At 28.8% G+C, this 72,089-nt stretch overlaps 5 protein-coding genes across 6 annotated transcripts; 2 read left to right on the forward strand and 3 right to left on the reverse strand.

The window, feature by feature from the left end:
• Positions 1–12,385: 12,385 nt before the first annotated feature.
• On the reverse strand, positions 12,386–14,875 carry LOC113555184 (coatomer subunit epsilon). Of its 2 annotated transcripts, XM_026959569.1 has the most exons (8): positions 14,807–14,875; positions 14,644–14,701; positions 14,437–14,546; positions 14,124–14,287; positions 13,259–13,408; positions 13,055–13,190; positions 12,636–12,860; positions 12,386–12,573 (listed from the first exon to the last, which is right to left on the reverse strand). In XM_026959569.1, the coding sequence occupies exons 2-8, from the start codon at positions 14,648–14,650 to the stop codon at positions 12,457–12,459; spliced, it is 909 nt and encodes a 302-aa protein (XP_026815370.1). In that variant the 5' UTR covers positions 14,651–14,701; positions 14,807–14,875; the 3' UTR covers positions 12,386–12,456. The 2 variants fall into 2 exon arrangements, with proteins under 2 accessions (XP_026815370.1, XP_026815361.1); XM_026959560.1 differs by lacking the exon at positions 14,807–14,875 and having other exon boundaries at positions 14,644–14,800.
• Positions 14,876–15,197: 322 nt separating this feature from the next.
• Positions 15,198–19,739, forward strand: LOC113555178 (set1/Ash2 histone methyltransferase complex subunit ASH2). Its single transcript, XM_026959546.1, is given in 11 exon segments — positions 15,198–15,722; positions 16,504–16,694; positions 16,927–17,105; positions 17,178–17,350; positions 17,470–17,638; positions 18,388–18,777; positions 18,837–18,949; positions 18,951–18,982; positions 19,057–19,186; positions 19,274–19,540; positions 19,621–19,739. Coding segments are annotated over 10 exon segments (1,719 nt in total). The 5' UTR covers positions 15,198–15,722; positions 16,504–16,527; the 3' UTR covers positions 19,720–19,739.
• A 7,577-nt stretch (positions 19,740–27,316) lies between these two features.
• On the reverse strand, positions 27,317–28,267 carry LOC113557408 (ras-like GTP-binding protein Rho1). Its single transcript, XM_026962910.1, has one exon. The coding sequence runs from the start codon at positions 28,265–28,267 to the stop codon at positions 27,317–27,319; it is 951 nt and encodes a 316-aa protein (XP_026818711.1).
• Positions 28,268–30,882: 2,615 nt separating this feature from the next.
• On the reverse strand, positions 30,883–34,450 carry LOC113548151 (CDK5RAP1-like protein). Its single transcript, XM_026948873.1, has 9 exons — positions 34,095–34,450; positions 33,766–34,002; positions 33,470–33,683; positions 33,094–33,239; positions 32,815–33,020; positions 32,465–32,749; positions 31,755–31,904; positions 31,184–31,321; positions 30,883–31,051 (listed from the first exon to the last, which is right to left on the reverse strand). Exons 1-9 carry the CDS (start codon positions 34,354–34,356, stop codon positions 30,929–30,931), a joined length of 1,761 nt encoding a protein of 586 aa, XP_026804674.1. The 5' UTR covers positions 34,357–34,450; the 3' UTR covers positions 30,883–30,928.
• A 230-nt stretch (positions 34,451–34,680) lies between these two features.
• LOC113559430 (WASH complex subunit 5) lies at positions 34,681–44,325 on the forward strand. The gene is made up of 20 exons (XM_026965256.1): positions 34,681–35,154; positions 35,478–35,580; positions 35,654–35,845; positions 35,936–36,147; positions 36,403–36,628; positions 36,700–36,840; positions 37,692–37,839; positions 37,912–38,048; positions 38,693–38,810; positions 38,900–39,019; positions 39,085–39,320; positions 39,652–39,903; positions 39,972–40,154; positions 40,207–40,514; positions 40,835–40,997; positions 41,119–41,221; positions 41,469–41,652; positions 42,470–42,699; positions 42,777–42,933; positions 44,088–44,325. Exons 1-20 carry the CDS (start codon positions 35,048–35,050, stop codon positions 44,248–44,250), a joined length of 3,483 nt encoding a protein of 1,160 aa, XP_026821057.1. The 5' UTR covers positions 34,681–35,047; the 3' UTR covers positions 44,251–44,325.
• The last annotated feature ends 27,764 nt before the right edge of the window (positions 44,326–72,089 follow it).

A 72,089-nucleotide genomic window follows, 5' to 3' on the forward strand; every position in this document is an offset into this window, starting at 1 on the left:
AATTTCAAAATATAATAATATAAAATATATTTTTTCGAAAATATTGTTTAATAATAACTTTTAATTATGCAAAATAATATTTCCATAGATGTTATTATACTTTTCGATATAGTTAACAAGTACCTGTTAAAATAATCGCCCTGCGTCGGGTATATATATATACATAGATACTACATAGGTACCTTTAGGCTTTAATATATTCATACTGCACACAAAATGTATAAAATGTATTGTAGTCGAGATCCAAGCACTTAACTCTAAGTGTTTATGAGAATAGACATCGTATTTCGCATGATTGCTTATTTGAATTAAAACGATAGTTGTCGTTTATCAATATATTATGATACTAATAATTTATCACCTCGTATAAACCCGGTTATTTGAAAAAGTTTTGTATATATACGTATAGTTGTAGTGCATATACGTAAACGTTTGTCAAAATCGATGTTCGGCGATACACAACACATCAATCCTTAAGGTCGACCATTATACTGAGATTTCACATAATCATTTGTTGATGATTACTAATGGAATTGTCCGTTAAGGATGATCAATATCTTGTAGGTATGACACATTTCTAATACATTCGATGGATTTCATTTTTCCACATCGCATGGCGTGAAACGAAAACGCACATCAAATTCTCCTAAACTCAATTTACGTTGTATTGGCGAATAAAAAAATAATAATAAATACACCATTGTTGTCGCGCACTTTCCAATAGTTGTTTCCGTTGTTATCTGCTCTCTTATCTATTTCGCATGACATATAATTAATAATATACAGGTTATAGGTACATGTTTTATTTATATACGTATAGGTATATAAGCATTGTATATACAATTAATGTTACACTTATAGCTATTATAAGAACGCTTATCAAATATCTTATAATTTTAAGTTAAGGTGAGTAGTAGGTACTTAGTATACAGTTTAGTAATTACCTTCAATATAAATTCCATGTTCTTTGTTAGAAATAAAAAAATAAAACAACTTATAACAATATTAATAAAGTACGTACACTATAGTAGATGCTTAAGGATACATTCATTTTAAGAATTTTTGTGAATTATAACTTATATAATAATTCGATTTGACGTTTCCGAATAAAAAATATTCACTGTAGTACCTATAATATTTTCAAATAAAGATGTACAACTAACTACTTTATTCGATATTCTGTTTGAGTGGGATTTGGGGGTAGAGTTGATTCTTTTGGAAATCGTCTAGAATTTTATGTACTTACGTATAAAATGTTTTATTATTCATTAATAATTAATTTTAATTAAATCATCATATTATCTCAAAAAAATTATCGTCACGATTAATAATAAACATGTAAATCCTTCCGACTTCGAGTATTTCAATATTGATTATAATTAATATGATTTTTAAGTAGATAAAACATGAAAATAATTTGTAAAAACATTAAATCATCAAACAAAAATAAATTCAAAAAGCTCAGCTAATATATAGCAACATAGACTGGATTACTGTTACAAATAGGTACGAATTAACCATTATTTAGATCCTAAAATATCTACTGCAAAAACCGGATAATAAATATTTCTCTTATTTATTTTTGTGATTTTATTGAAAAAAAAAAAAATTCTGAGTTAATATTTGTTACTGTTAAACAATTTAGACTTTAGTGCGATAATTTTAAAGTCTGAATGAAGCGAAAAATGTATTAATTTTACAATGATGTGTGTTTCTTATTTATTTATGTATCTAAAGACACGTTTTCTAATAAAAACGTGCTCTTATCATAAATTTCGTAGGAAGTTCTTTGTAACAAATTAGATCTAATTGATACTTTTTAAAATAATCAGGATCACAAAAAAATACGAACACTTGTTAAAATTTTAATATTATTATTAAAATCATTGTTTATTAAGCTTGGTTACTAAAAAGTCGAATCAAAATTCTTCACTCAAAATCGTTTTTCATCGTGCATAATAAATTATCATTGAATTTCAGTTTAAAATATCCATTAGAGTGATCAATGATGAGGTGCCCAACACCTACTCTACTGCAGACGTACAACCGAGTGGTTAACTACTTTACTGCTTTTTTGTTATTGTTACGAAATATAAAGAATCAAATATAGTATAATTTGTTATTATTAAATACTCATGATTCATGTTGAGCTTTTTTCTGTGTGCGAAAAGTTCAGACTGATATCTAAATTCATACACGTATATCCCAAGAGATCAAACAGCTTTGTGCGGGTTTTGGTTTATCAGAGCATTTTTTAATCTATTTTATTAGTAAAAATGAATTAAAATGTATAGATCATCATAGTAATATTTCCGTTGGATAAAACGAATATGTAATTTTTTGCCACCATCACCAGAATAACCCCCGATTCCAATCAATATTTAATTATTTTAAATATAAATCTAATTTAAAAATTTCCATATTTTCTATACATATTGTGACTATAATTTTAACAGTTCAATTTTTAATATTTCAGTTAGTAATAATATTGTTAAAAACATAATAATTTTGTTATATATTGTAGACATGACAATTAGTTATTACACATGTAATAAATATAATTCCTTTATTAATAAGGTACATATACTTATAAAAATCAGAACAAATAACATATTATATTTATAACTCAAAAGATTGAACGAAAATAATCCACTTATTAGTTTGATCATAAAACAAATTGTATTCTTGATTAGTTTTGAATTAAAAACTAATACGACTGAATTTAACGACTAATATAATTATAAAATTGAGTACCTAGGTATGGTTATTTACGTTTAATTTCGTGTTTAACGGCTATAACTTTTTACTTTCCAATAAAAACTCTAATTTGTTTTACAACGAACTTTAGTTGAGTTCACATTTATGAACCCTTTGTTGTGCATTTGTAAAAGTAAATTCATGACCAATATAGTCATTTAAAATAAAGATCGTTGGGTAGAAAATCCAAAGTACTCTCTTCCGTCCTATCATTCATTAGATACAAATACATATAAATATATATATATATATATAATGTTTTCTTCTCTCTCTCTCGAGCTGTTTAATTGACCCTGTAGCTCGTAAACTGTTTATTTTGCTTAAGCACACTCATGCGAAAAACAAGAAAAAACATACAAATAATATAATAAAAATTAATATATCTGGACTAATTTTTTTCAAGCCCTTTAAATAAATAATTACTAAACTGTTACTTATAAATCTTTTATTTGGATCATCTTAATAATTAGAAATCGTTTCGAACCAGTAATGTTTTAAATACTCCTATAATATATATATATATAGATATAGGTTATAGGTACATCATCATAAGTTATTACGCGCTTTATCTCTATTCTCTCTAATCCTCAATATAATTATTACGCTTCGAATAATCCATTATATTATTATTCTGAAATGTCTTAGAAATAATTAGTACACGGTAGGTCGTTAATATTTAGTTAAGACATGTTCTTGTGTTTAGTGTCTTTAGTGCTTCATGAAGATTTACTGATTGCAATAACTCTTACACTATAATTTTTGTTTTATTTATTTATTTATAGGTATAAACAAAAATTGGCTATTTATTTAAATGCGACGAACGTCATAGGGTTTCAACAAAATTCGTTGACGGATTGATATATTTTTATTGAAAATAAACTGTTACGTTTAATTTTCTAAAAATATATTTTATCTGTAAAAGAGTATAATATTTACGTCACTATGAAACAGAGCATAAATTAAAATCTGATAAACTCACTAATGATTTTAGACAAATTAAAGTAAATAATTAAAAAAGTTCATTAAGTAAACAACAAAATAATTGTAATTATTACAATATAATCAAAGCGAATTAGGATTACGTGTTAGTTTCGTAGTTGCTAAAATGGAGGTCAAGTGCAATCGTCTATTTACCGACTCCGAGTTTATAAAAACATATATGTTAGCTATTGTAAATAAAACATGCTCAGAGAAAAAAATAATTTAAATACATCTCTCCTCAGTTAGGAACTATGTTAGACGTCCTAATGAGATGGGAACTAATTTAATTCTCAAACTGAATAAAAAAGTGTCTACATTCGATTGTTTTTTTTTATTGCAACTGATAGAAGTATCTACTAATATTTATGATATCATTATCATTATATTTATTTATGAATTTTAATGTTTCTAAAGAATTGGCTGAACTACGAAGTTCTAAAGGAATAACTACGGAAAAATACTTATTTATTGAAAAAAACAAAATACATTTAAAAAGTTGAATTCAAGTTGGAAAAAACTCAAAAAATTAATCTGTATTACTACAACAGACGGAGCAAAAAACTGAGTAGAATTAATAAAAATTGAACTAGAAAAATAAATTTAAAAATGCCAAAAGAAAAACAAGAAGTACCTATGATACTTCACTGTATCATATATTGAGGGGCATTATGTTGAAAAATAAAAAAGTTGATTCTTTTAATCTTACCTTTTTTATTGATTGAACAACGTTATTGAATAAATTGCATACTAGGTAAAAACAAATTATTATTGAAAAATATAAAATTATTTCAAATTCAATTAAAATTATTAAGTAGATATACAAACACAAATATGTTGATGAACAACGCTTGGATCATTTCATTACTGTGAAGTTGTAATAGAAACATCCAAATCAATTTTATATTGGGTAACTATAAAAAACTATAAAAATAATATTTTTAAATATTATAGAAAACCTACAAAATTAATTTTCAATACGTTTTTAAAATATTTACGTAGGTGCATGAGAATGTTAAGTTGTTTCAAAAGTTAAAACCCTTCTCTGTTGATGTCTATGTAGTTAATTAAATGTTGAATCTAATTTACTTATGAAAGTCATAGAAATAAAACTACAAAACAATGATGTTCATAAAACTACTTTTGAAAAAAGTGTTACCCTAAAAATATTTTATTCGAGTCTTTTTGAAATAGATTTTAAAAGAATATATAGAAAGTGTTATTTTAAAAATGATTACTACTTTTGATAGGACTTATATTTGTGAGCACTGAGCAGACATTTTCACTCATAAAATATCGAAAAAATAAATTTCGTTTCTCGTGTATTTAATGCAGTTTTAATTGTTTTATAAACATTAACATCCGATATGAACGCGGATATAAACAAATTAGTAAAAAATCTAAAAAAATGATCTACATAGGTTAAAAGGTTTCCGATCCCTGATTTACATGTATAAAATATAAAGCAATGAATACAAAGATAGTTATACAACAATAAACTATATGATATAGATAACAATAATAGTACACGATTTCAAAACGAAAACAATTAATGCCATATATCAACATTCACATGATTTAAAAAACCACATAGATCGAAACAAGGGATCATACATAAAAAAAATTGAACAAGAAATCAGAATATGGAATTTCTTGTGGGATATTATATGGTAAATTGGAACTTGTAAGCTTATACGCTCGAGGACCCAAAGTAAATCAATCTTTCCAAGCAGTAATTTTAGCAAAAAGTTTTGGTTCACCCTTCAGCTACCTGCTTTCGAGAAAACTAAGATTTAAAACTTCGATGACAGATTCAGAATAATTCGGAGGGTGGTCAATCTTCAATAAGAAACCTATATAACTAAGGAATCCTTTATGAACCTATTCAATTAATTATATATCAATCTATATAAAATGGTTCCAAATTATCTAACCGTAATCAAGAATTGATCGTACAAGAGCGGAGTAAAAGGGTCATTAAACATGCTACTGAATTGAAATTATTAGTGTACCGTTGTGACATCGTAAAAACTCAAAAAGTCTTAAGACATTACAAATAATATAATCGATATGAAATATGAAAAATAGAGGTGGAATACATATGAATTATGAATCTTTAATTCTTAATCCCCAAAACTAAATTTAAAAATGAGTTATTAAAATTACAATTGTAATTAATAACGAGACCTCGTTACCTAAAAAAAAAAAATATAATAACTGATAGAACAAGTGCAAACTTGTCTGGTTGAGATTCAGGCCCATCACTAATAATACACTATTATTCTCTTAGGAATAAATAAAAGGGATGCACCAGTATACAGGGATAATTAAAATCGGAAGGGTACTCAAAATTATTTCAATTTTTCAATATACCATTAATCTTAGTACTTACTAATATAAATTAATAGATAAAAATAACCATGCATTTATAAGGAACAAAAAATAGTTTACGTGCTAATCTAGGACAAATATACTATAACTATCTATCCACCAACTACCAAGTTTCATCCAAATTTGTTCAACTGTTAAAGCGTGATTGAGTAACAAAGTCAAACATTTTGAATTTTCATATTATAAGATATAGAATGTATTATATTATAAAATATCATATTTATCAATTGTATACTATTATTTTGCAAACAAAAATAGTAAACAATGCAAGAAATAAAGAGGTACCTACTCGTTTTTAAAACGATTTAAAATGATTTTTTTAATATTTATTTATATTGTAAATAGTAACTGAACTCTATAAATACTCGTATAAATGTTTTAATTAAATTATTATTAAATTCTAAATCAGAGGATAAAAAAAATGTAAAACAAACGATAAATCATCGAACTGGAAAAATATTTTGAGCCATATACTCTAAAGTATTTTAAAATTATGTCCTCACAAACAAAATAACGAGTCAAGATTTTCTACGTAATTGTTGTACACGTAAAATATAATTTTTTTAATCATTTATGAAACATGAACATGTCATAATTTTAAATTTAAATCTATGTTTTATATTATATTGTGTTTATAATGAAGTGATCAAGATCTAATTTATAAAAAATAACTGTCTTAGAGGCGCGTGGCTCTGGGATAATAAACTTTTTATACGTATTCATTATAATTTTGTCCGTCGACAGTTTGTCGTTGCCAAGTTTTTGATTATTGTACGATTAAGTTTCTAGCAATATATTGTGTTCATACAGTTTTTGCTTTTCTTCTGTGTCCGTTGATAAAATACTATAGATTGTATTCTAATTCCACTGGAGCAAAGTGACAATATTATAATGCTATAATTTATAAAAAAAAAAAAACGACAATATTATAGGAATTATATATTTCTGATTATAAAACGATACATATGGATATGCCGGGTATGGTACTATGGTGTACATATTTTATACCAGTCATATGGTGGTATTGAATATTATACTTAATGGCTTCTTCTTTCAAAAAATTAATTTAGTCAAAACGTGAATAAAACAAAATTATTATAATAGAATATTTCAATTTATATCCCTATCCGATGCCATAAATTAATAAATTATTGATTATATAGTAGTTTATGTATATTTATTAACCCCCCACCACGTGCAAAATGTACTTAGTTTACACAAAAGAAATCTAAAAATTTATAAATCCCAACAATCAAATCTCCAAAAATGTTTTTGTGTAGAAAACTTGCCCACGAGTTATTTAAACAATATTACATTTAGTATAGTCAAGTGCCTAATACAACAAACCGATTCATTAACCAATTTAAATATTAAATCATTCGAAAATAGATGTATTTGCTTTACTTAAATATGTATATCGTATACATACATATGATATATCGTATATAATGTTATATGTACAACGAAATTTCATTTCATTACGGCAGTCAACATAATACACAATTAGGTGCACTTTATTTCGAAAATTGGTTGTAGAATTAATTAAGACAATTAGGCTAATATTAAAAATCGAATTTCAAATGATTAAAAACATGAAGAATTACAGTTATTTACTCAATTAATTACAACATATTTTTTTCCCAACAAATTTCAAAAAGTTTTAATATTAGTTTAAATGTTATGCAATTCTGATTTTATTATTTTTGATGAGAACCTATAATGTTCTATAATATTATCATAACTTGAAGTCAAAATGTTTTAAAAAAAAAAAAAATGTGATGTATAAATATTCACGGACAATTTGAACGAATATCAATAATTTTATATTTATAGGGCTTTAAATTTAGATAGCAAGATTGAATATTGGTAAAATGATTGGGGGGGGGTAATCGGTCTCCCTCCTTGGTTTGTACAATACATTAATTGTGCAATTTTAAATAACATAATAATACCTATATTATAGGTACGGCATGATTAAAAGATTCGTAACTTACAAACAGAAATACAAATACTAAATACGTAGGCACTACAGAGCCAGCGCAAGGCGGTAGGAAACCGGGCACATGCCCAGGGCTTCGGGCTTTGTAGGGCCTCAAAAAATGGTACAAAAAAGTGATTTGAAATTTTTTTGATAGTGAAATCATAATCTCGTCACCACTAATTTAAATACCTCGAGTGCCACAGTCGAAAAATTACATTAACGTTTTTACGACTCAATAATTTACACAGGTGTATCGAAGGAATGCTATAATTTTTTTTAAGTAGTAATTCGACGAAGCATCTTCTTTTAAGAGGTACATTATGTATATGGTCTAGATTTCTGTATAAACAAGAGTATGGAGTTTTATTTCTTAGGAAACGGTTATTATCGACGGCAGTTATTGAGACCACGGCACCAATATTCATACTTTTATGTGCACCTATACAAGTTATTATTTACTCGCCAAACCTACATATTTATATAATTGAATCTAAGAAAAAACATTTATTTCATTTCGTAATAATATTATTTAGAAAGTTATTCATCGTCTATAATGGCGATTGACGATCGTAAGAAATATAGCTAATTTTACTATTTAATGAAAATAATAATGTTTATCTTGTTATGAATTATGATGAACTGCGGGATAGATTTATACGTATACTATTGCTTGCTAATTATTATCAATTATCGTTGGTGCTGTGCAGACATTATGTAGTCGTGTGCAGTTGTGCTGTGTTTTGTGCGCAAATATTGATTGTTTTATTTGTTTTAGTTTGCTTTTTGTATTATATTATTATATACCTAATTCATTAAAAGTTCATAGTACAAATAATACCTAGTTAAGTATTATTCAGTTAGTCTAACTGTCACTACAAATTTTACACTTCAGGACATCGGGCAAATAGGTACCTATATTATTTAACATTGAATTAAAACTTACACGATATAGAATGGCAATAGACAAAATAATCCGTTTCGATTGTATTTTGTTATTTATAATTGTTGAAGATACAACAGCAATACTTAATGACTAGTGTAGTCTTGTTAAAAATTAATCTAAGCTTCATTTGGTGTATCAGAGAGGTCATTTTTTATGTATTGTTATTTTATTAATAGAAAAAAACTGATAAAATATTACACAAAAATGAGAATATTTATATATTATCGGTTTTCGGTAAAAACCAATTTTGTTTTTTATTTTAGTTCAAAATAAAATAATCGTAGACTTGTGATATTTTTACAAGACACAAATACCAGCTTTTTCAAGGCAGCGAAATTTTTACAACTTTTCTGTTTTTTGTTTAGTTTTTTAATAGATACATTTATATTTATAAAATGCTTATTCCGATAGAAATTATAAGTACATATTTTATACATAAGCCTATTGCATGTTTTGCCTTTTTTAGTATATATACTATAAATGGACTAATGGACTTTGAATAAAAGTTTTAGCGTATAAACTTTAGATTTTTTTATTACAACAATATTAGATAATAGTTATTATATTTTTTTTAAATAACACTTATCGTTGAGACTTATTGCGACATGCATTTTAATATACTAAGGTACCTATACAGTATGATTATGAAAATATTAAATCGTGGTCCTTGGTTATTATTAAAACGGTATCTTTATTAATAAATAATCATTATTTATTTCACCAAAAAATTACATTAAATAAAACGAATAAACGATGCGGTTTAATAATATGCCGATATTTTTGCTTGACAAATATGTTTTTGTCAAAAGTTCTAAAAAACTTTGCCCAGAGATCTGGGTACGTTGGTTAATGATAGAAAATTATAAATGACGAGTATGTAATTTCCTATTTGCCTCACTACCTACTAAATGGTTTAAATGTCAGGGCAAAAAAATAAAATCGATAGAGAATATTATGTTTTTCGAGTAAAATATGTCTAATTACGTAGTTGTCGAATGTATTCCTTCAACTTGTAATGTATTTTTTCAAAATTGTTCTACCACCCTTACAATTTATTTTAACTATTTATTTGATATTTCATTCCTCGGTGCTGAATTTCCGTTTTATTCATTAGATGCTTAGGTATAGGCATTTGGGCGTGTTTGTAAAATAATTTATTGTGTTACCTACCTACATAATAAGTTGTATTTTATATATTTTTAGTTTTATGTTCTTTAATTAATCTTTGTAATTTGAAATATTGTCGTTATTTGATATCTCATAGTAAGATTGATTTCAAAATTATTTAAGTTTTGCACAATTGTATCCACCGTATCATATTTATCTAAGATTCACTAGATATATGATTTATCTTTAAGATTCAATTGTCCATGTATTTCATCGACTAATCCTTTTAAATTAAACTGAATAACTTATAAAAATAAGTTATGACGTCTGATCTAACCCTATTGCATTCAGACAGTACATTCAATCTTGTAAAGATTCATCTAGATACCTATACCTACTATTTTAGTTTATTTATATATATTTCATCTTTGAGTATTTCAATTTGATCTTCAAAGTAATATAAAGATTTATAAAAGCGTTTTTAAGTTTTAACTATATTCCCCGTGTTAAAGTTGGTGATTGAATTTCTATTCTATTAAACACACCTATGGATATTTTTTTTGTTTGATCCCGTAAATTTAATGGTATAATCAATTTTTGCCCCCCCCCTCATTAAGTAAGTATAGGTCGTTTAACAATAAATTCAAATGCGCAGTTGAGACAAATCTATCCATATAATATATAAATGCTTCAATGTTGTCAGAGAATGTAAAATTCACATTGAATTGTGTATTAAGTTAATAAGTATTATACCTACTTAAAAGTTTGAGTGTTATAATATTGATATATTTTAAAAACGAATGTATTTATTGCCTATGTTTGTCACTACATTAAGTCAAATTTAGTTTTTTAATCCAATAGACTAAATTATTCAGGAGTAATTTTTGGTTTAATAGTAATAATTTTGATATTTCAATATTTAATAGTAATAAATGATAATATTTAAAATGTTTGTTGGTAATCAAACGTTTTTATAAAAGTTAAAACAATCTCAAATCGTATAAATACCTATAATTGTTTTTGATCTAGTGTTATTGGTATCATATAAAATTCAATTCTGATAAAATGCTATTCCAAAACGTACGTTTTCAGCAAAGAGTTTCAGACCAAATACCTACCTTTGATTCTGTGAAATATATTTCATGGAAAATATGTTTTCGACATAAAACATATTATTAAATAAAATATGTATTCGACAAAATAACCTTCCCGATAAAATATTTTTCCAGAAAAATATAATTCCTAGTATCTTCCAACTTTTTTTGCATCTCCATTTATTTGATATATTTTTTAATTCTTCTTAATTGACTTATGTGTTCAAATAATAAAATGCCATATTATATATTTATTATTTATTAATAGGTATATTGTTTAAATGTTAAAGTTGTGCCTATGTAGAAATTTCAACTATAAGTCTATAATCATATCTTTTTTGTAATAAATCCTTAATTATGAATTTTTATGATATATTATACATATGTAATATTTTAATTGTATTGATTAACATTTATAGTTTATTCAATTAACAACGTATGAGTTTCTTGCAATTATCTAGATATTTGTATTAAATATATATGATATGCCAATACATAATGTATAAAAAAATAAATCAAATAATATAAACAAAACAAACCTATAGCCTATAGAAATATATAAGTAACTATGAAAAGTCTTCTTAAAACAAATTTTTTTTTCAGTTCAAATGCTTTCTAAAAAAAATTAGCTACATGTTACATGGATCAATGTTGTCTATCTCTGAATATAGTGTATCAGTGACAGATTAAACCAAACAGGGGATTACAAAAAGATTTTGATATTAATAATTTAAACAAGACACTAAACCTCATACAAAGTACAATTAAATTGTATTGAAAAAAAAAATGTTTATATAATAAACCCATTTACCAATGACTTTTTTTTCCTTGTAAATCACTACATGTAGGCCAAACTGTTTTCACATTGCTTATTTGTATACATTCTGTAAAATCAAAAATAGCTTTACCTATATCAACCTATGATGGATCTACAATATGATAATGATAAAATACAAATATATACTAAGTAAGAAAATTAAGTAACAAATACATAATTCACACCTAATCTGTGGATATAAACTTATTTTCTACTTGAAAATAAAAAACTAAATACCATAAAAAAAAATTATATTTATTGAATTGAATTAACCTATTATTTGAATTTAATATTCCCTCAAAATATAAAATTTGAAGTAAATAAAAATAATATAATATATTTTACATTATAAAGTGTTAAGATAATATAACTTTTTATCAAATAAATATTATTGTTGGTATGATTGTGACAATGCATCAAATTCAGCTTCTTTTTTATTGTAATTTTCAATGAAGTCTGAATTAGGATAAGCATCTCGTAGCATATTTAACTGTCTCTTAGCAACCTGCAACAAAGGAGAAAGAAAACTTACTAAATAGTAAATGTAAGTCTATAACAGTAACTTACATCAGCTGAGACTTTTGTATGAACAGAAATAAACAAAGAATTGACTAGGGAATCAATATCATTACTATCTTTTTCCAAAGCATCTAGTAATGTAATCTCAGCTTTTTTATATTCACATTCGCCAATATAACACACTGACTGACTATTCAACAACAAAGCAGTAATTCCATATTTATCGGTTAGTTCTTGAAATATGAAATAAGCTTCTTGCAGTTTGGATCCGCCCTATACACCAATACATTATTTATTATCACTAGAATATATTGTATTATCTCTAAAAAGGTAAATTATTAGCATTAACTACCAATTTAAATATTTAATTTATACTTTATTGTATCTAAGTTTTTTTGTTTTAGTTCAATGACTGTCATTTATATATTAGAATTAACATTGCTTTTTAAAGTCTTTTGTATTCTTACTATTGCCAAGTTTAACCAAGCTTGTGCCATTTGTGTTAATGTAGCATCTTCATCCTTTTCTTGTAACTTTTTTAATTCTTTAGATGCTAAATCTACTCGATTCATTCTCAAATATATAATCAGAGACAACGTCAAACTAAAATAAATGTATACATATTTATCTATAAGTAATTAAAATGTTATGTTATATTTATAAATACATACCCTTCGAGAGTGTCATCATTTTTAAGGACTCTTAAAGCTGATTCATAATTATGTTCATGATTATAAATTGTGGCAGCAACAATAACAAGAGAATGATTTATTTCGTACATGTTTTCCAATTCTTGTTCCAAAGTTTTCAAAATAGAATTCCTAAAAATATATTTAAAAAAAAAAATAATAAATCATATATTTTACTTAACTGTTTTGAATATAATTTTTTAGCTCAGATTTTAAGCTAAGTTACTAAAACCTGATATTAACACAAGACTACTCTAACATACATATTGCATTATTTTAAAAAACATTAAATCTTCTTAAAAGTGACCAAATATTTAAAAACTTCTTTTTTTTTACAAAACTGAACTTTTTCAGAATGATACATTACTATCAATTATATAACTTTTAAATTAACAACAATCTGCGTTGTTCACTGTTTAGCCCATTAAGTATAAATAGTATTTTTTATTTTTTTAAATAATGTTTATTAAAAATATTTGACATTTCAAAAATGAAAAGTATTTTTCCATAGATCTTACATTACAATGGTGTCCTTTAAATTTATATGATTTATATTTAATAAGATTCAGTAAATATCCAATAAGAAAAAATGTTCATTAACTTCATCAAATAGAAAAAAACTAATTTAAAATGTGTTAAAATCAATATTCTAAGTAACAACTTCATTAAAAAATTGATTTTAGTTTAGCAAAGCTTAGAAAAATCTTTCATAAATGAACAGAAATATTTTTAATTTATGACTAATAAAAAAATTAAATAGTAAACTTATAATAATATTGATGAAATTTATTACAATTAAATATCTCAATTGAAGTTTTTAATTCAATTTTTATTAAAGGAATCTTACCTATTACCAGGATTTTGCAAATATTCTGCTAACAGTTTAAAAGGTTTTAATTCTGGAGGTGAATTAGCTTTTATTTCTGCTAGAACAATACTATATTTTTTTTGAGCCAAGTAAGCGCGGTACATAAATATGTCCCGTTGTAGACGTAAATTTCCATAGTTTGGCTATAAATAAAAAGTTAATAGCAATAGAAAATATCTTAAACTATAAACATCAATTGTGTAATCCTTAAAGTAATTATATATATATATAAATTACAATCGAAGAATAAATTATAAAAATTGTGATATTAGACGATTGGAAAATAAAATACCGGTTCTTTCTGAGCATCGTTAATGCATTGCTGGTAGTTCCCAATGTAGTATGAGTTTTTAATGTCAAACAATTCATTTGCCTCATAAGACTCGGCCTGTTTTACTAAATCTAAAAATAAAAATAGAAATCAATTAATTAGATGAGAACTAGATAAGCAAAAAGCATGAATAATATTATAGTAATAAAAATATATTTTATTAGTTACCAGTCATTTTTAGTATGATCCGATGTTAGGTAACTATACAATTTTCAAAAATATTTTCCTGAAATGTACACAGAACACGAATCAAAATATTAATAACAACTTGACACTTATAAATTGTAGAAATAATAATTAATATATTAATTGTATTACAGTAAAATATTACCCATCAATTAACAATTACTGATATTTAATAATTTATTCTCGATATCGAGTCTTATCAAACATATTTTATTATCGTCTGCAATCACCACGTCGTCGTCGTTGCTTGAATTTCCGACTACATGGACGTCGTATTGTACCAAACGACAGTGTGTAATTTTAAATACAAGAGCCTAATGTTATTATTTTTATTGGATTTATACACGTGAGAATATTGAATAAAAATAAAATGTTTTATATAACGAGAAGAAGATAAAACAACAATATTATGACTTTTATAATGTAACTTTTAAGTTTTAACGCTTAACCGTGACACGGCATGTGATGTGGATAAAATTGTACTCGCATCGTGATTTTTCAACTTTCAAACGTCAGACGTCATTACGTCGCTTCGACACTATTTCCACAGACTGCAACGCATATCGCGTGGCAAAATGTCGTGAAGATTTAGTCGACCGTTTCCCGAACGGTATCTATCGCCACTCACTATCTAATAATATTGTCGGTGTCAAACTGTGAGAAGTACTTCAACTTCAAGTATTCAACGCGGGACTGTTTACTGTTTACAGTTTTTTTTTGTGGTTGTCCCTCGCACCACCGTTAGGCGCCAAGCGGTATCGGACCGAGAAAGTGTCAAAGTGAGAAGTTTCGAGTTTGAAAATATTAAATATTTTCTTGAAAACTTGAACTACATTAGTTTTATTATTAGTGTTTTTCTAATTTTTTTTTTTATTATTATTATTTATCGTTTAATTTAAACACCGAATTTTAAACTCGAGTTTTACTTCTTTTAACATTGCATTGTTGAATCTTTAATTTGGTATTTAATTTTAACATTACACAATCAAATCGTTTGTATGTATTGATAATCGATTGTTTGATGTACAACTATTGTTGATATTCCAAGTGATATACTTTTAGTAAGTAACGGAAATAAAATTATTAAATTCAGATTACAATATTTTAGATACATTATCGTTCTATAATATGACGTCAAGACTTAATCATAACTTTGAAAAAAATAAATTAAATAACTGATATACTTAAGTGGACAATCTTCCTAGAACTTCTGTTCTATGCTAATTCCTACATACATTTCCTAAGTTGTTTAAATTAAATAAATACTTAAAATATTTTTAAGTATACACACATACTATTATTATTATTACTTATTTAACTTATTACTTAAATTTTTATGTTTTTCTACTTAATGTCATTTAAATTAAGATATTTCTCAGCAACTGGAGGTGGATGCTTCTTATTAGTTTTTATTTATTACAATACATAAAAATAGCAGTTGACCATTGATATGGAAATCTTCTGACTAGGCCGGACAAAAATCAACTTCCACCAAGAAATACTTTTCAGTCTTCACACAAGAACCTAGACTAGATGTATAGTGATTGCTTGTACTGAAATAAATACTAATATTTTTTTAAATGTTTCTTTATTTTAGTATAATTAAATAGTTAAATTATTGAATTCTTTATAAATAGTATAATTAACATGCATGTTATGATTACTTTTTTAGATATTCTAAAATAATAAAGTCTAGACTTCTAGAGAATTCAAATTCTCAAAATTGTATTTACCTAATCTGATTATTATAATTAATAAACTCGTTTTATTTGCAGTTTTAATACCTAGTTTATATATTTAGTATACAATAGTAATAAAATGTATTCATTTTAATTTTTACAGGTAAACATATAGACTGTGATTAAAATGGATGATAATAATGATTTGAAAACTACTGAATCGATTAAAACTGAAATGGTCTCGACAAACGGTAATGATGTGCCCAAAGAAAATTTCAGAGATAATTCCACTAAATCTACACCAATTACAAATAAAATTCCAGAAAATAGTAATCAAACCGTCAACTGTTATTGGTAAGTTTATTGATTTGTGAATGCAAATTTATCAAACTAAAAAAATTATAAATTCAAGCTATAATATTAAAACAATTTTGTTTTTTTTGTTACGAATATATATTAATAGAAATATTATAATATATAGAAAATTGAATATTTAAAACGTAACGCATTTTGTCATTATGTAAATCAATTTATTTAACATGATATATGATGTACTAGTATTAAAAATATTATTGTATTATTTTAGCAATAAAGACAGGAATTACAATATTATTGAACTGTTATGTGCCAACTGTAATCGTTGGTATCATGAATCCTGTATTGGTTATCAACTGGGTAAATTGGTTCCGTTTATGGTGAATTATATATTTGTCTGTAAAAACTGTTCACCTACTGGTCTAGAAAGTTTCAAAAAAAATCCAGCGAGTAAGTTTGATTTATACTTCATATAAATATTTATTAAAATTATGTTTATTAAGTTAATTTCAAATATTTTAGTGTTCCCACAAATGTGTGTGACGGCAATTGGAAATTTAATGCAGGAAACTATTAAAAATGGAAACCCTCAAGTTTATTTCTCGAGGGATAAAGATATTATTCCTTTTATTGAATCACACTGGGAGAGTATGACTACAACTGCAAGAAGAGTTACACAATCATGGCATTCGACGGTATGTAATTAATATTTCAAACTAAATAATAATAGAACAAAAAAACGTATTTTTATATTTTATATCTTATAAAACTTGTAAATAATTTATATTATAACTATGTTTTCTTATACTTTTAGATTACGAGATCATTAGTAAAGGAAACAGACGTTTTATTCGGTGTAGTAAATGGTGAAAATGGTTCCCAATCTTATAAGCTATTATTTGACATTTCACAAATAAAACCAAATTATGAAGCGATGATTAAAGGAGGCCATCTTAAAGTTACAGAAACTGGAATTCAACCTAGTAAGTTAAAATTGAATCTATAATTTGTATACAAAAAATATAGATAATTTAATTTAATTCTTATTTGTTATAAATATTTGATGTGTGTACAAAAACTCCTGATTTAAAATATTCATTCATATTTTGAAAATGAAATTTTTGTCTATAAAGTTCTTTTATATACTAATTTCTTTTCCATTACTGTTAAATATAAAAAGGTACTTCAATAAGTTAAGCATGTAAATCCATTAGACTTGTTAATGAAAATTCAATAAATACTCTTCTAAAAGTGCTTTATATAAATTGGTCTTTAAATCTGCACTAATTAAATTTACTCTTTATTCTAGAATCTGTTATTCAATATCATTGAACAAAATTAGTTTACTAATATTATAATTTATACATTATTTTTTAAGTATTATTAGACAGAAAATATCTTTTTCACCTAAATCCTAAAATCAATTTAGCTCCTTTTTCTATCACAAAACTCATTATGTATACTCAATCATACAGTTTCTTAAGGTTTTTGTACGCAAAAAATATCTAATGTAGCAAAAGCTAGTAATTAAAGATATTTTTCTTTATTGTTTTTATGTTACAGACGGTTAATAATATACTTTTACTAGACTCTTGTCACTTGAATTGTACATAGTAGAAGTGTACATGCTTGTGTTTAGTTTTTTCCTCAATAACATAAGAAATTAGTTTTATATTATTTATCAATAGTTTTTATTGTGTTTTGATATATTATTATTTTTTTTATACTCTAGCCGTCACAACTGGTCTCAAAGGACGAGGTGCTAAAAGAAAAACACTCGGTGATGGAACTAGCGGAATAGGTAGTGGTAAGAAGGGTAGGAGTGCTGGTGATCAGTCAAATGTCAAATTGCCTGCTCATGGATACCCACTTGAACATCCATTCAACAAAGATGGTTATAAATATATATTAGCTGAACCAGATCCTCATGCTCCATTTAGACAAGAATTTGATGAGTCTAATGAGTCTGCTGGAAAATTGATTCCGGGATGGTTATATAGACCCCTTTGTCCGAACCAAGTATTGTTGGCACTACATGATCGTGCACCACAGCTACATATTTCTGAAGACAGATTATCAGTAACTGGAGAGAAAGGATATTGTATGGTACGAGCTACACACAGTGAGTAATGATTGTATATTATTTTTTTTATAAAAAATATTTACATAATGAATTTCAAGGTGTTGCGAGTGGAAATTGGTATTGGGAGACAACAATTGAAGAAATGCCTGATAATTCAGCTTGCCGTATTGGATGGAGCCAAGAATTTGCAAATATACAAGCACCATTAGGATTATGATAAATTTGGTTATTCATGGAGATCTAGGTAATAAACATTAAACAAACTAAAGGAAATCAAAAATAAAATGTTTGTAAAATATTTTTAATTAATTTTTAAAGAAAAGGTACAGTGTTCCATGAGAGTCGTGGAAAACATTATAGTAATGGTTTTGGTGAAGGCGATACATTAGGCATAATGATATGTCTACCTAACAATGTGGTATCTCTTCCACCAACTCATAAAGATTTGGTATTTATTTTTATTTGAGATATTTACTAACTTAAATAATGCCTCCCAAGTAATACTAAAATATAGTGTTTTATTTGCTTTTTTTAGATTTTGATAAAATTCAAAAGCCATTTATATTACGAAGAACAGTCTCAAGATAGTAGTCGTGATGCACTTAAATGCTTGAAACCACTAGTTGGGAGTAAAATAATATATTATAAAAATGGAGAATGTTTTAATGAAAGTGCTGTAGACTTATATGATGGAAAATATTTTCCAACAGTATCTTTGTACAAAAATTGTACTCTATCATTAAACTTTGGACCCAATTTCAAATACCCACCACCGCAAACCGATAATTTCAAATATAAAGGAGTATGTAGACTATATAATATTAATAATTTTAAATTACTAAAAAATAGCAGTATATTAAATAAGAACAAAAATGTTTTCAGGTATGGGAAAGGGCTGGTGAAGCCATATGTGAACAAACTTTAGCTGATATCTCATTTTTAACAATAAATGAAGGTAAATTAAAATTGAGCGATATATAATAAAATTATTTTGTATCAAATTATGCTGTTTTTTTTAATATTATTTTTTTTTATTGTATTTGAGTCTAAGTAAACATAAATACTGCCTTATTCTATAAGCCTACAAGTAATTTTAATTAATCTTTTCTATATATACTCTATGTAAACATGGTAATTTTGTACAAAATAAAATAAACTACAGTAAAAAAGTAATACTGGTAATCTTCTGTATGTGAACCTTTAGTTATAGTGAACACTGTGACTAATAAAACTGTGTAATGCAGCGTTTCTCAAAGTGTGAGTTGCAGCCTACTGGTGGGTCGTGAACAATTTTTTGAATTATGATGTTAATGCTGTTATTAACCATAACAGAAAACAAGCACATATTTCGCATACACCTCATTATTTAAAGTACATTTATAAAAATAAATTGGTTATAAACCTATAAAATACTAAGTATATATTACAAATTTATACATATATAATACAAATTTTGTTTTTTATAACTACTTTTTGAAAAGTGAAACCATGTGGGTCGCGAAAGATTTTTTAGGGTAAATTTGGACCGCGGTACTAAAAAGATTGAGAACCACTGGTCTAATGTATTGTTGTATGATATATAGATCTAATTCTGCAAGAAAAAACTATCATAATTTATAATTACAAAAAAAAAAAATGTTTTTTTGAAAAAAATAAAAATGGGCTGTACCCAGAATGTTTCATTATTAAATACATTGATGATTGTTCTAGAATCTAGATCACATGAATAATAAGTGTTTTGATTGCCAATGTATAACCCTATTGTCCTAAAAGATAACCTCCTAAATTCTGCACATTTTTAATTTATGCTCTACATAGTATTGACCAGTATAAATAATAGTTTACTAGTGGTAAACTTAAGACAGATGACTTGTAGCCATTAAAAATCACCAAATATGTATTTAAAAATAAAAATAAAAACAAGAATATTTTTGTTTATTTTTTGTATGTTATTTGACAGAATGTATTATTTTGAATTAGTTTTATTTGTTCTCCATATTACAAATGTACAACTAAATAATAAATTACTGACAATATGACATCATAATTCATATCATAAACTATACTATTTATTAATATAATAAATACAAATTAATCATAAAATTCAACAATAGGCCAATTCACTTCAACTAGTATTTAAGCTAACACCAGATTAGTTCAGTGACCTCAAAATTGGTAATTTTTTCGTTTACAAGAACAGTGAAAACACATATTGATTTAGCGTCCTCTTAAAAAAACTTTTCCGCGACTATTTTGGGATATAACAACTTAATATACATTATGCATATAATATGATGATCCGTGTTATCTAAACAGTATCATCTCTACCAGTTTTTAGGCTAATAGAATTTAGACAGAACTCAAAATATAAACTCCAATTATATCAATTAGATGAGATACAAATATGTAGGTTGAAAGAAATGTAGGAAATTAATTGGCAACAAGTAACAGAGAAAGTCGAACATGACAAATCGCGGGGGTGTTAGTAGATAGGTAGTATTAGGTATTGCTACACTTACCCTGCGTCTATAGACCTTGTGTGCTTTTGATTGCTAAAGAAAAATTAAATATTTATATACTTGTTAGCCGTTGCATATACCGTAGCTGTACAACTTCCCAACTAGTTACTACCGTACTTACCCACAAAGACAAACTGTTGTAGTAAAATTGCATATACATTTCGCCGTACCATTTTATTATTACAGTGCTTTGAGCGTAGTTGCGAGGAATCACTCATTAACGTGGGTAATTAGATTAGACTAACTGGAAATCTAGAAATATATACTGTTCTTAATACAGTGTTTAATACAATAACGCTACATAAGTTACCTAATCCTTTTTAATATTTAATACTGTACTCCCGTCTCCCTGTGACGTATTATCTAAATCTGTGAATTACGCAAATAGAAGCAGTGATCAATTTTAATTTTAAAATATAATTAAGAAATAGAAAAAAAAAGTCTTGAATTATTGTTAAGATTGCTATCCTGATTGACTTGAAACAATTTTTGACAGTATTTTTCTTATTCTGATGAGTTAATATAAATATGTATGTACAGATCTAATAAATTATATAAATAACTAAAAATTGTAATTTACAATCACACAATAAAGCTCTAGAAAAACATAAGATATTTAAATATTTATGCCTGAAAACTGAAAAAAATTATACAAATTATTGTTTCAAGTCACCTAAAATGTAAGGGGACTCGAAACACTTCTTAAAAATACTTTAATAGCTAGTGACTGGAAATAAAATATTTGTTTCAAAATGTTTCAACCCATCACATTCTCAACTCTCAAGTGATACAACCATGAGCATTATTATAGCCATAAAAGATACGACGAAATTAAATAAAGAAACGCGGAAGCTTCATGAGCAATTTGCAGCATACTTAATCGTGGATGTGAATTTTCAAAGTGCAAATCATACTATTTCACACAAATAATGCATAAAATATAATATATTTTTCAAAAAAACAAAAGGTTTTACGAGGCCTTTAGTAGTATACTTTTAGACAATCACAATTATGATTGGTTTAAAATGCAGAGCGACGTTTTGTTCAACGCTCTATAGCCTATGTTTCTACTCGTCATCTACAGACTACAGTTTACCGCACACCTGTCATCTGCCACACATCTATATATACAATATATCATATGATCATTCCCAATGATTCGACGGTAATTATTAGGGTTTATCTTAACAATATAACTTCTATAATAATAATATAATACTATGGTGTAACCTATTAGACCTAATACATCAGAAATCCAGTTACAGTCGTAGTTTCAAGGGGATTTCAACGTAGTTTGAGATAACGAAAAATATTGGCGTCCGATATAATAATAAGAATCTATAGGTACTGTATAATAATAATACATCATGTGTATAACATTACTCGGCTTGTCCGGCATATTAAACAGATAATTTGAATGAATGTATACACAAAGCAACACAATAATGATGGTACATCATAGCGTCTAGTCGAAGTGTTTCGACATACTGTATACAGCTGATTTAACGCTAGCCGAATGGATATTTCCAGTTGAAAGTCTTTTGAACAAGAATGTTATATAACAATGATTTGTTCAAAGGTTTAAATCGTCTAAAAGTCTTATAACATTATAACTATTGAAAAAAGTCACATGTAAACCGTATTGTCCATGTCTTAGGAAATTACAACTTATTGCTACTTGCATTATTGCAGACAACAGGCACTTATAGGTGGGTATAATACTATAATAATAATATGGTAAACGGGCACTTTGTTCTATCTATCGTTTGAGTTGCATACCGCGGTCACTTTGTGTACGGATATACGGTTAAGATAAATTGGTAAAAATCGATCGCGGACACTTTGTACGGTATGAATGAATGGGAAAATATATTATACAAGATAAGATTAAGCTAAATTACTCAACATTTTAGATCGTGGATCGTGATCGCAATCAGTTTGAGACGTGGGTTTGGCGACACAGTAGAGCATAACATTAACACTCCGAAATGGCGAAATACACTATGAACCAAAAATAAATGACTATAAACTAAATCGTAAATTATTAAATATGGTTATTTTAATACCATTTTAAGAATAATGAATAAATAAATCAAATATCCGTTAGAAGTGTTTGAAAGTAACTGGTACAGGTAAAATTACTACAAACCCTTATGAACCGGTGAGTTATAAGTTATAATAAATCATATTATTTTATAATATAACATTAGAATATTAAATTATTAAATTAATACACATTAGTATTTTGTGTAAAATGTAACGGGCGTATGTTACAATTGTTGTATATATTTAATATATCGTATAGATCAACATAAATCATGGACTAATCAGTTAGTGTTGATCGAGTGATGAGTGTATATTATTGGTATTTGGTACACTCGAAAATCAAAACCATCATGTATCGTTTTGGTCAATGGCGGATCAAGGGAGGGGCACAGGGGCACGTATCCCCTGTCAATTTTCTATAAACAAATTTTTTTTTATGTAACTAAGAGCGTCATATACTTAAATAAAAATCACTGTGAATAAGAATAATTTTTCTTATTAATGCACATGTAGTATATACCTACATGTATAAATTTTTATTTTGATGTGTCATAATATTATGATGTAAGTAATCAACATTATTTATTTATTTATAGATTTATTTGTATATATAATTGTATACGCCCACAATTGGGCGCAGAACAGTTTTTTTTTTATCATATACATAACAAGAATAAAACATAATAACATAAACAAATTAACTGAATATCAAACAAATCAGCTTTACATATTATATCAGTGTTTATATTTATAATACATACTAGTAGGTACACGATAGTACTGTTAACATTTGAATAATATTGATTTAAACCTGGTTAAATTGTCATGGGAAAAACCGAAATTATCGATTGAGTTACCAGAAATTAGCATTCTATTGAACGGCGCGAATTGACTATAATTATTACAATAAGTAGGTACATAAAATGTTTTTAATACACGACTATTAGTTTGAGGGACATTCAGAGGTATTTGGCTAAGTAGTTCTGGACAAATTATTTGAGAATTTAGAAGTTTACACAACCAAGACACATCGTGAAAAGTTCTTCTATTCTTAAGCGACTCAATATTATATTCACTAGCTAGTTGCTCGAGCGAGACGTCAGTTCTATTAGACTTGTATGCAAGTACTCTCAAAAACCGTTTTTGGACCCGTTCAATTTTACTAATTAGTCCAGTTTGGTACGGATTCCAAATAACTGAGCCATATTCTAGAATAGAGCGGACAAAAGAACAATATAATAATTTAAAACAATTAGGGTCATTAAATTCTTAAGCTGTTTCGTCGCATAAAACCTAATACTCTAAGAGCTTTATTACACGATATGGTTATGTGATTATTAAATGATAAGTCGTTTGATAAAAGAATACCTAGATCCTTTATCTGGGTTACAATCATCTAATTAGAATTATTCATTTTATATTGAAATTGGGTATTTGTTTTTCTACGTGAAAATGAAATTTGCGAGCATTTTTCGGCGTTTACAGTCAACCCATTTACCGAACACCATAAGCAGAAATAGTCTAAATCGGATTGTAATTTAAGGCAATCATCGTGAGAGTGAAAAGGCATATATAGTTTTAAATCGTCCGCAAACATTAAGAAATCACTGCTTTTAAAAATATCTCTAACGTCGTCTATAAAGAGTGTAAATAGTATAGGTGATAAGTGCCCGCCTCGAGGGACTCCAGATGTAACATTTATTGGCAACGAGACACTATCACCTAGTTTTACTTGCTGAGTTCTACCATTCAAGAATGATTTAAGCCATAATTATTAATATATATATATATATAATAATTGTAATTATAAAAATATATTACCAATTTTGTTTAAAAATAACAGTGTGTATTATTAATTATTATTCAAATTATACAATTTATATGTGCCTCCCCTATCAAAATATCCAAGATCAAAAATTTCATAGCCGTCCGACGATGCCCCATTCGTTTTGGTGTTCGCATTGCTTTTCTATCGCCAATATACCGATCGTTTGTGCGTCGGCCGAGTTTTTTTTTATCGGATGACACACACATCAGTTTCGTTGTCAATGCGGCCCTTATATGCTCTTTTTCCGGACAAGGCCTCACGCCTAAATCACATGTCCTCACAGTGCAAACGCGGACAGATCACCTTGCAATTGTGCCGTATTAGATATACGTCCGTTGTGCTTCGATACAAACGTAACGTAATAATATTGCATATAATAGTATTACTGTCAATCGGTGGCCGATATATTAGTATGTTTGAGACTCATCTTGGTTATCGGTACAGGCCATCGGCATTCGACGGTTTTGTTTTCACTGGTTGCGATCCGCGGCCTTTAATTCGTTTTTATGTTACCGAGAGCGGGCGGATGCGGATCGTTGTAAGCCGCAGCGTTCACGATGCATGAGAGAAATGAGAGAGCCGTCTCGTGCCGACAGTGGACTATATAAAATCACCTCGGATGTAGTCCGTTATTACTTATTAGTCCACAATGCTACCACTTGTATGTCGTCGAAACCCATTAGAATAGGCGTGAAATAAGTGCGCCGTTACACAGTGTGTAGCAGGGATACTATTTTATTTTAAAAATGAACAACACAAACAGTATGTAAGATATATTGATTCAATTATTTTTCTATGTTCAAGAGGTATTTAAAGTTTTTGTTTTTATGTTTTAAAAACAGTAACCCGCTTCCTGCCCCTTCAAAACTTGTATCAACTTAAAAAAGTGGTTAATTTGTATGTAAGTTAATTTTTTTAAATTTTTTTATTAAATGTTTAATAATAATTAATTTCGTAATAGCAAAATGTGAAACCAGCAATCGCACATCAGTTATCGGTTAAAGATGTAAAAAAATGTATTAAGTGTAAAGCTTTTTCAGAGGATGAGAAATGTGCAGCATGTCATATGTCTTCTCATTTAAAAAATATTACAGCCACAAGTATTGAAACTCCTAGTACAATTATTTGGCGTTATTGATTTAAAACTATTTAATACCTAATTAATTATTATTATTACTATAGATACTTCTGCTGATGCCCGAGAACCCTATTATAACACACACTAGACCCATTGATGTTCCTTCGAGTTCTGTTACATCTAAGTGTGTTGTGGTGGAGAAGAAAAGGAAAAATCTTTGGAACCCATTATTACTAAAGTCGAGACAAAAGAAGCATTAAAGAAACATACTGACAAATTATGTTGTATCATTGGCGGCTATCCTTAAAAATATAGGTGTAGCGAAACATAAAAAGTAACCACCCACTCTCAATAATATATTCCTCCATATAACATCCCATCTACTGAATAGTTTCTTCAACATGTTGAAAAAAAATATTTACTATTATACTATTAAAATATTTCAAAGTATTATTATATTATTCGCTTACAAAAAATTACATAGACAACTCACCTCATGGCGTGCTCACGGGGGGGGGGCAGGGTGTTATATTGTCAGGAATATACATGCAAACTTAATTTGTTGTCAGAATTGGCCATCAAAATTCATAATTAATGGTAACCCAGAATACAGCAAAGAAAATAACATTCGTTTTTTAGCTTCGAAATGCACATCCTCGAGTAAACTTTAAATAACATATACAAAATAATATAATATAATAATAATAGTTTATATAATATATAATATAATATGTGGCTATCAAGTATACATAGTTCATTATTCATACAAAACGTAAATTAAACACTCACGTGAAAACTATAAGCAATTTTTATTTTTTTCATGGTTTGACTCGGTATTAATTTAATTTAAAACAATAATAATAATTTTTTCCCGATTTGAAAAATATTCGGGCAATAGAGACGATGTTCGGAGTTTGCTAAGCTTATCCGGAACATGCTATACATAGCTCCGCCTACGAAAATCATATAACAATAATAGCGGTATCAACCTCCCTCCTCCCGAAACTCATAACGTAAAATAAAATATTAATAGGTACAAGACGTAGGTATTATATATATATATATATCTACATACCTATATTAAACGAAATATAATTTTTTTTGTGTTTAAAGTAACACACACTGGGTACCATGTTTGGAAGTCCGTCTCGACGCCTTCACCGTGGCAACGAAAACATCACGGACTCCTTCTTTGGTTTTCGACGAACACTCTAAAAACGCGAAAGCCTTTATGTCATCGGCCACTGATTGGCCAACCTCTTTAGTAGTCATGGTATTGTGTTCCGGTATCCTGACGGTAGTTTTCATCGGTGTATCCGGATTGTGATTTTCTGTGGTTGCTACTGATTTTTCCGGCTCTAGTCTGATAATAGTTTTTTCGTCAATTTTCAATACGTCTAAGTTTTCTTGTTCTGCTTCTATCGCGTCTCCGCAAACGTCCGACGTCGCATGAACCGGCAGCTCATCTTCGACCGTTTCCGTTTCATCCGGTTTCCCGTCAGATTCCAGTGTAAATTGTTCGTCCGCCGGAAATCGGCACACTTCAATCTCGCCCTCCTGCTTCAGGTCCACATTTACAACCGTATCGTTTTCTGCAGCAATCGTCTGTCCGTCTGTGACTTTCACGTCAGTTACGTAACACTTGTCGATGAGCGGATCCGACTGCGGCAGATCAATGTTCGGATGATTGTCGCGGAGGTCTTTCTTGTTGCCCACCAATACCACCGGCACCTCCTTGCAAAAATACCGCACTTCCGGCACCCATTTGTCAATCACGTTGATCAACGATTTGGGAGTGTCGATCGAATAGCATATGATCACCACGTCCGCGCCTCCGTATGACAACGGTCGCAATCTATCGTAATCCTCTTGGCCGGCAGTGTCCCATAGGTCGAGCTCTACCTTTTTCCCGTCCACTTCGATGAAAGTCGAATAGTAGTCGAACACCGTTGGCACGTACACCTCTGGGAAAATGTCCTCGAAAAACACGCGCAAAAGACATGTCTTACCGCTCTCGCCGTCGCCGACGACCACCACTTTCTTCTTAATAGAAGGCATATTTTCCTATGGCATAAACGAATTTCAGTCGTTCTATTATTGTAAACACATTATAAATATTAATCAAATATATATTTGTTTCATCGCGATTATGGTGCGGATAAAGATTTTTATAACAGACATTTAAAAATACACTGACATACTTAGTGCCGGCGCTAGGGGAGGACAAATGGGACAAATGTCCAGGGCCCCGCGATTTTTAATTATCATCTTAATACTGTGAGACACATTGACATTTTACATAATTACAATTTAAATTAACAAATTATAAGTCTATAAATGTATTATTCTATACTACACATCACACTTATATAATATTAGAATGGGGTACTCTGTAATACCTAATGGCTAATACCTTGTCCAAGGCCCCGCAATACCTAGCGCCGGCACTGGACATACTGAAATGTAAATTATGATATAATAACATTTAAGTAGTAAGTCTAAAGTCGATAGTACCGATTCTTTTGTTAATATTTTTCTACTAGTAAATATTAGTGGTATAGGTACAAGGTAAAGATCCTACATATTATAAAATAGGTATTTTATACTTGCTAGTTTACAAATTATCAATTTGATATATAGGTAGGTATACCTACATCCTTATGGTCAGGAGAACCTCGAGAGAGCAAGACAACGAACGGCAGAGATCTCAGCCGGATGACGGAGACAGAAGTTTTCACTGTTAGTTAAGTTCCTTGTTTTGCGGGCCGAAGGCCAACTCAGGGGGATTTTTTAAATAAGAGCAGATACAGTAGTCCTAAACGGGAGGGGGGTGGCAATTTGTTAGTTTTCAACTAAAAAAAAGTAATCATCTAGGTATTTTAAAAAAAAACTTTGTTGGAATATATGATACTTTTTTTTGTGAACGGGGGGGCATTTCCCCCCATTGCCCTCCCTTCTATCCGCTCTTGGTTTTAAATTCATTCAACGTAGAGCTATTTGTAAGAAAATCTTCTAAAAAATATGTTTGCGTACGAAAATCAAAAATGATATTATTTTTTTATTTGTATAAAATTTAAAAACAATTTTTTTTTTGAAAATTATAGGCCTAAAACTGCCTGTACATATAGACATATAGTTGACATTATAAGCTTTCTTCTTTATATTACGAATCCGTATTCTATTGGTCATGCATAACAAAATTTTACGATTATTTAGATGGTATCTACCAATTTGTACTTAATGTATATATTTTTAGAGACCTATAGCAGCTATAAATAGCAATGCCATATAATAAATGAATGAAACATTTTTACCCAAATGTATGAAATCACGGGAGGTGTATTCAATTAAAGATATTTTAATAGCTATACAATTTTGCGTATAAATAAAATATTTAAAAATCAGATAATAGTCTAATATAGAGTAAGTATAATGTTTATAATTTGATAGGACAAATAAATTTCTTTGCAAATTATGACGCTGAAGAAATGCTGTAAATAATTGTTATTATTGAAAACATTACGCGCAAACATATAACTTCTCATATCATTTACATAATATAACTTAAATTACCAACCTTCAATTCAATATTTTCTTGATACTTTAATATAAATATATATTTTATCAGATTGTGTAGGTTTGACTTTATAATATTTTGTCAACAAATAACACTCGTTCACGAACACAACAAATAGTTTAATAAATATTTATACGAGACGTTGATTAGAAGTATACACTATTTTATCACAGAACCAAAGTAAATTAAATAGTTATGTTTGTTAAATAATCACGTAAGTGCAAAAAGTGCATAATAATATACAATATTGATAGTGAAAATTCAAAAATTATCGTAATGAAAATGAAAATTATAATTTATGGATTACGCCATAGAAGACCTGGTCATGAAGAGAAAATCGCAGTGCACGTAACTCAATCATCAAAATATCGAAAATATAATAACATGTGTACCTATATAATATTGTATAAAATTATTAATAATAAATAATAATAATAATCTTATAATAAGTACCTAAATAAACTTTGATACATATTTTAATGAGACGACACGTGGTTTGTGTTGTAGACAGAAGACAAGTGCTGATGGTAAATGGTCATGACTGTGACATCTGTAACTGTGTAACCTTGTCTAAAGGTCTAGCCCTTGAGTTATGGGCCAGTTTAATAAGTTCTATCATTTATATCATTGTAGATTTTGATTTAACGCATAACAATAAAAGTCATAGTATTTTTTAACAATAAAACAATTGATTTAATTTTGTAAATAATTATTTCCTTATCGCAATATTTTATATTTACTCTATATTTATGTAACGTTCAATGTTCTTAGAAAAAAAAACATTTGTGTTTTTGCTCAGTGATAAAACTGTCTTGAATCGTTTACATTTATAGTTAAACAGAACTAAACAAATTAAAAATAATAACTTTACAGATGTGTTACTACCTCATCAACACTAATAGCCCAAATTGAATAAATATACTTTCTGGCAAAAAAGTATCATTTAGTATTTTAGTGAATAGAGTGGTATATTAATATTAACATACCTATCTACCTAATTGTTGATATTTTAATTATTGTATTAAAATAAATATATAATATATAATATATATGTGTTATATATACCTAAACATATAAATCTATATTAAGTCACAAATAACAATTAAATAATATTTATTCATACTTCAATCAATATAATACATTCAAAAATTGTAACTGACATTATTGTTCTTTGATAAATTTTGGTTTTTATTTTTATCATATTCTTGAAGACTTGTATGTCGCAGAGGTGTGCCTTTTAAAACTTGAGAGTTTGATTCAATTATCTAAAAATAAAATTTAAAAAATGAACTACATCTTAATACAATTGTTTAAATGATTTATTATATGTATATAATATATTATATATATTATTGTTAATAATTTACCTAGTAATTATAACTTTATTAAATACTAACCTTTACTGTAATATAATCGCCAGGTTTAATGTCTTGATTTAACGATAATTCTCCTATTGGTAATTTGGTATTTGGAATAATTACTTTTATATTTCCATCTGTTCTTCCGCAAAGTTGAGATGGACCTCTACGACTTTCCTGAATTTAACATATTTTTAAATAAAATTGTTATAAATAATGATAAGTATGAAATTAGAAATATTTAATTCTTTTATCTATAGTAAATAGTTTTTATTTTTCCATCTATTAAAATTTTATATAAAAACAAAACTATAATATCTTTAAGATTTAATTAGAAAAAAACAATAAATTTAGTTAAAATATTGTGCACAATAAGTGTCCAAAGTTTAATCAATTTTTTATTTGTGATATAAATATATTTTACTATTTTGACTAAGAATATAAAATAATTCCATTTAGATCAAAGCTAGATTAGAAATAGAACCAAATAAAATTTTTTTATTTTTAAAATAGTAATTTTTATAGTATATTGAGTTTTATAAATTAAGAACAATAATATTTATAATTTGTTTATCTATGGCTAATAATTAAAATTACAACATAAACTTACACCTTCAATCAAAATAAGCTGTTCAGTATTAACAAATTGTTTGTTTAAAATTTCTGCATCTCTTCTAAATACACTAAACATCTTTTTTACTCTTTCTACTTTAATTTCATTTGGAACATCATCTTTATAACGGCGGTATGCTGTTGTTTTCTGTAAAATATAAAACATAAAAAAATTGATACTTTTGGAGCATTAGTTTTTACACCAATTATGTAACTAATATACAGTCTCAAATATACCATTTAGTAAATTAGTTCAGGATTCAAAGTAATAAAACTATTATTAACTATTTATATTTTTATAAAATATTAATTAATTAAATAAGTAACTATTATTCATACAAACTATAAAATGTATTACTTAATAATTATTTTATTTTATTTTATATTCTATTTAGAATTGTTCAATTGTATGATAGTTACAAAAAGTGTTATGTCTTTTCATATGACCAAATACTGTTTTTAATGATTGAGATTAAGTTTAATGATAAAGTACTTTGTGAGTTAATACTTTCAACATTGCTAGAATGAATATAAAAAGTGATAAAGTAAATGTTATTAGCCGCTAGGTCATTTTTAAATGTTTCCGGGTAATTTATTATTTGACATTTGTTGATGAATTGTTGATGATTTATCCTAATATATATATAATTTATTTAATACATAATATGATAAATATATTTAGTATTTACATATAAATATTTATCATACTTCTCTCATACTGTATGCAAATAAGAATGCATTGTGATATTTTACAGTTTCCATCAAGCTGATAGTATCTTCAAATTGTTCATTAGTTTCACCACAAAACCCAGCTATGAAATCACTAGAATATGTTACACCAGGCAATCGATCTCTTATATGCTGAGCCAAGCTTAAATATGATTCACGAGAGTAACCTCTTCTCATTTTTTCTAAAACTTCTGTGTTTCCACATTGAGCTGGTAAATGTAAATTTTTACATACATTAGGTTTCTCCAAAATAACATCCAAAACCTGGATAATAAAAATAAAACAATAAAATGAACCATTAAACAGTAATGATTAAATTTAGTATTAACTTCATCAGGAAAATCTTTTGGATGTGGTGAAGTAAATCTTATTCGCATTTCCGGATCAACATCAGATACTCTACTTAATAGTTCAGCAAATCGAACACCACCTTTCTTTTCTTTGTAAACAGTTTTGAATCCTGATGCTAATGTATTATTTGAAGGCATAAAATGTGAAGAAGTACTCAAATCACGATAGCTATTTACATTTTGACCTAATATTAAAAATTAATGGGCAATGTTATGATGAAGTATTCAAATGAACATTAATTATCAATTAACAATTACCTAATAAAGTTACTTCTTTGAAGCCTTTTTCTGATAAGTATTTGATTTCATCTAATATAGATTCAATAGGTCTAGAGCGTTCACGACCTCTAGTAAAAGGAACAATGCAATAAGTGCACATGTTATCACAACCTCGCATTATAGATCTAGAAATAATAAAATATTTTAATATATTAGCTAATATTTTTATAGTAATAAATAAAAAATAATAATAATCATATAAAAAAACATTAAAAAATATGTTTAGGAGTTATTGCAATTATTCAAACGATAAGACTTCACTCCACTGTAAAAAAAAATCTTTAATATAATATAATAAAACACATATTTACAAAATTGGTATTAATTTATCGATTAAAAAAAAATATTAACTTACACAAATGCAGTAACATTATCTTCATTTAATTTTACAGGTTTTATTTCAGCATAAGTTTCATCAAATGATAGTAAAACATTAATTGCTTTTTGTCCAGCCTCAGTTTTTGCTAAAAGTCTTGGCAAGTCCCTGTAACTATCAGGACCAGCTACAAGATCTACAGCTCCCTTTGTATCATTCACTAATTTTTCTTTTAATCGTTCTGCCATACAACCTAAAATATGAATAACAGTAGTTGTAATTCTATGAATATAAATGATTAACAATTTTTTATTTTTAATATAATTAAGTTTTACCTAAAATTCCAACTTTCAGTGGATCCAATTTACCTCTCCATCGTTTAACTGACCGTAATTGTTTAATACGTGTCCATATTTTATTTTCAGCACCGTCACGAATAGCACATGTCACAAGTAAAACTACGTCTGCTTCATAAACACTGTTTGTTTTAATATAACCTTCACTTTGTAATATAGACCATACAATTTCAGCATCATTAACATTCATTTGACAACCATATACCTCAATATATACTTAACAAAAACAAATCATGAGTTTAATAAAAAAAGAAAATCAACATGATATTTTGAATTTCAAACAAAACTATGGGTTTTTAATTATTTACCTTTTCTGTTTTGCCCAAAATCAACCATATCATCCACATATGGAATTTTATCTTCATTATTTATGAGTTCAGTTTGTTCTTGAGGTAAATTTTTTGCAATGAAGTCTTTTAAGCTGGGTCCCTCAAATTTACATTCATTTTTTTTTTTAATAGTTGTATTACAACTTTTCACATTATTTGTTGTGTGTAATAATACGATACTTTTGTGTTTCGAAATTAATCTACAGTAACGGTGAGCCACATTGATTTTTTTCAAAATCATTATAGCGATACATTCATAAGGAAAAATATAAATTAATAATATTAAATGAATTTTAATTTTGTATTTCTATCTTTTGACGTTTTTCAAAGTCAGCTTGTCGTTTTAAAATAAATAGGTATTATCACAATATCATTTTCCTTTATCACAGAATTGATAACCCATATTTGTATAATGTTAATTATTATGTATTTTTTGTATTTTTTTTAAAAATATTTTTATATTTAATGTACCTATATTAAATGGTGATGATAAAATTGGAGATAAAATGATTATTGAGAAATGACATTATATATTTATATAATATCACTAATAATTTTTATTTCGAAATACCTACATTTAATATAATTCGCGTTGTAACTTTTAGTCATAGACCTGTTCAAACTATTTTTAAAAGACTAAAATGCTTTTAGTTAACTTTAAAGTGTAATGTTATTGTTAGTTAGTGAATCGATAATGCCTTGGCTCTAAGTAGATTTTTTTCTCATTAGTATGCAGATGTACCTATCGCATTACTATAATTCTATTTGAAATGCATCATGTACGATGTACCTATTTTTCAATAATTTGTAAATCAAAATTAATTATTCGTTCATGAATATCATACTATAGTGATTTATTATTAAACATATTACTTTCGTCGACTAGATTTATAGAAACTAAGTCTGAATTGCATTGAAAAATAAAAGCTACAATGGAAAATAATCCTTGTGGTTTGGCATTGCTGCGAATAGTATCTAGAGGAAACGCTATTATTGCTGAAATATTACGGCTTAAAGATTACATACCTCCAGTTTATAGGTAAAGTGAATTAAATTAATATCACAATTACATATTTATAAAGTATTATAAAACATACATAATATTTATAAGGACTAAAAATCTATTATCTGTAGCCCAAGTTGTTAAAGCCGTTTTATTATTGTTGTTATAAAGAATTGTTATTTTAAGTTTTTTTATATATTAACAATGGATTCTTAATGACTTTTCTGATAGTCATTGATATTTGTGGATAGATTTATAATAATAATAACAATCTAATAACAAAATTAGCTAAAGTCAAAAATAAAATCTCAATGTTTTGATTACAGCGAAAAATATTTAATAAAAATTTGTGATTTTAGATTAAACAGCAAGCAAGATTTACAAAAATATGGACAAATAATATTAGATTTTTCATATTTTAATAATTCAAATGAAATTGAAAAAAAGATTGAGTCAAATCCAGTAATAAATATTGAATTTACATATTATTTATAGACATTTGAAAAATGCCTATATATTTATTTTTACTTTTTAGGCCTTAAACGATTTAAATGAAGAATTGAAAGAAAATAATTTGGAAATCATTAATCAATTCTATTTTTTATTTGAAAATGTATATAAATATATACGCGATTTAAATGAATATCTCGATGAAGTTGAGGAAGGGTCATATATTCAACATACTATTGAAACCATGTTTCTTACTGTTGAAGGAAAACAATTATTGGTAATTATCTCTTGTAAAAATTATTGTACATTTTAAATAGTTAATACTTAGTAAACATGTTTTACAAAAATTATATCTATATAATTTCAGTGTGAATCGTTGTATTTGTATGGTGTCATTTTATTATTTATTGACATTTACATTGAAGGAGCAATTAGAGAAAGATTGTTGGTAGCTTATCATCGTTACAATGCACAAGACTATAATAGTGAAAATCCAATTGATGATATTTGTAAATTATTACGTTCTACAAAACCAAACTCAGTTAAATCTATATCATCATACCCAGAAAATTATTTCAAGTAACTATAGTTTGATATTTTATTTTAACACAATAATATGTAATATAGTAATATACTATATAAATTGTAAATAATAATGTATAATATGAAAAATATTACTAATTTAACTAATGAAATTAATTAAACTGTGCCCAAATTTCTAAAAATGTATCACACCCACATGGTATTACCCACATAGTGTTAGTTTTAATTTTTAAATGATCAAAAAATAGTTTTAAAAATCTATATAGTACCTATTAACTAATTTAATTTTAGACGAGTACCAGTCAATAAAAATTTAATAAATTTGGCTATTGGAAGATTAAGATCAGATGATATTTACAACCAATTATCGTCATATCCAAATCCAGATCATAGAAGTATTGCACTTGCTGGTCAAGCTGCAATGTTGTTTGTGTGTTTGTTTTTTAAGCCTAAAACATTGCATGAAGAATTTGCTATTATGAGAGAAATAGTTGATAAATTTTTTCCAGATAATTGGGTAATTATTTATTTTAGCTTATACCAGAATTTTAAAAAAAATAATAAAAAGTCCCATTGATTTTATTTAAGGTTGTTAATGTCTACATGGGTGTAACAATAAATATAATTGATGCATGGGAAGCTTTTAAAGCAGCTAAAGCAGCTGTAAATAATACAATTCAACAGGCAGAATTAAGTCGTTTGGCAAGTTCACGTTCTGTGAATCTTCAGGTAATGGTGTTAATACTATAAATATTAAAACATTTTAATTTGGTATAGGTATTATATCTATATTATATGAATTAAATTTATTGAAGCATAGATATGATAATACTAGATATTGAATGACTAGAAAGGATAGTAAAAAAAATTATTTCATTAAAGGTATTGTAGGAATAGCACCAATTGTAGAGAAAAAAAGAGTAGGTTGAGATAATGAGGTCATGTTTATGTAGAAGGAAAACTAAAAGAAATATGAATAGATAGAATATAAAATTACATAAAAATAATTAGGTCTAACTTAGGAAGTGGAGGATACCTTGTGGGTGTATATGACATTAATAATTGACTATATAGTTAGGAGCAAAGAGTGAAAAGAAAGAAAAAAAAATATGAATTAAAAATTTTAAATAGTTCAATTGAATTAATATATTTAAAAAGGTTTTTGGCCAAAGATGGCAAATTTTTCTGTATCTCATCAAATTAATTTATGCCAAATAAAACATTTTGACTGAATTTTATATTCCTTGAGTGTCAATTAATTTAATGATCTTTTTTTTCTTGTTAAACCTAAAAAATGTGTACAAATGATCTTATTACAGTTTTTGAATAGTTGTATATGTAATAGGCTTACCATCTGTTTTGAGATTGCCATCTCTGCTCTAGGCTGTACTGTCAATAAAAGTTATACAATACAACAAAATAAATAATTTAGTAAGAGCAATAAAAATTGTTTTTTTTTTATCAAATAAGTTGTATTACATATAATTAGTTTATCAATAATAAATTAATTTCCTGCTTTGTTATATTGTTAATTTTGTTTATATTATGAACAATAATAATAAGATTTGTTCATTATTTAGAAAATAATAGTTGAGATAAAAAAAATACTCGGAAATCCTAATATTGAAAAAAAAATATTGGATAACATTAATTCTGTTATGAATCTTTGTCGGAGTTGTAATGTTCTATTAAGATGGTATTTATTACATACATCAACAATTCATCTTCGTAAGTATAAACTAAATAGGAAGACATTATTTAAAATACAACTAATGTTTACAAATATTTTTAATAATTCAGTTTCAGAAAACACCAAAAAAAGTAAACTAATCTGTGATCAAATTTATAATCAGAGCTTATATAATGATGGCCTTATTTTTGATTTATTAATAACTACAGCAGAATTTGAACTAAAAATAAAAGACACATTTAAAAGTGTAAGTTTTATTATTAAAGTTATATATTAGTCTATCAAATATTATTTGTAAAATAATAATTGTATTTATTCTGGTTTTTGACATTAAAATACAGGGTTCATAAAAGTAATAAAACATTAGTTTAGCAAACATTCCAAGCTATTTCATTAAAATATACCATAGAGGCACCTCTTGAACTATATTAAATCTTATTCATTGTGAAAACTTATGTATACCGATTACCAACATTAAATTTTTTCAAAAGCACAATTTGCATATTTCATAAAAATTAAACAACTAAGGGTCATGCCCTTCAGAAATGCATTAAACGTGTCAGCAAGACATAAAACCGTATATGAACCCAAGTATTGTCACTCAATTACTACTAAGTATACAATCAAAAATTATACCATGTAGGAGTGCTAATCGTTTAATGGTATAATTCGTTTAGTAGAGCATGTATGACAAGATAGCCAAAAAAATATAATTTTGATGTTTTGTTGCTCAGTTAGATTCATTTCTAACATATCAATTACAAGTGATATAGTATTAATGTTATTTGTTATGTCAAACAGATTTTAATTTATTTTAACTAAATAAAGAACATTTCTAAGTATTAGAATTAGTTTTTATAATCTTGATATTTGTGTTCTGTTTTTATTTAGTTATTGGATGAAAAAGAGGCTAGATGGCTTAAACGGAAAGATGACTGTGTTGAACGCATGAATGAATTATCAGAAATCTTTTCAGGTCTAACTACTATGTCACGTGTCAAAAAAAATGGTAATTATATATTATACTATATTCAATATTTATAGAAGTTTGTGTTGGTTATTTTAAAATATTAATACTACTTATAATATTTTTAAAAGAAAATTTACAGATATGGTTTATTAATATTGGGAAACAGATTGAAAAGATTTCTATGGAAGATGAACTTGTTACTAGTAGAAAAATCACCCAAATTATCAAAGCTTTAGATGAAGTTCAAGGTATTAATTGTTTTCACAGATAATACTTAATTTGTTATGTATTTATAAATATATTTTGTTTATAGAGTTTCACCAACTTGCTAATAATTATCAAGTAAGTCAAACAATTAAAGATACACATACTTATCTTCGTGAAATGATGAAAACCATAAGTGTCAAGGATAATGTTCTCATAGATCTTCAAATCATTGGAGACTTTAGTTATGCTTGGTATCATATTGATAGATTCACTGGTCTGATGCAAAATACGATAAAAGAAGAACCTTCGTTTGTGATCAAACTTCGAGCAACATTTTTAAAGGTATTAATTATTATAAGGTTTAATTTAATATTGTAGTATCAAAATAAGAATAATCGTAATATATGTAAGATAACATGCTGATGTTAACTGAGTGTATTATAAGCATGTATCTAATTTTTCACTGGTAAAATCTATACCATATATTAGCTTATTTTTTCTAATTCTATACACTATTTAAAATTAAATGATATCTGTTTCAAATTTTTGGAAAGTGTATAATTTATATAAATAGATTGTTAATTTTTACTTTACTTCAAATAAAATTTGTTTTGTATATAATATATGTAATAATTTCAAATTTTAATAAGTTAATGTTATTTGCATTTTTTAGTTGGTGACATGTATGGAAGTACCTCTTATACGTATTAATCAGTCTGGTAGTGAAAACTTAATGTCAGTTAGTAAATATTATTCAAATGAGTTAATAGAATACATACGTAAAGTATTGCATATAATACCTGAGACTATGTTTAAATATATGACTAAAATAGCTACTCTACAAACAGATGTTATTAAAGAAATACCCACTAGATTAGAAAAGGATAAACTTAACGATTATGCACAACTTGATGAAAGACTTGAGGTAAAACAAAAAAAATAGTTGTTAAAAATATTATTTTTATATAAATTTATTATTAAAAAAATATGTAGGTCGCCAAGTTGACTTATGCCGTGTCTGTGCTGACAGAAGGTGTGTTATGTATGAAAAGTACCCTAGTTGGTGTTGTAGAAATTGATCCCAAACAACTTCTTGAAGATGGTATTCGAAAAGAATTAGTTCAACACATTGCAGTAGCGCTCAATAATGGTCTTATATTCAACCCTAAAGCAAAGGTAATTTTTTTAATTGTCAAAGTTACTGTAACTAATCAAATAATTGTTTCAGACCAGTGAGTTATTACCTAAACTTGATGCACTTAGTAACACAATGACTGGTTATCGTCGTTCATTTGAGTATATACAAGATTACATTGGTATATATGGCTTAAAAATATGGCAAGAAGAATTAAGTAGAATCATTGGTTATAATGTTGAAATGGAATGTAATAGCTTTATGCGAGCAAAAATATTAGATTGGCAAAGTGTTTATCAGAGTAAAGTTGTACCTGTTCCATCATTCGAGCCATGTGATGGTCAATCTATGACATTTATTGGCCGCCTCGCTAGAGAACTGATTCGAATAACTGATCCAAAGTAAATTATTTATCTTAATAAAATGATCAGGATTCGGATCCTATAGAATTTAATAATTATTATGAAACAAAGATAAAAAAAAAAATAACAGGTTACTCTTCTGCTATACAATGTCAAGTATATTTTGACTTATATGAATTCAATGTTAATCATTGCTTACTACTTGCCTACTTTTTTTTCTTTTCTCTAGATTTTTAGATTATTTAATGTTTATTTCATAATTTATTAGATTAGACCATGGTACTTTTTAGTGCTTCAATGTCCGAGTCCTACTGGTTATTAATATATTTATATATATAATTATTATATATTGTATATAGGATAGCTGTTTACAAAGAGCCAAGTACAGCATGGTATGATTATAAGACAAATGAGGAGATTATTAATATAAGATTTTATTCAAATATAATTAACTCAATAAATGTTTGTGGACTTACTGGCTTGGATAAACTCATTGGATTTATGATTGTCTCTGAACTTAAGGTTGGTAATAAATAAAAAGTTTAATTCTAATCTTTTATTCTTATTAATTTGTTATTGCTTTTAGTAAAATAAAATTTTAATTAGTTATGTTAGTAAATTACTATTTTGTAAACAATTTTAGAAACTGTTGGATTTCTTACAAACAAACATAATTAAAGATAGAGAGTGGTTACAAATTCTTGGTACAATATCAAAAGAATTGGTTTCAAAAGATACTATTATAAGTAAGAAATAGAAATAATAAAATATTTTACAAAAATACAATTTACTTTTAAAAAGTATAATAATATGTATGTTAAATTATTATTATAATAATTTTATATAATGATGTAATATTAAAGATAAAATACTAGAAAAAAAATGCTATAAAATAGGATTGCAATTGTATTATTTGGATAAAAAATTGAAGCTGAATTTGATAGAATTATTTATGTTCTTGATTTTTTTAATGTTATATTTATTATTTTTTAGGCAATCCAATTAAAACATATCAAAAACACTGCTCAAAATTTCAAAAAGTACTACCAACTATTTTGGATTCTATTACAAGAATTGGACAGCTTCAGATCATACGCAAGCAAATATTTTTTGAGCTTGAAGTTTCATGTAAATTAAATGCTAGAAATTTATTTGATTGCTTAGAAGCCATGAACAAGTAATGTTATTCTTTGTTTTTAAAACCATATATTAATTTATCATAATAATATTTAACAAAAAGTTGAACTTTTACTGTATTACAAAAATGAAACACTTAGAAATTAATTTTTTTTCTTATTAATTTATTATTTCTTTTTATATATTTATAACTTAAAAGTAATAAATCTTCAGAAGACAACATACCTATTTGTATATATTTTCTCTGTCTTAAATATGTGTAACATAGCAAGTTTGTGTTCTGCGAAACAAATTATTTGTTATTAGCTTTTATGTTCATTAAAATAACCTATAATCAAATCTTAAGTAACAATATTAATAAAAGCATCATGTAGGTTATTATTGAAATTTAAAATTTTAACTATGTTCAAATTATTTTAAAGTTAGATAATTTATAAAAGTTCTCGAGATTTTCTTAACAATAATCTTACATTTCTATATAGTAATGGTGGGTATTAAGAATATTTTGAATTATGTTTCTTCTCAACATATTACCACCAAACTACACTATGAAACAATAAAATATAATTAATTTGAAATGTAATTAAATATTATGTTTTGGAAAATATCAAGGTATTTGCATTTGTTTTATTTTATATTAAAAAATAATAACACACAATAATCAATAAACTAAAAATAGACTTTTTTAAATGGCATGTAAAAATGAAATTTGTAATTATACAAAGGTAATAAATAGCTATAGAAATTAAATTTACAGTAACTTTAGACTTAAAATACAAAAATTAAATAACTCACTCAATTTTAATTAAACGTATAAGTAGAGTTAATATTAATTCTAAAATGTTATTTGGTTTTAGAGCTGTATTAAATGAAATAAAAGCACATTTTAGAGACCCAGAAAACAAACCATATCCAGCTGATGACAGCCCACTATTACCAGAACTGAGTAAAATGTTAGATTGGGCAGGAATTGGAAATCCATACTTAAAAATTTATATAACTACAAATTCTACTCAATATATATCTTTGATTGCATTTTTATTAACTATTTCACAATTCTCAAAACTTCAATACACAGAAAATTTAGGTGAGATAATTTTAAAATAAATATTAACTAAGACTTATTAACTTTAATTACTACTTATTGACTTAATTTCGTTACAGCTTTATTGATGTGGAAAAAAGTTGGAGATCCTGTTGATGGTGCTCCATTATACATAGGTATGCAGACATTCCTAAAACAATTTCATCCAGACATAACTAAACAATATTTAGAATATTTAGCTCAATATATCAAATCTATCATTAACCACTGTACCAAGTATGTATTTTAAACCATTATGTGTCTAAAACTCTTTGTTTTATTTAACTTTTTGAGTGATTTTTAGTTTTATATAGCTAGAGTAGTAATGCCTTTATTATATATACTTATATTTTTACGTTACATTTATAGCATTCTAATGTCGGGTTACATAAAAAATTAATTAATTTAATTGTTCACTAAATAAAATGGTTTAATAATAGATCACTAAATCATGTCCATTAGCTTGTCATTGTTATATTAAATGATAAGTGATTATAAATGGAACAGAGTTAAGTAACAAAAAAAATCTCGTTTGAACTTGATTTAGATAGGTAGCCAATAGGAATATTAACATTTTGAATGTTATCTCATTAGAAATTTATAGAAAAAAAGAATAATTCTCATTTGAAAAAACAATTTTAAGATCCTTTAGTATGTAAGTATGTTTAATACATAGTTCCAAAAATTATAATTTTGAATTAATTTAATATTGAAGGAAAAAATGAGGGTGAGTAAGCTTGTTCATAATTTATATAATTAAATACTTAAAATATTATTTTTAAGTATAATATAATAGATAACTGGATACATATCAAATAAAAACAGTAAATTAGGTACTTGAGCTTAATCTTAAGTATAATAATAATTACAGTTTTATAATTAATTAGTTTTTAATTTAATTAAAAAATGTTTAATGTGCCTATTAGGTTTTTATACTCATTATAGGTAATTTTGCCACACTATATTACATAAAAAATAATATTATAATAAATTATTAATAAATATATTTTTACCTATAATTTATATATAATTATATATATAATATTATATACTATAATACTATAATATAATACTATATAATAATATAATAATATTATAATATTATAATACTCAATCAAAATGGTCATTGTTATAAATTAGAAAATAACTATGATTTCTATCGTAAATTGTAATTTCTAATTATCATTGATGGCTGTACCTACCTAACATAAATGTATTGTATAATATTAATGAAATAATAATAATAAGCGTGTAGGTATTCTAGTTTTATAAATATTTAAGTGCAGAATACAGATTATAAAAATTATTATTAATTATATTTTATTTATTTTATTTTATTATGAACTTTAATATTAATTATTTAATTGTTTTAATTATACTTTGTTTGACAGATCAATTGAAAAACTTGATATACCTAATGAATATTATATCACTCAATTTTATGTGGAAAGGTTTATTTTCGTTGGAGAATTAAATCAACAAATATTTATGGAAATGGTACCACACTTTTTAACTGATACACTCGAAAATTTAAAAAATTTATCAATTAAGTAATAATTATATTCAGCATCGTAATATTGAGTTAAAAAATAAAAAATATCTTATAATTATCTAAATAGTTGAATAAATAAAAATATTATTGTTATTATATATACCTATACATTGTAATGTTATAAATTAGTTACTACAATAAAATATATAAATTTTTATATTTTTTTGTTAATAATGATGTTTTATTTGAAATTATGTTGATTTATCCCGAAAATAACTTCCGGTAGAAACCAGATGGGATTTTTCAATTATTAAATGCAAAAATCACTTTATATTCGAGTGAATATATGTATATAATAGTATAATACTATAATAGTACCTATATAACTATTTATGGTTATCTCGTTCAGAAAAAATAATATGAACTTGTTAAATACTACAACGTATTTTTGACATAATGATGAATTCTAGTGTAAAGCATTTTTTCTGAGTATTTTGATACATAAAAATAGAAATTCATACTATAAGTTTATATGAATTATAAATATATACGTATTTAAAGTTTAAGTGATCGGAGACGGAGAGGAGTGCTGGTATCCGCAAAATGTTGGTTACACTAATTTACTATACATCGATTACTCTTCAGAATTTCGATTTTTATGTATCAAAATACTCCACAAAAATATTTCCCATTAGGATTGCAAAAATGTTCAAATCTTCATTTGAATTTCTTAAGTTAACCCCAAAACCCCTCTCGAATATTATCAAAAAATATGAAAATTACTAACCATTTTAGCCATTTTAGGTATTTCTAAATCGTATAGTACCTATAGCCCATATAGGTATTACTTTAATCGAATATAAAAAAACTTGTATATCCAAACCTCATTAAATATATAGATATAAAATGGCCAATAGTAAATAGTAATACAATCAGTCATTTTCATCATTGCTTACGTATAATATAATACTATATAAATATCTATACATTATATTTCTTGGGTCGGCCGCGGGAACTGCAACGGATGAAAAATTAAAATATCTGTATAATAGTATAATAATCTAACTGTAAAAGAGGGTAAGTCGAGTCATGCCCGTCTACCCCTTATTGTGCCTCAGTCCGTCTTGTATCATAAATTGCAAGTATAAGATGTATATAAGGTTGTTGTTATAAGGATTGTTGACACAAACAAAAAAACGATGGCGGCATCGTCGGTTATAAACGAGGAAAACAAAATATCTACTTATACATTATAAAATGTACCTACGAGTGTCGAGTAAACACTATCCTATACATACTATATATATTACATACCTACAACAATACAACATTCAGTGCGGACCACGGCGCGCCGAAGAATGCAGCTGGAAATTCTGGAATGCGACAATTGAAATCTCAAGCGAGAGGCAGTTGCGATGACGGGTGTGAAGTCCCCCCCCCCACATTCTCCAATTTTCTCCAAACCTACGCCATTTTTTTTTGAAAGTAATTTGAAAACCTTTATTTCAGCTATATTATATTATTATATTTAAGTATTTTTTTTATTACATACTATTGATCTAATGAGACATTTATTTTATACTTTACCTGCAGCTTTGCCGTAAGAAGCTTTTTTGTCGTATCGTCCACAAACTACATAATACTTAATTTTTATATTAGAAACCTATACTATAACCGAAAAAAACGTCCCAGCAGTCTTTTTTAAACACAATAGATGTAAAGCTTAAATTGTTATGATTTTTTATAATTAATTAATAAATAAATTAGGCATTAATTTATTGTTATTTATCAGTCTCAGACCTCAGTTTGTGTATAGTTACCGTTTACAAACTTATTGAACGCTCTGTATATAAAAAATGTATAACTATGAAATATGAATAACTGAATTGCTGGCATAGTGCATAACGATGGTAGGTGTATAATAAAAACGCACGTATATATATCATATAATATTAGGGTATTATTTATAAATATATATGTATATGTATATTACAGTCCAAGCGGATAAAAGGTCATTGTAAACATTGACCGGACAAAGTTTACTGCAATACTCAAGTCATTCAAGCCGGGCGTAGAATGTGTACGTAGATAATTTATTACTCACATGGGACCTATGCTAATTATCTATACCTAGCTGTATCATATGTCATAGGTCATTATATATCAGACATTGTGTACAGTGATCCGTCGGTGCTGAATATGCTGATGGTGCCCAGCGCAAAAATTACATCAATTATTATCATTTATATTTTTATTCAATATATATTGTTTAAAGATTTGAACATTTGATTAAAAAAAAAAAAAAAATGGAAAATATTCGATTTATATTAATTTTTAATTTGCTTTATTTCGACATAAGAATCTATTTCTTTTTAAATAACGAATTTTCGCTTTATTCGATTTTAATTCTTTTAAATGTAATATAAGTTTATGGCGTTCATCGTGATACGTAGGTGAGTCTCCTTAGACATACAGCATTGTTCGGTTTTTAACATATAGGTATGTAAAATATTATTAAGACTTTAAAACGATTAATAATAATGTTTATAATGATTTTTCATTTTATAAAAATAATAACGCACACAGTTATAAAACGGCACTATATAGACGACACACGCAAACAGTAGTATCTACCTATACCTGTATCTACCTATATGTATGTTATATGTTTATACGCCACTCGTTGATGTATGACATATTATTGTATTGTATAGGTACTTTCCATCAAAAAATAAAATAAATTTATAAAAATCATGAATATATATATATATATATATATGTACGCACGAACTTTAGGTTTAGGTACCTGAATGTCATCCTAAATATACGCAGTAGTATAGGAAGACTCGTTAGCACCCTAGGTGGCAATCTTAAAGAAGCGCCTTTTCACCAATTTGCAAAAAATGATTAATCTATGCGCAACGATGAACACGTTAATTACAATATCTAATTAGGTAATGTAACGATTTGGGATTTATGTGCTTATACTATTTCCGCGATTTCGTCATTAAATTCACACGCATAATAGTGCGCGTATAGATAAACAAAAAATCACAACGTACACATTTCAAAATGTATTATGAAAGAAATGACGTTTTGATTTGGTAGAATAAAAACACTACTTTCAAAGCAGAATTTTGCGCCCCTTGCGTACAGGTGCGCCTCCAGTACTTCGTCGCCGTGTACAATTGTGGCAGGAAATACGCCGCAGCAATAGGTTGCCCTCGGCTTGAACGTTTAAAAATGTATAAGCTATTCATCGTATGTACATTGTTTGTTATACCCCGTGGCGTGTCGCGTGTACACTGTACATAACACTGACAATAATACACTACAGAGTGCAGGGAAACCGAAAAGTGAACACGCACTTTGGGAACCCTTTGTCGTTGTTTATGTATTCGGAATGCGCCGCACTACAACGCGTCACGTGCGGTGGGGACGCGTACAGTCGTTGAACCGGCGCACACTCGGCCGCCACCGCGCGCCAAGCGTACCGGTACCGTCCGCCCTACAGCGCCTAGTACAACGGGTCGATTGGTCGGCCGGGTGTGCGGCGAGCCGACCAATCGACCGGCGGCATCGCGAAACGTACCGTTCCGACACGGACACGGACACCTCTAGCGGCGGCGGCGGCGTTACGGACGCCGAGTGCGCCATTTTCTAACACCGCCACGCTGTATGACGTTACATCGCTGTTGTACGTTTCAATAATTCTACGACATAAAAATAAAATATTTCCGACATCGTTTAACGTCAGCGCGTATTCTACAACAGTATGGACTCGTCGGTCGGGGTGCGCGCATATGATATAGGTGTACATAGCCAAACCATATGCACTTGCATCGCGTCGTGTACCATTCATTACGATAGTTGTATAGGCATAGTTTGTCGTGTTGAAGTACCCAAACCATTAATACATTTTCGGATAAATTGAATACACCGTAAGCGGCCGTTGACAACGAACGGTGACGATTATGCCTTTACGTCGGTGTCGTCTACGCCCACTGGACACACCGGACGGTACCGCTATTGATTGAACTGGTATACGTTGGGTATATATATTATTGTATTGACCATCGCGATCCGCGTGATTCATATTACTACGCACCCGTGCACACTGTTATACAATATGTATAACGGAGAAAATCCGATATAACATAGCCTGTAGGTAGTTTTAAAGTTACGCGTGTACATTGTTTTGGCGACGTCGCGCAAGTAGGCGAAAACAGCGTTGCCATCAGTTCAGAGGAGAAAAACAGAAGGTATGCGTGTACTGTAATATACGTTTTACGCATATTGTATTCGACGCATAATAATTACTTGGGCTAGATGTTCCTACAACTCGCGCGTATCTAACCGGCGGGATTATACGGTAATATGAAGTCTGTTGTATATAACAGCGAGCCTGCGCAGTTGTCGTTGACCGGCAATTAACCGGACATTGCAGTAATAATGGCACTCGTACAAACGATACAGGCGCGCGCGTTACGCATTATTCACAATAACCGCGAGTGGGTAACACTATTATTTTTCAGATTAAATATAGTAAACCACAGGGGTGTACACTTATTACGGTTGTGTATACCTATCCGCTATTGCAAACTTTCGATAACGCATATCACACCGTGTGTTATAATTGTATAGAGGTACTTGACACGTTCGCCGGCAAATCTTCTACCCAATCTAACAATAATCGGTACGTCGTTTACACCCGTTACGGCGCTACGGGAACGGAGGACGATCACGGCGTCGGTAACGGGGTTCTAGAGCGCGCGGCGGACTGCGGTCGGTATTCATGAAAAGGGCCTGGACCAGTACGAGATGCTTGGGGTGGCCAACATGATAATTACATATTAATATTGATGACGCGACTGCAACTCGTAGAACGCATGGGGGCAGGTCGCGGGGACTTTCCCGACTGCCTCCGTCGTAACTTATATCTTATTGCGGACTTCCAACGGACGGTGGCAGCGGCAATGCGAAAGCAGTTGCCCCGGTGCCGTCGGTTTCAAACACGAAAGAGGAGGAGAATAAAAAAAAAAGGTACCTATAATAATAATACGCGAAAATTCCAAAAAGGATTTCGGGACGTTTAGCACTTCGAACGCCGCTTTGTATGAGTAGGAATACATAGACGAATTATAGAAAAATAAGTGTAGTGGCGTTTGTGCGTTTGTTTTGTGGTCTTACGAGGCTTTCCAGACGAATTTCAAAAAAACAAACCGCCATTGTACCCCCCACATTTCGATTTAAACGCGAAAACCAACACATGGGCAGGCGATACACCCGTCGATCGTGATAATATGTCAAACGGCGATATACTCCGCGTGCGGGTACAAAACCGTGTTCCGATAATATGGGCCGGTTGTATATGGACCGTAAAAGACGCGTTCGTATACGAAAACGCGGTCATTAATTTTCGTTCTGACAACACGCGGTTGGTGGTCGGGGCGGCGGTGGTCGCTACGTCCGCGCACGCCGCCGTCAAACGCGGAGAAATCAAGACGCGCGCGCGCGGCTCGTCCGCGAACAGTTGGCAACACTGTGCCGTGCGCGCGGTGGTTGGAAAAACGCGCGTGTGCGTGCGTACGAGACACGGCCTGCGTCGTTTTTCACGGCTAACGGGCGGGCGGGTGTCCGGGCCGTGCGGTGGCAGTGGGGTAGCCGCACCCTACAAACGCGTACGCGCGCGCAGACCGTCCGAGCGAGTCGGCGGCAACGTCGCACCGTCCGCGCCCGAGCCTTTCAAGGTTGTTGCGGCCTACATCAACGGCGGCGGCGGCGCACGCACGCACGCACGCACGACCGTTTGGCGCCGCGGCACATCGCTGTATTATACGTTTCGACGCGACGGAAGCCGGTGGGTGGGGGCCCTGCTGTTCGGTTCAACTGAATAGCTGCCGTTCCACCGCCGCCGCGGCAATAATATATTATTATTATTATTATTATTATCGTGTGTGCGCGCGTGCGCCTGTGCGTGTGCGTGACATAACCCTGCAGTCGGCGGCGGCGGTCGCAGCTGCTTCCGCTGTTGCTGTTGCTGCTGTTGCTGCTGCCGCTGCGGATCGCGGCACGTTCTCACCGCCATGTTGTTGTGCGTTTCGTCTTGCAGGGTTGCCGCTCTTCCGCCGCGGTGCGTTCCATTTTATCGCGACGACGCGGCGCGGAAAAACGCGGCGGCTATCGGTGTTTTTGTGCACATTATATACCCGCGAAACGCGCGGTCTACATCACTGTACACACGCGCTGCGGCACCATAACAATTGAAAAATATAATTTTTAATTTCATTTCTAGTCGAGCCTGCTCGATCGTTGTTTGCGCACCACACGTAGACGGCACACCGGTCTAGATGGCGCGAATGCGTCGTATCTATCGCATTGTGCAGGAAAAAAATGGTTTATTTGTGTGGGAGGCGGTTGGAGGGGTGACGAAGCTCGTTGCATTCGACTTGACGTGATCGACGTATGTGATTTCGCACTTTTACTGCTTTCGTTTGTTTTATCGCGTACAATTCGACGATTAATACAGATAGGTAGTGCAACTGTTTTCTTCAAATCGCCGTCTCAGCGATTTCATAGAATAAAACAGAAATGTGCACGTGATTTACGACGACACGATGAAAAATACGAAATTCCTGTCGGTTTTGATGAAATACACGAGTTGCATAAATATGCAAAATAAAAATATCGCACTTTAATTATTTATTTATCGCATCAAACGCGCATATATTAATATATGTATCATACTCAGCTATTTTTACATTGATTTTATGAAAATATACTAATTCTACGAGTCTTGTCGTTATACCGACGCGCATCCTTCCAAACCGATTTTTCATTTGGACGGCTATACTTTATCTCACGCGTTAAATACTTAAATCTAACAATATCTTAACAATTATCATTGTTGCACGTATATACATACATAGTATAATAGTGGTACCTATGATTTTATGCATTGTCATTGCGGTCGGGAACTTTTTTACACCCAAGTCCGGAGGAGGGATTGATATAATTGAAATAATTATAAAACGTAGTTAGTGTAGGTATTAATAGTGGTTATATATTATTGGCATATATAGTTCATTTTTCAAATAAACTAAAACGATTTAGGTACTGTTCATACCGCCCACGCAGCCGCCGCCTTCTCGCAATGATCTATGGGCCGGCCTACGGGGTAGGGAGATCGCCCCCCACACGAGTATGCTCCAATAATGCGATATACAATCATAAAGGTAATATAATATAGGTGTATAATTCGTTATTAAATTATTTTTTGTATCAATGTACCTATGTGTGTAGGTATTATTTTATACTTTTCTTTGAACATAATAAGTTTTTAACCTAACTTAGCTGTACATAGGTATATCGAATAACAATATATTTTATTGTTTAAAATTCGTTTTATACACTTATACACTTTACAACAGTTACAATTTTATTTAGGCGCATTCATTGTGTCGGCATTCCGTTAGTAGGTACACTGCAGTATACGTATATACCTATTAGGGAGGAGGCTATACAGCCATAACCACATTGAAGTCACATTTAATATATTATATGTTGAAAAAGTACTATAGGAAAATCCGAAGATAAATGTTAAATATACATAGGTATATATATATATATATATCATTCACATAAATAAATTCGTTGAAAATATTTTAATAAAATAGTTTAATTGTATTATTATATAATACGAGAAAAATATATAAGCTGTACTATCTTTTAAATACCAATAATTAATACGTTATATTTTATTGAGAAAAAATGTTTTAAAACGACACCGTTTAACAAGTTCATAATTATAAGTACTTTCATTGACGATTGTCATTTTAAAGTCACTATTATATGTATTACCTATTATATCTACTGTTGTATCGTAGATTAGAACGGGTGTCGATCGGTAGTACAATCGGAAAAAATTATGAAATGAACGCGCGCGTAGTTTGTGAACTGTACTTGTTCAACACAACGAACAGCGGGGCTATACGACAATTTTTTCCATCACATAATTTTATTTTAATAAATAAAATTACATTGTACTAACCGTTCTTTCCAGACACAACGAGCGGCAGGGACGAGAGACGGCGGGCACTGGTGTGCTGCGATCAGGAGGAACCGCAAACGGAAGCTGAGGTGAACCGGATGTCTACCGACAACTGCTACAGTACACAGTGCGGGCGGCCATATACCGCCGGGGCTGGAAAGACCGGACGGTGGACATTCAGCGATTAATAAGACAACTGGACAGCGATTTTCTCCAGTCGCGGTGGTCAGGAGAACCACCTTTAAAGCGAATGGCAAGCCAGAATCATCGCCTAGCCATGGCACCGGCGGTGACGACCGAGAGGTGAATCTACTGGCGATAAACGGCGAAATGCCCGGTGGGCGGTGAGCCGGTACAGGTACCCGAGGCGTCTGGGGAATCCTGCACACCAGCGGTGAAGACGAGGACGGAGGCGCAGCAGGCGCGGATTCGTAAGAATTTCGAAAAACTGAAGGAGAAGATAAAGGCCAGGGAGCAATCGGTAAGTGTGCAAGACAGTAGTGCATGCTTGCCATCATGCAACCTGCGCCAACGTCCGACTCGGGGGCCACCAGTGTACCACCGTCTGAGCCGACACCGGCGGTAGGAACGGAGATAGGTACCGGCCACCAGCCAGGGCGATGGACCGAGCGAAGCGGCGGACTCGGAGTCCGCCAGCCGACTGCGAGGGAAGTGAATATTAACTTATTATGTCTAATACATTTAATAACAACTCTTATGTAAGGATGAAGTGTCTCTAAAGAAATATTATAATGAAGGGTGATATAACCACTATTATAGGTACTTCCCTCCCAACAATGAGTACGCCATTACTGTATGTAAAATACTGAATTAGACTTTTTATTAATAAGTTTATTGGCAAATGCATTATATAATAACGTTAAAAATATCCCGGAATTTCCATCTGTACCATGAACATTGATGTTGTTGTAAATATTTTTAGTCTTATTTGTGGCTCATCTACTTATTGTTGTTTTTTATTGTTATTGTTATACACGGTGAAGACAAACATATAATGACCATAGAATTGTATAGCGATAAATAGGTATAATATGTATATTTACACATCGAATGTAAGTGTTTTATTGATGTTTTAATTTTAAAGTTAGTTGTATCTTTGTAATATGTAAATATTGTAAAGTAAAAGTATTAAAACTTTAAAATGCTTATAACTAACGTTAAAATAAAAATATCAATAAAATAGCTTACACGGCTATACGTGATGCGTCTGATAATTAATAATATTCTTACCTTTTCAGGAGGACGTTATACCCGCACATGACGTGTTGTCTCCGTCTTATTATCGTATGTAGACCATGCCGAAATATACGTTCAGTAGTTTAAACTTTCAAGAATATGTTCTATTGTTGGTTTATTTACGATGATTTAATTTTTAAGCGAGTGTTATGTATGAGTATGTAAAATATTAATATTTAAAAAAACGCACTTATGCAAATTAAAATACCATAAAAAACAGATGAGAGAACATAGATAATTTTGTTATCTTCAAGTCTGATAATAGATTATAACACGGTACGCAACGGACGACGGTGTCAATTATTTCACTCTACAATATTTAAACCAAATACACAAAATTGAAACTGCTGAATGTTTAATTTGGTATGGTATGCGTCAGTAAGACGGAGACGACATAACCGGCGCATGCACTCCTATATTATAGGAGTAAGTACAGTAGTAGAACCTTTATAGATTATCCGCGTGTTCGCGATTAACCGTGCTCGCTCTTCCGAAAATTAAAAAATAAGTATATGAACTGTAGATGTATAACATTATTGTATATATTTCTGATTATAATTAAATGAAAAATTACATTATCGTAATAAGTCTCGATTAACCGTAGTTTTCATTTATCCGTGTGACCCCTTTCTCGCCATTACCCCGGATAATCGAGGTCCCACTGTATGTATATATATACAAACGTATATAATAGGGAAATGACTCCAATATTAAAGCTAACTGTATTAAAATGGATTCTGTTGAAGTAAATTTGTTATGACGATGCTGTACATCAGTAAGACGACGGAGACAATACGTGTATACGAGTATGACGTCCTTTTATATATAGATCTTTCTATTACATACATGTATAGCGGGCAATAATTATTATAACTGGTATTTAATACTATTATTATGGTGTTTTTATCGTTATATAATATCTATTACGGGGCAGGCGCGGAAACGTGCACAGATTTACAAATCATACTATCGTAGGATGTAAAACAAGCGTATAGGTACCTACTTTTAGTTTTGACTAGACAAATGACGCACCTGATGTTAAAGCGTTTTAAATTTTCCGGAGCCAATATAATGTTTTGTACAGTAAGTTGTTTATAGTAACATATTATAATACAAGTACATAGTAATAATGTTGTGCCAGTCATATATCACTGAACTATTCGGTTTAGTTGTCACTATACGTGATAATATTATTATCATATACATATAAAAATGTGTGTTTAATGTATTTATACCTATATATATATATATATATTCAATATTGGCTACACTTATACTATTATACCATCGCAGGTCCGTACGTGCCTCATTTACTAATCGACGCGTTTGCTGGTATATAGATGGTATAATAACCGGGTTATTAGCCTGGAATTTCTATATAAGATATAATGTTATGTATTATATACCTATACCACAAAACTGGAAATAATAAAATATAAAATTTATTAATTAAAAGTTGCTCCCAAAAAATGAATACATACTATACGTATATATCATATTATAATATGTTTAAGATAAATTTGGCGAGAAATCGTATGATAAAAGTAATGACTATAGCAGATAAGTCGCAGGAGAAAAATGTACTCACGTCTATATATAGGTAGGTATCAACACACTGCTAATAAACATATACCTATCAATGTTCTATAAGCTATAATATATAGTCCATAAGTACATATATTTAATGAACGCAATTTCGATAACTCCTCATCATATGAGTAATATGATATGGTTATTAGTTATTAAATTAATAAAACTTATACTATAATAATATTTGTACATTGTATATATTTGTATATAATATATTATATACGGACGTATAAGTGTATAGAATGAGATAGTAAAATAATAATTCAAAGGTTTACGATTTGTAACTATAACTGCAATATAATCCGGTATACCTACATAGGCAAATAACAATCGTATAATTTATCGTAATCGGTCACTCAACTATAACCAGATTGTATCTATACTTTAAAATTCTATGACCTAGAAGTGTTTTATCATTTTAAGTCGATAACTTTAAGTTTTTTTTTGTTTTTCTGAAACTTTAAAATGTACTGTGGTAAAGATATACATTTTTGTGTTTTATGTATTTTAGTAGGTATTTATACTTATAATGAGTTATACATATTAAATATTAAATAATTTATATCAAATTGATAATTATTGATTCATTCGATTAATATAATTAATTTCTTAAAATATCTTTTCACAAAATATAATGTAAAATGTATAACAGTTAGTATTTTTCTTTTTCTTTAAAGAATAAGGCACATACTTGAGACTTTACATACTATATAATACAGTTTATAATATGGTAGCTATAGCTAGAATTGTAAAACAGCGTTACCAAAAAGCCCTCTACTGCAGATTAATAAGATCATATTGGTATATTGTTGTTAGGGTCTGGGTCTGCAAGTATACATTTCGCACAACATGCGGTATAATACAACTTTACTTAATTTATAAATCTAGCTACTATATAGAAACTGAAGTTTATATTAGCAGAAAACAACGCATAACTAAGTTATATTTACGCGCATATTATAGGTGTTTGTGTTTGTATTAAACGCTTAACCTAAATATCAGTTACTGAATACTCTAATTAATTTTTGATACACTTAGCCATTACACAAAGTATTTATTTTTACATAAATGTAAGGTTAATTCATTAAAATTATCTTTAATATTATTTATCATGTATATATAAATATATAAGGTTCATAAACATGGATTATTCATGTATAGATAACTTCTTATGTTTTAAAATGCCAACGAAAGTTTTGGATTCATGAGTTGCTTTGGTACTCGCATAATCCCAAAAGTCATCGCAGAAAAGTGACAGGTTTCATCTGCATATATCCCTTAAATCATTGTATTAATAAGAAAATTCATCAGTACTGTACAATTTCATTAATACCGTCCGTACTTAATCCATGATGTTAGAAATAAACAATTATTATTTCATTGAGTCTTATTTTTTTTTACACATTTTATTGATAGTTAAATCTCTAATAAGTGTTAGACGCAGTTATAGACTTAGTTAATAATTTATATATTATTATTATTTAAAACTGTATTATAGGTACTACGTCTATTATCGCTAATACGGAACGTTAAGTGTGTAGGTACCTATTTATATGCAGTTATGTCATAAACTAATAAAACATTGTGTAATATTCATGTTATATAGGTAGGTAGTAGGTATAATCTTGTACATATGACTATATAAGTAGATACAGTCGATACAGACTAAAAAAAAACATTATGAAAACGTCTTTCTTACTAAATATTAAAATATATACACAATTATATATATTATATAGGTACACTTTTATTCCGGTTGATTTCCTTCATAATATTCCATATTGTAAGTAAAGTACCTATATCAAAAACACGTTTATTAACGTTTAGTGAAAATGTACTTACAATTTTAATAATATTTTTAATTGGGCGATTATGTGATTTATATATATTATGTTGTAAACTTACAAATCTCAAATATTTTCATTCCTAAATTATTATATGTTAAAATGTGTGTTTAATTATTAATTTACGTTATCTTGAAATAAATATAAAATACACAAACGATAGACATATCGTACATTCTAATAAATATTTTGTTTTAATAAGAAAAAATATACATAGCCACAGTGGCGTATTTAGACCTGAATTTTTTTTTTTGGAGGGGGAGGGGTAAGGGGTTACAAGTACTAGAAATTTTAGTTTTCTCATAATAAATTAAAATCCAGAAATTTCGGGGGAGGGGGTTATCTCCCCCCCGTTTGTACGACACTGCATAGCCACATAGGTATAATATTATATATATTATATATTATTATTTTATGGTATATATTGGCTACACCATTGAGACAATTGATAAATGACTATTCAAATATTTTTATCTAAATTTGACAAATTAGGTACCTGTCGTACATATTTTTCGAGCACTGCACTGTTAATTGTATACCAAAAAAATATTTCCACTAGAAACACAAAACAAACTCTAATTAAAAAATCGAAACTCAACCACATTCCACAATCCGTTTATTTTATCTAAAAATCTAATAGCTAAATTCTTTATTAATATCATTCATAATCTAAAAATGTATTTTATCATAGAATTAATCATTTATTTTAAAAGCAAAATAATATTAGTGCTTATAGTAACATATTATAATATAATAATAATACTAATAATAATATATCATAAACAAAAAAAAAAAATAATATAATAATAATAAACTACATTATTATATTGTATTATTTTATTTTTGTATAATAATATTATTTATATTAAAATATTATAATATAGTGTAGCTATATACATATGTTATATATGTTATTGTGAATGTCCGCCATTGGAGAGTGCTGACAATCACCTAGTGGATGTCGACATACACCTACTAAATTGGTGAATATTGAAGAATTAAAATAATGTAGACAGCATGTACTAGTGGATGTTGACATTTACATTAGGGTTTTGGTCAACGTTGACACAAACAACACGGTTTTGGTTAATGTCGATATAGGTTATACGTATTCGAACATGATATTATAGTATAGCGCTATAGACAACAATATAAAATAGAAATGATATGTTCGGTGTATATCCTTGCCCGCTGGTTGATGAATTTGATGTAGAAGCTCGCCTTAAGAAAATTTGTTGATCCATTTGTACATCAGTGATTGATATTAAATTTTCTTTACATATAGTGAAAACTGGTTTCTGGTGTATATTTGATTTATAACACCATTTTTGGTAGCTATAATTTATAATTATAAAACATTTTATCGAAATTATCAACTTGTATATTATAGTTAATAGGTATAGGTACTAGAATATTAGACAAGATCGGATTAAATAATATCGACATTACCAACATTCATCACCATATACCGTTATATAGATGTCGACATTCGTTAGTAAATGTTTACAAACAGTACACATTTAATCAATATGCCAACATTCACCATTGACTTTGGCGTATGACGACATTAATCGGTGACTGTCAGCACTCACCGATTGCGGACATTCGCAGTAACATATATATCATACAAAAACGACATATTATCATAAGAAGTAACATAAAACATCAATCTATTATTGTAAAGGCATAATAATAATAATAGCTATAGTATAATGACTATACTAAATAATGAGTAACGTTGAATTAAAAATTAAAATTTGTATTTTTAATAAACACTTTAAATATATAATCGAATGAATATTGATCGTGTAATGAAATTAAATTTAAAGAATTTAATTAAGTAGTCGTGACGTTTTAAATACTTCTCTTGCATAATTAAAGTAAGAAACGTTCACAAAAAATAGGCTGAGCTATAAAAAAATCGAGGGACACAACTCGTTTGCAGCCATTTTTTTGCACTATCCGACCAAAACTCGTTTTCAAAGACTATTGCGAATTGCGATTGACATGTTATATATTATATATTTTTCATATTAGGTAATTAGTAAATATATGCAGGTATTGCATAAGCCTTTAATTAAACAAACAAACAAAACAACACGTTAATGGCTATAATATATTATACTATAAAGGTAGGTACATATATTATGTTATGTATATTAGTATCTTTATATATTAAATTAAATTAATATTATTTTCGTATAGGTATTCGGTAAGAATTAATTTTTTTGTCTGCGTTTTATAACATGTACATAATGTACGTATAAATTAAGGTTAAAATAGTTGGTATATATAAACTATATATATATATTATAATATGCAATATTATGTTATATAATATACAGTTTTTATATAGATTATAAAAATAATAGTGTACCTGCATAGGCATCATAGTGCATCAAGTGCATCATATTGTAATGTATATAAAAATCAGCTAGGATGTTGTATACAGCTTCAGATGTACGCCGTACGCGTAATAACTCATCATCACGAGTACCCATATTGATCATTAGAGGTTTATTCTGCATTTTTAACATGTGCATTGTATATAGTACCTACATAATACAATACCATAACGCGGTCCACGTGGGGTGCGTAATATTTCATCTCTACAGCTCTATATCTAATAAGCATTCAATTCCAATATATATAATAATATAAGGGATGTGGACATGCAATAGCTACTACACCATACAGCATACGGTATACATATATATAATGAGAGTATGCAATTGGGATTTGGTCGCACATATTATATACATGTATAGTAATAGTATATATGTGTCTGTACGCCATGCGTATATAAATGTGCAAAGAACGCGCACATATATTATATTTATAAGTACAAGAGGGGGATACTATATACACTCACACACACACACACACACACACACAAAACACATCGGGATGGCGGTGTGCCTTTTGATCCTTTGCCGACCGGTCCCTGGAGGGTAATCGCGACAGTATACACCGTGGTCATTCAGTTTGAAATTATATTATATACATTCAAGCTGTATACACACGATACGACCCGACCCCACGGAAATGGCCTAAAACTATACATATATAGTGTATAGTAATACTGGAGCGGAAGAGGAGATTCGGTAGGTCTGCCGTTCTCGTATGATATAGACAATATACGTAATATCTACTCGTTATTTTTTTTTTTTTTTTGTCATCAGTTTACAATAATATTGAAATGTCTGCAGTGTATCAATATTTAGATTAGTTTATAGCTATAGTTTATAAGCAAATAGTTTTTACTTGCTAATAACAATAATATTGCACTATCACTACTATTTTACCTACATTAAAATAACATCACTGTATAAAATATAAAATATTTATAATTTAACAATACTGCAGTATTTCACTATTTAGCTAATGAACAAACAAATACAATTTTTTTAATCGTTTATGTATATCGCCCCCATAATGTTTTTTATTTACATTATTAAAAATATTTTTTTTTTTATATCTGTGTATGATGAATTGAAAATTATTGGGCCTAGATGATCAACGAAATGCTTACTAAAATCGTATTTGTGTAAACCGAACCGTAATGCCATCATATATTGTGTTCTATAATGTCACGCTTAGTTTCTTTTTTATTACTAATTTTATTCGATAAAAATAGGATGGCAAATACCTATTGTATAAGTAACTATGTATGTGTGTGTGTGTGTGTGTGTGTGATGTATTTGCAAATACAAATTGCGGAAAATTGACGAAATCGCATTGATGATGGGTCAGAAATCGTCATGACAAAAATGTATTAGGGGTTCTATTCTTCTATTAACATTTGTGGAGAGTACCTATAAAGGTTTAATGATATCTCCAAAATCTACACGGCGTGTGTATAGGTACTTATATTGTATTACCTATGTATTATGATCGGACCGTTTATGTATAAATAATAAATATAATATATATACGAGTGAGTGTTATACATATATTATTGAAAAAAAATATCGATTTTCTTTATAGTACCCATATAGTATGTGTTATACGCGTATATATATTATATGTATAAATGTGTTGTGACTATATAAATATTTAAATACGATATTTCACGCGGTTATTTAGCAACGCCCAACTTTCGCACGCAATAAATAACCCCTTTTCGATGCATCGCGAGTAGGGGTCGGATATTGGAAGCGGAAAAAACAAATTTACATTTATTTTCACTTAAATATGTGTGTGTGTGTGTGTGTGTGTATATATATATATATATAGGTGATGTATTCACTATTCAAAATTTACGAGTGATCGAATTCAATAATATGAATTGTACGGCCGCAGTGCCTTCGCATAATATATCATTAAACCCTTATTAGGCCGCATAATATAATATTAACATTTATTTTTCAACTGGCATATAACAATAATACCCTGTACGATTAATATAGATATAGCATATTACGCGCACAACTCCCCGGTGTTGTATATACCTACCGGCTAACACGGTAAAAAACGTATTGCATATTTTTTTATACACAATACTACAATTATTTAGTCTATAATGTAATGTGTTATAAACGCTGTCTGTATGTGTGTAAATAAATATGAATGTAGACGGTACCTATATATATAATAAACAGCATTATGGTTGAAATATTTATATATAATACCTATATTTAGATTATATAGGTACTTTTCGATGACCTTGTTCGCACGCACGATAGATAACCAAACGTATAATAATTGGTACACCGTAATAATATTGTCATGTATATATACATAATATTACATAATATATTTAATTAAAATTACCATTTTACATACATATATATATATACGGCGTATACAATCCACAAAGTCGACTGCAGCGGTGTACGCATATTATACGAATACACAAACCATAGTACTCGAAAATTATTATAAAAACAAATATTTGAATACGATTTGGATATTCGAACATTTTTTTTGTTTCGAACACGGGTTGTTGCACTTTAGTACTTGTTCCGTGGTATACGTATAATGTATAATGACGTCGTCAAATGTATCGTGTTACAATTTACCAGTGTATAAGCGTTTTTTCGTTTATTTTGACCAGCCTTATCGTGAAATAATAAATTGTTATTAGGTATATATAGACAGAAGTATTGAACATTCCATGAAATATATAACGTGTAACGTGTATGATATACAGTGGACGCCGCCTAAAAGACTATTACTTTGAGACCAGCACAAAGTGAGTTATAACCAAATGAATCTTATAGGCGAAGTGGGAAAAAAAATAAATTTAATTGCATATTTATGAATTTCATTTTACTTCGTTTTTTGCTTTAATTTTAATTTTCTTTGATATATTATTTATACCTATATATTACATACAACAATCGCGAAAAATGTGAAAAGCGATAAAATTTGTTGTAGATATATACACACATTATAAAACATGAATCGAAATCAGAAATCACCCAAAAAAATATGCAATTTTTAAAAACCAATTTATTTCTAATTTTAACCAAAAATGTTTATTTTTTACCTTTTATTTTTTTACGAAATTTGAGTCTTAAAACGAAGTGGTGAGTCTTACAACCGCGAATCGTATATAATGTATTTGGATACGTCCGGACCATTTTACATATATATATATATATATGTGTATGTTATGTTTTTTGATGTTCATGCATTTTTAATTTCGTATAATGAAGACAAATATTTTTTGAATAATTCCGATCTATAAAAATCGAAATTCGGACGAGTATAGTTTATGACATAAGTATTTTAAGTTTTGGTGAGCGGAGTGGTGAAGTATGGGGATACTTCGCTGCAAAATGTAGGTCTGCTACCTAAACTTTAAATGCTTGTAACTCATAAAATCATAAACTATTCTTCGGAATTTTTATTTTTTTTCTATCGAAAATATTCCATAGAATAATCTGCTTCGGAATATGAAATTAAAAATGTATGTTGTCATACGAAAAAATTAAAAATTAAAAAAGTTATAACGATAAAATAAATTTTGTTTTATTTCGACTTTAAATCATACACTAATTTTTATTAAAAAACGTTGATAATTTTTGCAATAACGAGCGTTGTTCGATAAAAAAAAATCACCAGTACACAATATTATGTGCTTGGTGTGTTCGTGTATATAATGTTATCTTTATTAATACGTAATTTTTGATAAACATAAACGTACATTGCCGTATAGCACATATTATGTAACGTACAATTGGTATAATGAGCATCACGAGTACAACACTTTGAACGTTGCCCTTGGTCACTTATACGCTAAGCAAATAATGATATCAATATTATAGTATATCTGCTGTATAACATAAATGTATTTGATTATTATGGAAGTATAAATCATATAAAATATTTATCATTATAGGGCTTAACTACGGCTAAGCTATTCACACGGTAGCAGTATTGCGTAGTACCTAATGCTTTCAATGTATTGTAAAAATTGTTTCGTATGAATTTTATTTTAGAAACGTATTGTGATTTATAATATTCAAATGTTCCCGAAAATCGTGTAATGCACGATAGATATATATATAATGTATGCACCCATCTGCACTGTTTCTCGGTCAATTGATTAAAAATTCTACAGAATCAGTTTAATCGCCAATTGAGTTTTGGTATAATGAACTTCTAAACGAACAATGACATTATTATATGTCCGAGTTCATACTTTCTGTTAGAACGAAAGCGATAAAAACATGTTGACGTAAAAAACAATTTCGTCTCATTCAAGTCGATGGAGTATTCGTTAAGATATTCATAAAAACCATACAACTATATATTGATTCTACTTCTTTAATTAGATTCTGAGCGAAGTGATGAATATTTATTAGTTTTGTAATAACAATGATGTGTTTTTCTTTATGTCTATACTCGATAATAGTAGAAGGTAAAATGCTTCGATTTTCTACTTTGGTGTTTGGTGGTTTTGGATATCAAATCTAGGTTGTACTTTAGAGTTTAGAGAGGTAAGACTTTAAAATTCCCATTACTTATTTTTATATAATCGGAAAAACAAACAAAAATTAAAGACAAACGGGAATTTGTATGTTAAGCCAGTTTTCGATTAAATTGATTTGTTTATTTTGTTATATGTGTTTTTCGAATTTAGTCGATATTTCGTATTTTAACAAAGTTTATTATTTTGTTGTAATTCAAAAACATTATTCATGAGGTCTTTAAGTGTTAACGCATATACTATAAATTATATACAATTCAAATTTTCTATATACATTGATTAATTTTAAGGTATATAATATATATATTATATATGAACCTATTTACACAGTTTTACGGTATTTACTGTACTTTAACTTTTACTAACTTTAATAACAATAATGAGGTAATGGTGTGCATATTATCATTATATATATTATAATAATTAAATAATAATCTTATATAATAAATTACAAAGAATACTTCTCTAGTTTATTAATAATAAAAGAATAATAAAAGACGTCTTGAATTAAGTTCAACACATCAATTACAGGGACTTCTCTTGAAATTGAGATATCATGATACTATATACACACTTAATTAAAACTTACTGTACAGTATAGAATAATATATATTTCCAGTTTTTTTTTTTTGTTGAGATTTAATTTTTTTAACTCGAACAATAAAAAATTTATAGGTTCGTGCATACGAATAATATTGTTGAAAAAAAATGTATAATTTATATTATAAATTTAAAATAAACATTTTTATGACTGCAATAAATCAATAACTAAATATAGGTATTAATTAACCAAAGGAATAACAAAATACTTAAAAACTTCAGTGACGTATTTATGTGGGGGTGATAAGGGGGATAGATTTGCTTTCCCTTGCTCTTTTTATTTTTTTGGACCAAGTTTAAGTAGAACAGTTATTGTTATAAAATGCCTTACACGGAACAAATTAAATTAAAAGATTGCAACAGCACTGAAAAATTATTTCATACCCCTCTCCTTAGGAATATCCTGAACTGGATAAACGGAGAAGGACAGGGGAATGTGAACTTGCGGCGTTCGTGTGAATAAACCATTCATCTATTATAGCCACTGCAGGTTATATCTATGTTCACGTTACTTCAGTCGGCCCCGGGCGGACGACTGCAGTGTTGGGTTGCGGACACGCAACGATCGTGACCGACTGGTGGTTGCGACAGACTGCGAGAGTAACCCGTGGGTGCCAGTGAGATGTCGTGTATTTGGATGGTAGCTGGCGAGTAAAAGTGCACTTGCAATAGAGTGCAACGGCTGGAACGGATGCCCGCGGCCGGTCGCTAGTGCACGTCCGACGGGATTTTGTGGTGAAAATTCGGTGAACCATCGCATTGCAATCACGTCTTACAATCGGTCGTAGCGTCGCCTGCGTTAAACGATACTGCGGACATTCGTTCCACCGGAAATTGCCCGAATCTGTGGCACTGCTATCATTACCGCATTCGCTACCGTCCGCGGGTACTGGTGATTTTCATCGATTCTCAATATATCCGGTATATCCGCGAAGGGGGAGGGCGTTGTCCGATTCTCGCGTTTTTCGCGCCGATGACCGAAGCCGACCAGCCGATCGGATGACCTTTATATAATAATAACTGTCGTCTTAGATCACAACTGGCGTTCACCATAGCATGTCCATCTGAAAACATTACCGCGGAAAATGTGAATTAGATAACATCTACCGTATTACTCTTACATGACTGTGCACTCTTGTTCTCCTCCCCCTTATATGTCCACCTATATCCGAATATCTGTCAAGCTCGCGCGACTACTGTTCGGTTAATCCTGTAACCAGTTCTATATAGGTAACACTAAGCCACACAACCGTAAAATTAGGTCCTGGCGACACCCCCTCTCCCGAAGATCACTCCGAAGGAGCGACAGGAATCGGTGTTTATTGTTCTGCTGCGGTTGTACGTCCATGGAGACAAACGTGGTGAGCTCTGCAGATACCACGGTTTCTACAGCCGTATCACCAGAGTCGTCCGGATCCATCTTGGTGTCCTTTAGTCGTCGTCGGAGGTTCAGTCGGCACACAGACATCGTTTTCCACATAACTCATATTATATTATATAATCTCTGCATAATCATAAACAGCGTGGATGGTGCCGGTGTCTTCTGGGCAATCCGATGACTGATGAGGCTGCAGCCAACCCGAAATCGGCTACACAATCTTCGGCGTCAACGCACGAGATTACCGTGTGCATATAGTCATCTTTTGGGTGGACTGCAACCTCGTATGGTGTAACTCCTGTGACGCTGCGGCGGCCGTTTTTTTTAAATTTCGAAAACTTTTTCGATAGTCCGTCAACTACAGACTGTGAAAAGCAAATGATGGATAAAAATGATTTCCATGGTTGATATGCTATATATGAATATCGACTTGACAAAAATTAGAAATATGACATAATGAAATACTACAAAGAGCCAATTAGCGTAATATAACTATGAAATAAAATATTACACTTTTTTATATTTATTGTTCATTGATATAAAATAAACATCGTTGTTTTAGCAAATTTTATTGAAAAATACACTTCTAATTTAAAAATTATAAAACGGTAAATATCCATTCACTCCGTCATTCGTATGGGGCCGTATAATAAATAATACATATTTACTATTTCTTCCTAAACGAATTTTTTTTTTTTTTTTGTTATTTAAAAAAGAATTACCTACTGTAGTTATTTAAAATTTTCACAAAATGTTTAATTTATTATTTTCAAAACAATAACTGTTTTTGGGTTATTTATAACTTCAGATTTTAAGCGGAACAGCGAATATGTATTAATTTAATAAATATGTGTTTTTTTTATGTATAAGTATACACGATATAAGTTGTTGAAAAAAATGCTTCGATTTTCAAAAAATGGGGGTGGTTTAGAATATAGAATTGAAACTATTTTGTACTTTATAGGGAGGTGTAACTTGAAAATTGTCAGTGATAAAAATTTTTATAATCTAATCGGGAAAAACAAACAAAAACTTAAGGAGTTTTTACGCAAATCCAATTTTTGAAAATCGATTTTGTTTTTATATTATGCAAACTAAAAAACGTAGGTACATAGGTAACTATAGGTACTTAAATTTTTGTAGTGACATTCTGTTCTCGTAGAACTCGAACTAATATCAAAAATAAAAAAAAACCTCATCAATCAAATATCATACATTAGTAAAATATATAATATACACTTTATATTATAATATAAATAATTTGCTTTTTGTAAGTACAGTGTACTGGCGATGTGACTTAATCTTAATCTAAAATCAATGTAACATCTAATGGCCTTAAACGTCATGGATATAGTTTTTAATGAAAAAAAATAAAATTATTTGTGTACATAATAATAATATATATTTCAACAGTACATCGACTATTATGTATATATATATATATATTTATTGTATACCGAGAATATATAGCAGCGATATTTCATGAGCTACACACGAATTTATAATAATAATGTGTATACACAGAGTGGCGATGTACCTATGTATATATTGTATAATATAGGCTTTGTTTTTGTTATTGTTTCACCGCGGTATAATATATATATATATTATGTACTGTGCATATTGAAAAAGCGTGTATACCTACACTAATATCCTATTGTATGTATACGTGTATATATTTATGTGTACACATACCCACGACGTTAGTCGAATGGAATTCGTATCTCGTACACACTCGTATGCATGCAACCGAAGTATTTATAATGGTATAATGTCGACCGGGGAACCAAATAATATTATTATTATTATTATTATTATTATTACACTGCTGTGCGGCGGCTTACATTCCGCGCACTGACGGAACGTATACGCGTGTGTAGTTACAGTGTAGTAGGTGTATGTAGTAATGTACTTATATACAGTTAACGTTTAGGTATGATGCGTATGTGTTTGCGTTGAAATCGATACATATTATTTTTGTCATATGATTTTTTTCCGTCATCTGACCTCCAGTGTTGGTGCATGTATGTATTACACATAATTGTACACAACCTAGATATATATGCGGGAATGTAAACGAAATGATTTATGAGAGTATTTACGAAGCGCGGACAAATCTATGTAGGTAATATTAGTATAATATATACAAATTCAATAATTCGAATAAGTGAAGGAAAGAGAATAAATAAGAATTTATTGATTTTTTTTCGAGTTTAATTGAGAAGGTTAAAGTCTATTCATAAAAATAAAACCACACACACACGTTATACGTAGGTAAAATTGTGTATGTACATTATACGTACCTATATAATATAAACCTACGTGTTGTATTCTTATCTCTAAAAAAAAACCTTGAAAACGTTTTGTTGTTTATATGTATACATAATATATATACAATCAAATATTTTTACCATTATCGAATTGATAAATATTTAACTAACTACTGCTTAACAATTCAAGAGATAAAATACGGAACCGGCCGGAGTACTTACATATGTTAAAAGACTTTTATATTTCATATTAAAAAAAAAAAACAACGTTATTTATATGTATATAGACTTTAAATGTATACAGTATAATATAAATTATTTGCTATTTTAACATTATAGATTCATCGTGTCAAATAATAATTTTAACAATACATATAGCCATTTAACCATGTATAGATTATTCGCTTAACATTATACAATATAATAGTCATTATCTTCTAAACAATAATAACACACCCAAAAAGTTAAAAATTATTTAGTGTCAAATTTATACGTCGATTATTAGGGTTTCATTACAGAATTGTGTGTTTCTCGTAATTTTATATAACGTTACACAGGTAACAAAATGTTACCCGTGTAACGTTAATGGCGTATAACTACAAGTTGAAGTAGTGAAAACCCCACTTAACAGTATATTTTGAATTTTCTTCGTCATTCGCCCGTCTGCGAATTACCTATCTATACCAATGTTGAAATTTAAATTATTATTATCAAATTGAATACTAAATAATATACGATCTAGCCGTATTTCAAGTTACTGATTAATGATTATAGTTTGACTATATTTCACCAATCGCAATCATTTTTTTTTCATTGGCATAATATGTATAGTTTATACTTGCGTCGTAGGGAAATAATATGATAGAACATTTAAAGTCACACACACACACACACACACACACACTTGCACTCTGCTTATTTTGGACTTGATTAAGATACCGAAATATACTTACACAGTATGATATGATCTTAAATATCTGTAATTATCGATCACCAGTAAATCCCGTGAATGGGACAACAATCCAGGTGAACCAATTCACTAACTACGTTAAATATTATATTAATATATTTTATATCTCTCCCTTTCCAGTAGTACCGAACGCATAAGTCATCGCGTAAAGCGATCGCTTCGCTTCTTAAAGGGGTTCATCATACGAATGGTGGGTGGGATATAAATTTTAGATTTCGTTTCACAGAAAAATTCTGAGTTCGGCTCCACTGCTCCTTTCACTTAGTGTGCAGATAGATTAATTTACATTAACACAAGCATTATGTTGTGGTAAGTGCTTACTATTATGTCACAGGGGCCATATATTACGGCATATTATGATTGCGTATTGTGATGCGCGTGTCTGTATATTGTGCTTAGATTTTATAACAGACGAATGAAACGAAATTATGCGATAAGCATTGACGATTATGTGTATATATATATAATAGAGAATTGTTCCGGCGAAGCGACATCGGCACAAAAGAGGCGATGGTAAAAAGTAAACGCGCCGTGTGACATATGTCACGTGCTATAGGCGTGATGCTGCGATGAGCATGTTCATTGTATGATTTTTATCATGCACATAAAAACCATTTTACCACTATTCACCGCCAAAAGTACTAAATTTATTGTGCTAAAAGTAAAATTACTACAGAGATCATAAATTCTTCATAATAACTATTATTAACTGCAACGAAACTGCCGGGAAATGAACTAACTAGATTAAATAGTGTGTAATAGTAATAATAATCTATCACGCTGTGTCACTGCAGCGTTCCTCATTATCATTATTCAGTTTTTGCACAAAAATTCGCGATTTACCGGTAAAATCGCCCTTTACCTTCAGCCTTGTATTGGTAACTATTCAGCATAATAAAAAGGCCGTTTCGTATTTAGCTTTCACTAAATTTGGAAAATTAAATTTATTTTAATTGAAAAAAACCGAGTTAATTTTAATCTTACTAACAAACCAAAGAACCTCAGAGTTAATTTTGAAATAACCAACCATAAATCATTGTCGCTCGTGAATTATACTTCAATAGACAAATCAATATACAAACCAATTACCAAGATGAAATATTTGTCCTGTATAATGCTACACCGAAAAAATGTCAATCCATTGATCACTCTTATTACTACAATCATAAATAAAATTGAATATAAATCTATCTATCTATATATCTAGTCTATTTTTGTAACTAATTTTTTGAAATGCTAAAAAAAAATTATGCTAAATAATCAATATTAAAAATTAATTCTAAGGCGCCGTTATAGTGAATTTCCTTCGTGCTATGTTATTTGGTGGATCCCAAAATTTGGGCATAAAAAACTATTTGTATACAATATACTCATAAAATTGTGAATGCGATAATATTATCGCACAATAAAATCTATAATAACGTTATATTCCAAACGTTGAGTAGTATCAATAAATATTAGTGAACCAGCAATTATAGTTACCGACTTACCGTGGTACAATGAACTGAAGAAATTGAATATTTCAATGGAGATTATTCAATCACAATGGTTTTAACTTATACATTTATGAGTATATTCTGTGCAAATTAAAAAAATATATCTATTCGTGGTGATTGTGTATAATATTTATTTTTATATACACTTCTTATCCAGTTGATTGTCCGTTATTACAATAAACAAACATGGTAAATATTTTTAATCAATAAATAATGATAATAATTACAGCCATCTGTGTAATGCGTGAACGTGCGTATTCATAATAATAATTAATATTGTACCATCTCTGTACATTCATCATCGTGACATCATGTGAAGTTTGTACGGCGACCGCGATTTCGCTGTAGGATTGCGTCATTGGCGTCGAAATAACACGTTTAGAAACTGTTAGTATTATACGCCGACGCCGCCTGTCATATTAGTATAATCATAAGTCAGTAATACCGATGTCGATGTATGGGCAAGTATGAAATTGTTAAATACGATATAACAACGAATCGATATGTTAATGTACAAAACAAATTTAAAAATGTGACTATTATTGTGATTTACCGGAATGGCTGATGGCCGAGTGTAATTATTCATAATCATCATAATCATTACAGCTTTTCGAATATTATTGGTTCCTTAAAAAGATAAAAATAAGTAATTAAGACCCGATGACCACGTGATTTTTTACTAAAAATGTGGACAGTATTTTCACCTACTTCAGAATGAACTATATACATAATTGTGTCGCGAATCGTTTAACAGAAAACTTAATATTCACAATTTTACAGCGCTTTAATCCAAATATATTTTTATTAACAATTGGAAAAAAGGTGGCAGGTGGGAGTACCACTCAGCTGTACATTAAGTGTCGAGTGAGTCACTATTATGGGTATTTTAAATTTGTATTCAATGATATATCATTGTAAACGAAAAATGATTATGATCGCAAATGGTCCGTCAGCCTATATAATATCACTAAGTATATTTCGTGATAAGTTTTTTTTTTATTGATATACTTAACTATTAAAACCATTTTTTTTACTTTTATTATTACGGTGAGTTGATATAGTTGTTTCTTGAATAATGTAGTATTTGTAGTTTGTATACCGTATACATTAATACCATAAATTATAAAAATGTATAGAACTCGAAATCCAATTTTATTTTTCTATAAATACCGCGAAACAGCAAAAGTAGATTATTCATAATATTTAAAAATTATATTAAATAATATTATCTTAAAATAGATCAAAATGGTGGTTGCGTCTAGTACAATTCATACAATTATATGAAAATATAGGTAGGTAAACGTAAAACTTTTAATTTTCCTAAAATAATAACCTTAATATAAATTAACAAAATAATGAACATCCTTATTTATCGTTTAAACAAGTAATTTCGTCCAAACTTATACTTAACAATGTCTATGAAAAATAACTAAATTTATAAATTTTTTAGATTTTATGATTTGAGTATTGATAACTTATGAGGAATCTTGTATTAAAAAATAATACTGA

This window comes from Rhopalosiphum maidis, chromosome 1 (assembly GCF_003676215.2).
Source record: "Rhopalosiphum maidis isolate BTI-1 chromosome 1, ASM367621v3, whole genome shotgun sequence".
Classification (NCBI taxonomy): domain Eukaryota; kingdom Metazoa; phylum Arthropoda; class Insecta; order Hemiptera; family Aphididae; genus Rhopalosiphum; species Rhopalosiphum maidis.

What these genes read in the sequence shown, in the direction of transcription:
- LOC113555184 (XM_026959569.1), bottom strand. An exon ending in AATGATGACACTCTCGAAGG is followed by an intron (nt 13,191 to 13,258) that starts GTATGTATTTAT and finishes CATTTATTTTAG; the next exon opens with TTTGACGTTGTCTCTGATTA. An exon ending in CTTGGTTAAACTTGGCAATA is followed by an intron (nt 12,861 to 13,054) that starts GTAAGAATACAA and finishes ATTGGTGTATAG; the next exon opens with GGCGGATCCAAACTGCAAGA.
- LOC113557408 (XM_026962910.1), bottom strand. Translation starts at nt 28,267, where the DNA reads ATGCCTTCTATTAAGAAGAAAGTGGTGGTCGTCGGCGACGGCGAGAGC.
- LOC113548151 (XM_026948873.1), bottom strand. Translation starts at nt 34,356, where the DNA reads ATGATTTTGAAAAAAATCAATGTGGCTCACCGTTACTGTAGATTAATT. An exon ending in CAAAAGATTTTCCTGATGAA is followed by an intron (nt 32,750 to 32,814) that starts GTTAATACTAAA and finishes TTTATTATCCAG; the next exon opens with GTTTTGGATGTTATTTTGGA. An exon ending in AGCTTATTTTGATTGAAGGT is followed by an intron (nt 31,322 to 31,754) that starts GTAAGTTTATGT and finishes TGTTAAATTCAG; the next exon opens with GAAAGTCGTAGAGGTCCATC.
- LOC113559430 (XM_026965256.1), top strand. Translation starts at nt 35,048, where the DNA reads ATGGAAAATAATCCTTGTGGTTTGGCATTGCTGCGAATAGTATCTAGA. An exon ending in AAAAGATTGAGTCAAATCCA is followed by an intron (nt 35,581 to 35,653) that starts GTAATAAATATT and finishes TTTACTTTTTAG; the next exon opens with GCCTTAAACGATTTAAATGA. An exon ending in TAAAAGACACATTTAAAAGT is followed by an intron (nt 38,049 to 38,692) that starts GTAAGTTTTATT and finishes GTTTTTATTTAG; the next exon opens with TTATTGGATGAAAAAGAGGC.